The following is a 72,089-nucleotide window of genomic DNA, read 5'->3' on the forward strand; positions in this document are numbered from 1 at the left end:
GTTGAAGGATAAAATTTAACAAAGTGCTTAATTGGTATGGTTGGTACTGCATGGTAGACGAAGCAAGTGCTTAACAGCGCAAACGGCAGGAGGGAATAGAAGAGACGAGAATCAGCGCTTTTTTTCAGCGCTTTGTTCAGCGCTCTGTTCTCGTATCTTCTATCCCCTCCTGTCGTTTGCACTGTTAAGCACTTTCTTCGTCTGCCTTGAAAAATAAACCTTTGTTGTAAGTCAGTGCTATTTTTTGCGTCTTCCTTGTTCTAGTGCTCTATCTTTTCCGATGTTTTATTTCCGCTTGGCTGATGACGGAAAGAATGAGGACTCGCAGAGTCGATGAGGATTACCCCTGAATTCATTACCACAATACCTCACAAACTAAAATTTTGAAGAATACGTGCACTGAATGTAATTTTCTGTAAACGCGTAGAATTATTATTCATCTTAGTTTGCCTTTGCGGCCGTCATGGTGTTGCGAGAGACGCAAACGCTGAGCGTGAAAGCCTATTTTAAAACTCTTAGCTGCTGCTTGACAGAAATCCAGAATAGGCAAAACACTTTAAAAATTCTTGTTCTAAACACTATTCGAAGACTCCCTATCAGATTTTCATGTTCTTGCGTTACCAAGTAAAGTGGCACGTTATGTTATAACAGAAACAGCAAGGCCGTATTTTCGAAACATTTGTTTTCACAATGTTTCGCGTAATTTTCAGCAGTGAGGTGCTATATATGGCATTGTAGTGAAATATTATACTTGCATTTACTTTGCTTGCATCGTACAATAACATTTAGTGATACAGAAAATTGAACTTTTTATTTATTGCAGCTTCTGAAAATGTAAGTAACTGTGATAATTCATGCATGACTTTGATACAGTTATAAGACAGTTAGAAATATCATAATTGGACCTTAGTTCTTCGTAGAGGGGCATGAAATGTTACAAGCGGCTTTTACCAACACTGCGCCAGTTAAGAAATTGGCCCAAGCGTTTGCTTTTTTTTTCAGGCGACTAAAGAATGTTAAACCGTGTTAGAATGACCTGTAGCAGCAACCAAGCTAATGAAATTCCTCTCGTACAATAAAACACATCAGTTTTGTCATTGCATTGCGGATAAGTAACAAGTGACGCGACGACATATATTTGTAAATAAAAATTCACCGACGAATATGATACCACCTAATGAGAATCCTGATGCATTAGAGAATTACCCGCAACACGTCTGTAAGGTATAGCGTGCACTCAGTTGATACTGCATGTGACTGATGATGATTTATTGCTGAGTACTTTGTAGTGGGTGGTAATAACTAAACCTGTGCATTAAACCACTGACCCGTCACGCAGTAAGCATTGTGTATTGACTGGTTGTCCTAATGTCATAACCAATATGTCATAACCAGTATGAATATCATAACCAGTATGAATGCCATAACCAATATCGATTTGATAGCTGAGGTGGCGGAGTAGTTCTACTGAAAGCTGCACAGTAGTCGAAACAAACAGAATGATATCGTTAGAAGCAACAATAAGCCAGAGGAATTGGACATCCTACCAGTAACGACAGGGGAAGTAAGAGAAGCCCTAGAAGGTATGCAAAGAGAGAGAGAGAAAATACTTTATTCACAGGATCCTGTGTGGGTAGGTGCCGGCTTCGCAGGGCGCGGTCTACCCTTCTAATGTTCTAGTCTATGCAGTCCTAAAAACACCGGGCCAAAAACTCGAGGGTTGAACCTGGCCCGACAGAGGATACTTGGGTTCCCGCGCCCCGCGCTTGCGGGTCACGAGTTCCCGTTCTCCTCTGCCTGGCCAGGGCCCCCTCGAGCCGCTGGATCGCCCACTGCCAATCTCAGAAGGAATGCAAAGAAGTGAATCCACTGGGGATCATAAGGTTACAACGGACCTGCTCTCTCGGCAGAAAACAACACTTTGCGATAAGTGGAGAGACACTGGAAGATGTAAAAGAATACGTCTATTTAGGACAGGTAGTAACCGCGGAGTCGAACCACGAGAGTGAAATAACTAGAACAAAGAGGATGAGGTGGATGACATTCGGTAAGCATTTTCAGATCATGATTGGTAATATGCCACTAACCCTAAAGAGGAAGGTATATAACAGCTGCATCTTGCCGGTACTTAGCTACGTAGCTGAAACCTGGAGGCTTACAAAAAGGGTTCAGCTTAATTGAGGGCGAGCCAGCGAGTGATTGAAAGGAAAGTGATAGGTGTAACCTAAAAGACAAGAAGAGAGGTCAGGGAACAAACCGGGGTTAAGGATATCATAGTTTAAATCAAGAAGAAATTGACATGGGTCGTGCACGTAGCACGTAGGCAGGATAACCGCTGGTCATTAAGGTTTACTGCATTGATTCGCAGCGAAGGCAAATGCTGCACGAAGGGGAGACAAAAAGTCAAGTGGGCCGATGAGATTAAAAAGTTCGCTAGTATAACGCGGTAGCAGAAAGCACACGACCTGGTTGATTGGCGGATCATGGGAGAGTCCTTTTTTCTGCAGTGGGCGTAGGCAAGATGATGATGATGATGATGATGATGATGATGATGATGATGATGACGACGACGACGACCATTACGATGACGACTGGTTGGTATTTTATTTTTCTACCACGTTATATTGCATAGGTTAGCGCAATGTACAGCGCGGTGGAGCAGTTATTATGGTGATTGGTTGCTGACTCGAAAACAGCGGGTTTGATCCCGCTCATTCCGGTCCCTTTTAGATAGAGGGGAAATACCAGAGGCCCGTGTACTGTATGTATACAATGTCAGAGCACGTCAAAGAACACCAGATTAGCAAGATTTCTAGAGCCCTCTACTACGGAATCTCTGATAATCCTATTGTGGTTTTGGAACGTAAAACTCTGCATATTTGTATGAGGTTAACGCTATTTTCAGCGCAACACGACGCATATATAGTTTTTTTTTGCAAATAAGTTTCAAGTCCCAGTACTGTTCTGTGATAGAACAGTCGACTACTAAGCAGAGGGCCCAGGTTCAGATGCTATTTTTGCGTATTTTCTTTTTCTGACTTAACTTTATCACGTTTCTCGCTTACGCCACTGAGGGTGACAGCAAAGGTGCTGCTTAACACCGGCACGGGCATCTAAAAGCTGCGCTCTGAAAAAAAAAAGACGAAAAAAGATGAGAAAAAGGTTTGCGCCGAACACTCAGCACAGTCACAGCGAAGGCTGGAAGCGAGGCCTTTCTGGAGCCTGCAATAAGCTCTCTTGAGACACGTCCGCCACGCCTTAAATTATCAAGCTTTTCACGAAGTGTATACGAATGCAGCCACTTCGCCATCATTCGTCTCTCGGTGGAGAAGCGAGGTACCGCTACGCCCCTGCGAGGCATTATGCACTTTGCTGATGCTGTGTTTGGTGACAATGTAGAATTACGGCTAAGTTTTTTTTTTGTAATGGGTGCATCGATTTAAACTAGCCACTCATTACAAGATTCACATTGAATGACACCTGGTTGTTATTTTACTCTTACGATACGCTATACATTTGTTAACGCGATATCTTGCCCTACATAACGTGCGTATAGGGTCTTTTTGCGAAGGAGTTTCAAGCACCTACATAGCTGTGTGGTAGAATGTCCGATTTCCACGCAGAGGGCCTGAGTTTAAGTACTATTCTAGCCCGGATTTACACTTTTTTTACATCGCGTGAGGGCAGTTATGGATGGTGGCGGTGATGGCAGACAACCATGTCACCAAAACCAGCTGTCGTTTTAATTTCATAACAGTTTTTGCAGTAAAATAACACACACACTAAATGCGCCACCAGCGCAGTGTTTGTGCCCTTGCTGAGATCGTATTCATGCACCGCAACTAGAAGCCACGAGTCGATTTATTTATGTTATGTTGTCTCTACATGCTTCTTTTCCACAAATAGATAACAGAGAATTACCGGAAACACAAAAGAGAAGAAAATTTTCTTTTCTGAATAGGGGTGTAATCTTAAGTATACCTAGGATTGATATACACCTATATACTACACTCTCTTTTCATTTCCTCGTTTTAAAAAATAAAAAATACAGCACTTCAGTGCCTCATCAGGGAGTAAGAACCAACCCCCCTCTCTTACTTTTTCTTGCAAGTTTCGAAGCATAGCTGCTGGAGGCCTGTACCAAAAAAGAAAAGTAAAGAAAAGAAGAGAGAGAGGAAAAAAGAAAGAAGGGACGCAAGCCGTGTCTTCTCCGGTCATTGCCGTTCCAAAGCCATGTTAATCGCAGCGCTTTTTTTCCCCTTCTTGTTCTGACCCTGCGTGCTCGACGAGCGCTGGCTCGACGTACTCGACTTCAAAGAAATCATGAATGCTTTCGTCAACTTCTTTGTCCGAGTTTTTGTGTTCACATTTTTTGCGGCGTATAAACAGAAGCCGGCGCAGGCTGTCACACGTGGTCTGCGATACTTCAATGAAAAGTTCTATGAACTCTTTTTTTACGTTACAAAATAGGCTCATTATGCATCTTATTACAGCAGAGCTGTTACGCTAGAGTTTGGCGCGTGTGGCAGATAGGGAATGACCACCATTATGAACCGGCATGCGCCCAGTCTCCGCTCAAGCACTTGGTTCAGATGGTCAACAACAGAAGCAGAAACGTGTGACCCTTAATCGGTGTTCAACGCCCTCACATTTTCCTGACTTTTAGTAAACCAGTGTGGCGAAAAGGGGAATCGTAGATGGAAATAAAAAAAATAAAGAGATAGAAATAGATAGAAAGAAACGAAAAAAGAAAGGTTGAAAAACATAGAAGGCCAGACCGGGACCAAACAGAGGGAGAGAGAGATGTTGAAATGAAGAGAAAGAGAAAGCAAGAGAGAAAGAAAAGAAAGAAAGAGAAACATACAGACATAAATAGGAATAGAATTACAGGCAAAAAGAAAATATAGAAAAAACTACATCATTTCCCATTATAGGGACTTATGCTTAGATGTGAGGCAGTGGGCGCTAACGCTAACGTTGGCGGCAGTGTTGACGCTGGCGCTCATCGCGGCGTTGCGCAAAAGAGAAAATTGGAGAGGCGCAAAGCACGCAGGGATAGACAGTTGTTTCCTACTGGAACATTCCAATCGCTGCTAATGGGCAATGAAAGACAGAAGACTCCGATTGTACTCAAAGACCCGCATTCCTGTTTTAGTTAACGAGCACGCTGCAAATTTTTGTTGTTCAACAACGCGCAGTAGGAATCACCCACTGGCATTGCTCAGGGTGTGCTCAGAGGCAGCTTTGCAGCTGCGGTGCCTGTTGTCACGGGATCATAGAGGGCTTCGGCAAAGTTGGGGTTGGGTGGAGCCTACGCGCCGTACCCTCGCTACAAGCATCTCAATATGTCGACGGTACTTCGCCCCCCCCCCCCCCCCGCTTGTTTACAAACGTGAAATACGTCTGTAGGTGCCTCGTAAGAGTTCGTAGGTGTTTCCGATGTGTCATTGAGTTATTTTCTCATTCGAAAAAGCTAAGCCACTCTTTCTAAACCACACGATAAAGGGGTCGTAATTTGTTTAGTTGGCCTATGCGTTTTATTGTTTTGCAGAGTGGCTGCGGTGAACCGGTGTGTCCACAAACTGCGTCTTTTGTCGAAGAAAGTAGCAGGAATAGCTGTAGTAAAAAATTGATTATTATCAAAAGAGCAAAGGTGCTCGCCGTGAAAACCAAACCGTAAGAAAAAAAAATGTAGATGTGAAATATTCTCCTCCTTATGCCTACTAGCAGCGCCGGTGAAATTAACGGGCCAATGTTGAAAATACATTCCTGCAATGGTAACAACTTCAATGAGTAGTAGTAGTAGTAGTAGTAGTAGTAGTAGTAGTAGTAGTAGTAGTAGTAGTAGTAGTAGTAGTAGTATGGGTGGGTAGAACGTTGCATGTAGTCTCATAAAGTGAGAAAGCTAATGAAACAGGGATAAATAAAAAGAAACACTCAATACTGCATATAATGTAATTGCTACATACACTCAGAAGTTAATAAAAAACTCGCTTTCTGTGTGTCGGTCAAAGTTAAAAAGGCTGGCTCTGCCTCACTATTGTCGTTCGTAGGGTGAAGCAGGCTCTACAGGCAGAACTGCCTCTGTTATTGTAAGCTTCGTCAAGGGAGCAGGGACGTTAAAAAATACATGTGGAATACATTGTTCCTTTTGTTTCTCGGTGCTTCAAGAAGTAGCTGTCTTCCGAATCTGAAAGAGAAAGAGTGTCGCTTCGGACGGAGGATTTTATAGATAAGTGTTTCTATCTATCTATCTATCTATCTATCTATCTATCTATCTATCTATCTATCTATCTATCTATCTATCTATCTATCTATCTATCTATCTATCTATCTATCTATCTATCTATCTATCTATCTATCTATCTATCTATCTATCTATCTATCTATCTATCTATCTATCTATCTATCTATCTATCTATCTATCTATCTATCTATCTATCTATCTATCTATCTATCTATCTATCTATCTATCTATCTATCTATCTATCTATCTATCTATCTATCTATCTATCTATCTATCTATCTATCTATCTATCTATCTATCTATCTATCTATCTATCTATCTATCTATCTATCTATCTATCTATCTATCTATCTATCTATCTATCTATCTATCTATCTATCTATCTATCTATCTATCTATCTATCTATCTATCTATCTATCTATCTATCTATCTATCTATCTATCTATCTATCTATCTATCTATCTATCTATCTATCTATCTATCTATCTATCTATCTATCTATCTATCTATCTATCTATCTATCTATCTATCTATCTATCTATCTATCTATCTATCTATCTATCTATCTATCTATCTGTCTATCTATCTATCTATCTATCTATCTGTCTATCTGTCTGTCTGTCTGTCTGTCTGTCTGTCTGTCTGTCTGTCTGTCTGTCTGTCTGTCTGTCTGTCTGTGTCTCGGACATCGTCAGACATTTCCCGCAACAGTGGCGCATACGTGTGTACGGGTATGCGCCATTTGTATGCGAGTACGTGCCTTAGGTCATGAGACAATTATTATCTACCTAGGAACGGCGGGAACTCACACGGGTAATTTTAATGCGTGAGCGTTAAAAAAAACGCTGGCATTGGCTGCGTTGACCCGACGAATGTAAAGAAAAAATGTCAAGGTTCTAGCTGGAACTAAACCCCAGCATTCTGCATGGCAACCAAGTATTTGATACCACAGAGCAACGCCATGTATCGCAACTGCTTTTCAAATAGAGCACAAATGCTTGTGAAGCGTGAATTGGTGATTTATTTATGGGTATCCAATTTTACAAACATTACATATGTGCTCGTAGGATTCAGCTGTCATGTCGGGTTAAGATCAACTGCAGTTAAGCGCAATGCACTGAAGGTGATTGACAGTTTATATCAACCAAAGAACGGCGTGAACAGACTTGGCTAATTTTAATACGAGAGTAGTAAGAGAAATCAGTTCATCTCCACGAAGTGAAGGATGATGAGTGGGAAAAGCCATAGGTCCTGAGATATATAATGTCTACGTTGAAGTCACTGACTAGTATAAAAAATGAACACATAGACGGACACACGTACGCACGGAATCGTGGAAACGAAAATTTTGCAGATCCCACGTACCTTAAGAATTAATGTTATGTGAAGCATGCGCATAACATTAATGCGCATGCTTCGTGTGCACGGACGGTGGACGTATGCACGGACGGTAGGACCGATTCCTGCACGCACGGACGGAGGAGAGATACATGGCGTGGGGGATCATGCATTGTGTTGTCGCTTAGTTGATGACACATAAAGGGAGTTTACGCATGTTTTTTTTATTTTCTCGTGCAGGTGTTCGATTTCGGTTTAGATATTGCGAGGCGGTACGGACGCCATCTAGGTCGACCCTGAGGAGCTTCGCCTCTGACAGCTGGCATCTGAGTCATTGACCAAACGAATTTGTAAAATGAACATCATGGTTGCAGTATAGGAATCGAACCCCAGCATTCTGCGCGTTAATCATGCATCAATGTCACACCAGCTCTCGGAATTGGTTCTCAAGTAGACAGTGTTCGTGAAACGTCAGTTGTGGTTGCAGTGCTGGCTATTTCTAATCCTATAATCAGTACATACGTACTCCAATCATACAGCCGTCACATCGGGTTAACGACAATCGTAGTGAAGCGCCATCCACTGAATCTCGTTTATCAAGCAGTCCCCAGGGCCGCAATTTTCGCTGGCCAAGCGCTATGTATCAGTTTACCGCTACTGTGTCGCTAACACCCATAGTGCTGTTGGCATCATTCCAACCTATAAACATGCGATTTGCAACTTATCTCTGTGTGCACAACATTTGTACAAGTCTTAAGCGTAATTTTGACCCGCAGGTCAACCCGGCTGTGGTGGCTGCATTTCCGATGGAGGCGGAAATGTTGTAGGCCCGTGTGCTCAGATTTGGGTGCACGTTAAAGAACCCCAGGAGGTCGAAATTTCCGGAGCCCCCCACTACGGCGTCTCCCTTAACCATATGGTGGTTTTGGGACGTTAAACCCCACAAATCAATCAATCCATCAATCAGTCACTCAGTCAATCAATCAATTTAGCGTAATTTGGTAACGTTTCGCTCAACAAAACATTACAGCACAGTCCCCTTCTTTCCACATGCTTCGCATAACATTAATTACTAAGGTACGTGGGATCTGCAAAATTTTCGTTTCCACAATTCTGCACATGTTTCAGCGTTAAAACATGTCAGATGGTTTCCTCGCAATCCTTTGTAAAATGTGCGGTCGCCTTCTTTTGTTCAACTTGTACAGGATTCTGTAAAAAAATAGGAATCAAATACGTGCGAGATTGTTGAAGCGGAGGAAGCTGGAGAGATGGGTGACAAATGCATTGGCATGCCGTCTATCACGCTGGCAGAAAAAAAATGAAGAACGACTTTTTTTTGTGTCCATGGCATTAAGGTTTTGTTACTCTGCGCAGGAGAAATGTTTTGCTTATCTAAGTACTGCTGGGGTCACAAAATAGATGGTTGAAAGTTGCGCTATGTGCGTGTGTGTGTTTTTTTCTTTGTGCAATATGTCTCCAGTGCGCTTTTTTTTTACCATTGAAAAAAGCGTGATCGGGCCCCATCGACACCGCCTTCTGAAGCGGTAGCCATGCGTGGCTTCTCGGGAAAGCCTCAACCAAGGCGCATGTACAAATAAAGGTTTTTTAGGTAGGCTGGCTGGTTTATGTATGCATTATTGCGGCAAAGAAAAAAGACGTACAAAAACACGTGTGCTCGCGTTACATTAGCTATGTAAAACTGTACTATATGCCTACTGCAAGCACAGTTGCGAAGTGTCCGTCCACTACGCCACAATTCTTCCTGCTACGATTCTTACGAGGCAGCGAAGTACCGACTAAGCGTTCGTAAGGCAACACGCAAACTTACGCAGCGTCTTGTTTCTTTTGCCAATGGGGGCAATTAAATGTGTTTGAGCGATTTGTAATAAGTGGTGCTTTAAAACACCCCACTTGTTGCACAACAGTGCTGGACATGACCTTAGCAAGCAATGCGCATCTTTAGATGCGTGACGTGAATCTACGCATCAGTCAAGCAACATTACACGCTTCAAAGGCAATCTGAAGCAATTCTTTTTTAATTTTTGGTATTGGAGAGGGTAGTCATTGATTGATCCTTGCTGATTTCGAAAACAGATCTGAGAGTGATATCAAAAAGCAATGTAACGCAAGTTTCGCTGTTTATATTTCGCGAACACTGTCGAAACAGCGAAAGTTTTGCCCGTCCATCAGGTTATATTGTGCTTGTGTATTTTCACGTCTTTCGTTCGTTGGCGCTTTGGTTTGGCCTATCTTGGAGGAACATCGCAGTTAGCTCGGTGACATGGCTATTCTCGCGTCAACTCTCGCTGACGATCACGTCGCGAGCCTTATCGTCGAGAGACTGAAAAATGTTCGCCATCTTGAAAAGGCATTTTCTTGAACAACGACATTGATGCGCTACTTGTCACTCCACTAACTCCACTGCACCTCGCCGTCGCCCCTTTTTGGCGCGTGTCTCGAAGATGCACACCTCGACATCTTCCACCCTCACTCTCGCCCTCCGCTCTCACATTCACCTCTCGCAGCCTGTCCTCGCTTCTGACAGGGCATGCAGCCCTCCCCATTCTACGTAGGCTCACTCTTGTCACACTACGAGGCTACAGGATCAGCGATAACACGACTGAAATGAAAACCTCGGCTATAAGAACAGCTACACTGCTTTGAAAAATTATGAATGAAAAGGCGGTTGCATTCTTGAGATTGCTGAGTGAACTCGGTGACGTCAACGCCAACTACAACAGCACTGTCAAAGCATGGCCACAGCCTATATCCGAGGCAATGCGCACTGCCGGAGCTAATCACAGAGGCGATGAGTGAACATACTAGATACACTTATACACAATGCACTCGGCCCCTTGTTTTGCGGCATACATTGTAATTTGATTGCAGTGCTTTCAGCGTCTCTACATGTGTTTGAGGCTCGGGTACATAAAGAGCGTTCCCTCAGTTGGATCAATCAGCGACGGAAGCCTTTCATTGGAGTGCAGCGTGGCTCCACCAAGAAGACGTAGTTTGGCTAGTTCGTTTCATATCTTGATTTCATTTATCGTGGTTAATATTTTGGTTTGAGACGTTAAACTCTCATGACAACAATTATTATCATGGTTAGTTCGTTTCCGCGCCCTCACTTTTATTGCGTTTGCATAGGCCGAGGAAAAATGAATTTTCTTTTTTGCGCATTCCCAACGTCCCGTTCCGAAGATCGCAAAAAAAAAATGCTACGACGTGTTGGACAGTAATGTCACTCAAAGCTAACTATGAAGTCTTACCGAATCCTAAACGACTGCAGCTTGCTTTAAAGGCGACTCCTCATGTTGCGTGTCATTCACGTAGCTTTACTTTTTTTTGAAGTCAGTTTCGAGGAATGGTGTGGTTCTATGCATACATGTTCACCTAGCACGAGGCTTGGTTTTGATATCCCCTCTAGCTGAAGTTTATAATTATTTATCTATTTGAATCTATGTCGAATTTGTGCTCACTGATAACACTGATTATTTTGCTTACAGGCAACGACAACGACAGCGATACTCAAACTTCTGCGTAATAGGCTGTCAGCGCTATCGCGTTAAAAATTCTTATCATGATGACAAATCGCGACCACTTGCGGACACGCTGGTTTGTTGCGCAACTACAGTAAACCCACATATTAAGCAAAAGGAGCTTGATGTGGGCAAGTTGGTGTAGCATACTGGAAGGTAAACTACTGAGCAAAAACAAACAAACAAACAAACAAACAAAAAGCAAACAAACAAACAGACAGACAGACAGACAGACAGACAGACAGACAGACAGACAGACAGACAGACAGACAGACAGACAGACAGACAGACAGACGAGAACCAGAAAGAACACAACACGCGACCGCAATGTATGAAATTTTAAGGTGTTATGTCAAGGTTAGACATAAAAAAATGTTGTAGCAAATATAGAACAGGCTGTTGTAGCGGAAATAGCAGAGCGGGCAAAAATTTTTTTTTTACTGGGACAACGACGGTGAATCAAGACGTTTTCCAAGCACGAGCGCATCACAAAGGACAATTTTATTTCACTATGTACACCACTCTAGTCGAGAGGGAAAAAAAGTAAAAAAGGAGAAACATGCAGAAAATTACACGTATGCACATAGTCGAAAAGAGTTTCCTGTGCACCCCACACGTGAAAATGGTTTGAGCATGATGATGATATCTGGGGTTAAACGTCCCGAAACCACCGCATGATTATGAGGGACGTCGTAGTAGAGGGCTTTAGAAATTCCGACCACCTGGGGTTCTTCACCGTTAACGTTTTGAGCAACTGAGGAAGACAACGCTGTCGGCCCCTGCGGCTTTCAGTCTTTCTTCCACGGGTGGTCCTGTAGGTCGTGAAGACGCGCCGACCTCAAGGAAACTTTTCGTATGGTCCGCCAAGTGAACCACTCGTTGTCGCCCTTGTTGCGAGCCGGAAACGCGTCCTACCTTTCCTACTTTTTGGCCGCGCGTCGTTCAACTGGCGTTCCTCAGAAGCCATTTTCGTGATAAATACAACACAGGTTACGCTTATTTATTATATACCCCTATAACAATTGTCACTAATATTCTACGTGCCGCTGCGGCCACGTCTGTGTGGAACATGCGAGACATGCGAGCAGCCGGTTTTTGCTCTGCATTGAGGGGGGGGGGGGGGGAGGTGAATCTTAAATGAAAAGAAGATAAAAGTGAGCCCCATGACTGTCTCTCAGGGAGACAACACCTCAACAGTAGTTCACGAGGGATGGGGGTAAGGAGGGATTAAAAAGGCTATAAATTAAATGTATAGAGATAGAGGGAGGAGCAGGAAGAAAGAGAGGCGCAGGGACATCCACATACGGAAGTAAGGAGAAGATAGGAAAGATGGACGCGGTTGCAGAAGTCCGAGGACGGAGTACCACTCAGCGAGAGCTCTTGTCGGCGTCAGGGAATGGCGTAGGGCGAGCCAGTCCGCCAGAGCTGCGCTGTCATTGGAGATCGCTGGGGCACAGCCGGTCGGCACGAAATCCAGAGAGCAAGTCCGCTCTGCGTGGAAAATCCTTGGAGCGGTATCTGGCTCAGAGGTTTTCGGCCTGACAACTAGGCCACGCATACTTCCCATACACCCCTTCAGAGCCCGAAACTGCCTCAAGGTTTCACCCCGCAGAGCAAAAACCAGCTCTCCGCGCTCTCTACACAGACGTGGCCGCGGCTGTACGTAGGCATTGAACTTATAGTCACTCTAAATCACCACAGGCACGTGGGTCACTCTAGTAGATCGTCTTCAGTCGAGATTTCATGAAATGATTTCTCGAGGAACTTTGCCGTGGTCGATACGCCTAAATGTAAGGGAGCACGCCTAGACGCATTTAATGAAATGATCTAGACATGAGCGAGTTTACGAATTCGTATTCGCAAACACGTGTGCACCCGTTCATGCACGTTAAAGGTTCCCGTGCAGACCACGTAGTCGGTCGAATTCATCCCAGAATTTGCCTAAACCCCCGGAGGGGGGGGGGGGGGGGGCTTGTAAAGTAAATGCTTCTTGGGACGCTGTTGGTATGACTCGGCCCACAGCCGAGGGACATGCCTTGTGCTATGCGGCTGAAAGTGACAGGTCATCAATTGGGGTTGGAAATATAGATAGGCTTCCATATTAATGAAAGCTTATTTATTGGAAGGCATGTCTATATATTTATTTATTTATTTGTTTATTTATTTATTTATTTATTTATTTATTTATTATAAAACCACATAGCTCAAGGGCATTACATTTTGGAAGTTCCATGTTGGAAATATGTCTATCGACAGATATTTCATCCTCGAGATTTTGGTGTACCGAAGAACTTTCTGCGACGCTATAGAATAGAATGAGACACTGGAAGCCTTTATTACCTATATTCATAAATGACCGTAGTTGAAAAACAAAATAGTGTACACTTACAATAGCAAGATAAACTATAGCGCTTACAATTTACACTCCATATGTGGAAACTTTGAAATCAGTCAATGCGACGCCCCCTCTCTGTTTTACACAACGAAGCACCAAGTGCATGGATTGCGATCGGGCGGAATATAAGTTGTAGCTCTTCGTTCCACGTTTTATTTTCGTACTTCTTTTAGCAGTCGTTTGTCTGAGACGAGACAAAAAAAGAGTTACATAGAACGGAATCTTTAAAGTAAACAAGTCATTTAAAAATTTCCCTGGTTCTTGCTACAATGGCCGGCTCATGTTTTTTTTTTTAGCTGGCACTGCGAGACAGGTTTAGATATAACGCAATTCTTGCTCGCCTTATGCAAACATCTATTGGAGATCTAATCTATTTTTTTCTTTTCTTTTTAAAGAAAACATACTGACGTTTGTTCAGATCTAAGGTAGACTCGTGGTATTATGCCTTGTTTTCATGCATACTTTAACTAGCGGTACTAGACCCTTCAATCTCGGCAAGCATGGTCTAAAAGAATGAACTGTGATATCTATGATGTTCCTATTTCTAGTTAGGCTCCCTGATACTGCAACCTTCTACTATTCCAGCAGCAAACTTCAAAAACAAAGTTCGACCCATTAACGGCTAATTACACTCGTCCTAAAGAAGGAAGCATTGGGTAATTAAGCTTGTGAAACTGGTACGGATGAACGGACAGAGAGAGAAAGGGAGAACGAAGAGGATAGGAAGAGAGTTAAACCAATCACGAGCTCAATTGACTAAATAAGGAAAGAGCGTTGTTTAAGCATGAGCTCACATAGAGAGATGAACCATAGCATAGTTATTCCATCGTGTATATGTTAGAATAGGCAAAAATCGTGGAAGCAATTTGAACATGATGAAACAAACGAGCATGTACGCATGGGAACACAGAAGACACGTCCAACTTCAAGTGTTATCGTTCGTCGGCGTACAAGCTATGCTGTTGAGACTTCGCAGTCATTTAGCAAGGCCCCACAATCGGCATTGAGTGAAACGCGAACAGTGGAGGGGGTGGGGTGGCACAAGCATTAGAACGGCAGTGCACGCTGTCCAGTCTGACAGGCGCGCACATCCGTTCTGGCAGCACTGCGCGGTCCCTTCATAGTTTGATATTTTAGCTTCTGTTCCGGTCTTGATATGCGGCCGGCGTGGGCGTGCGAAAAACGTTTCGCGTTGAGTTTCTTTTATTTTTTATTTATTATATCTTTATTTCTTTGAAATATCCGAACTATAAAACCTTGTAGAAAATACCGCATTATAGTGGAATTAAGTGCTGCCAACCGGATGTGCGTGCGTAATATTGGTAATAAATAGAGGATGCACATAATATACCTTTACTAAAACACGTGGAACCCACCTTTCGTATGAAATTTTATTTGACGTCGGTGGGACCTCCACTGGTCGTTTCTTCGTCGTTATTTAGTGCAGTAAACTGTTGGGCACATGGCAGGCGCTGTACCACCAGGCAACGCGGGATGGGACCGCACAGTTCTGCGGTCACACTTTTGTTGTCTCTGTTAAAGGGGGAGAACTCTTAGCCATTCAGTGAACTGCGAAGAGGTGCCGTCACCTTGGGCTGTTAAACGAATGTTCTCTAATTTTTGTCTTGCGACTGCAAGACTACGCGGAAAAACGAGGATATTTTCTTGCCCCTCTCCTCGTCTTAGCCCCGACGCGGTGGTTTAGTGACTAGGGTACTCGGCTGCTCGGCTGCTCACCCGCAGGTTGCTGGATCAAATCCCGGCTGGGGCAGCTGCATTTTCGATGGAGGCGAAAATGCTCTAGGCCCGTGCGCTCAGATTTAGGTGCACGTTAAAGAAGTCCAGGTGGTCGAAATTTGCGGAGCCCTCCACTACGACGTCTCTCGTAATCAAATGGTGGTTTCGGGACGTTAAACCCCACATAACTGTCAATCAATCCTCTCGTCTTATGCGAAAAGCGTATTTCAGAAGTAAACTTCAGTAGTATTCTACAGTAGTAAACTATTCTAGTAGCAAACTTCATACATACATCCATGTTCGCACAAATAAACGTATTATTGTTTGTCAGAGCTTGGCCCTGTCAGTTATTTCTGTGTTGTCATTTTTCGCGCTGTTGTACATTCACAAAACCATGCCGACAAGCTCAGTTCATCTCACACTCTCTTATTTTTCTATCTCGTGACGTGAACTCATAAAACCAGGAAACGTCGTGTTAGCCTACCCAACCATTTGTGTGTGTATGCGTCTACGGTTGCACATCGCGATGGTTTGGCAGTGATACCGCACACGAAGGTAAAAAAAGAAGGTACACAAAACACAGTACTGCCTCATAAACGATTTTCTTTATTTCATAACAACTAACGTATGATTCCCGCATGCGCACATCGAAGAACCGCAAAAAATTGTTGTGTACCAACGAGAAACCAAATATGCACAAAAACGTCGTACAGCCGCCATTTTTATCAAAGGGAAACGTGCGCGCTTGTGGCAGATAGCCTCATGCCGGAAATGTGCGCTGCATTGGTGAAATTTGAAAAAAAAATCAATAAAAGAGGAACTGACATCGTTTTTTTTTTCCATTACACTCTCGCCACGAATGTGTCTTGATTTTACGCTTTCTCCTCGATATCCATCTTCTGTTGGGACATTGCAGTGAACAATGATTGATTTCGATGAGGATTGTTCCTATCACAGCTTAGTCAGCGATAACAACATAAATAGATAAAAAACGATAACTACGAGAAGGAGGGGAGACAATACATGAAATGGCACCGCTTTCTCCTTTTACTTGCCTATTTCACCACTGTGCTGCGATACATGTGCGTCACGAGGTTGTTGTCCACGTGCTCGCGTGTTACCTTTCATATAAATGACGGCTGTTCACCACAGTAACATCCAATGGTCTGAAAGTTTATACTGTCAATCACGAAACGTTACGTAAACAATGATTCATTGATGCATGAATCAGATTTTCTCGCAATATAGTAAGCCTCCCTTACCTCTCTAACAAACTAGTTGCCACGTCTCTTCAAAATAAAGACCTCATTGAGTTTTGCTTCACACCCACAATTGTTAGCATGCGAAGCTAAGTGACCACACCATCTGGTGTTCAGTGAGTTCTCGTGTTTTCAACCTAATGTTCGCCCATTTGCAATTTGGTCCGATGCAACACCCGCCACTAAACGAATCAATTGTACCCCTCTCATATGACATGGGGAGTTCAACGTTCCTCTATTTAGCACATACAGGGAGCATACAGTAGTTGTTTTTATATGTGTCGCTTCTGAACTTAATAAGGAAATTAGTTGTGAGTCGGCTCTGTGTTTGGTGACCTTCTTTCCTCTGTCAATTTGTAGTGCTGCTGGTCCATCATGAAGCACAAGCAACTACCAAGTTTCAGTGTTGTTACAGTAGCCCTTTTCATAATATCTGAGGCCCTACGTTCCACGATGAAGATACGATGACGAGAGACGGCGTAGTGGAGGGTTCCGAAAATTTCGACCATCTGGTGTTCTGTAACGTGCACTGAAATCGCATTGTACACGGGCCTCTACCACTTCGCCTCCTTCGAAATGCAGCCGTCACAGCAGCGAACGAACCCGCGATCTTTGGTCAGCAGCCGAACACCAATGCCACTGCTCCACCACGGCACACTATACAGGAGCACTGTTGGTTTAATTGTGAGATATACAAAACAGCCAGTTCAAAAGCCCAATATGGCGGCACTGAAGCCCACCCGTAAAAAAATATTCTACACGAAGCGCAATTCCACCAGAACGTTACATCCACAATGGCAGACCTTCGATTATGACAATTGAGGCTCCGTTATGCTGTTTTTCCTGCCTAGGAGGAAATTCGCTGGTCGGATCATCATGCGGGCGCTGGGGTACGAGTAGTGCTGTACGCCAGGCACGCCCACTCCACGAGCACTCCACTCGATGCCGTCGGCGTAGCTGTCGTGGTAGCCGTTTAAGTTCAGGCCGTTCAGATTGGCTGCATGGCAGGCGCTGTACCACCAGGCGCCGCGAAATGTGACCGCACAGTTCTGCGGCCACACGTCGTTGTCTCTGTCGAAGGTGGAGAAGTTCTGGCCATTCACGGTGAAGGCATTCCATCCTGAGTTGATCGAAAAACAAACGGCCGGTTAGAGTGACTTCGCTAGAAGAATCTCGGAAAGGTGTCGGCAAAACAAAATGATGAAAAAAAAGCTATATAGGCACCCGGCAATGCAGTTTGCGAGACCCGATGGTAGCACCAGAACGCACGGTTTAGCTAGTAGGCGCAGCAAAACCGGGACTTCCAATGCGTAGCCTAGCGAGTAGACGCAGCAAAACTCGACTTGTCCGTGTATTTTTTTTTCTTTTTTAGTTGTGAGTTGTGAGCAGTGGGGTAACGTGTGATTATGTAAGCGCCCAGGAAGCCTTCTTTGAAAACGTGCGAAAAAGGGCACTGACACTTGAGCGTGTCAGTGTGTTCAGCGAGAGTTTCATTTTTTTTTTGGTATCCTTGGCGGTCGGTACCAACAATGCTGAGGCGGCCCAAAGAGCTTCGTCGCGCCCTCTGGTCCACTGTCGGGTGCCTATACGAAGTACATATGTTCGTTGATATACGGAGTGGTATAGGGATATACGGAATCCACCTTAGAGAGATAGGGAAAGTGTTTTACGTGCATACGCATTTCTTATAGTTGCCCTTTCCCCTTCTCTTGTAAAGATGAAGGCGAGGGTACGAAGGATATACACTACTTCAATAAAGTGGAAACCCTAAGACACTGTGAACGTCCGCCTAGGTGGAACGGTGGCTACGCTGCTCGGCTGCTAATCCGATGGGCGCGGTTTTAATCCCGACCATGACGGTCGCATTTAAATGGAGTTTATGTGACAGTAGCCCGTCTACTGTGCGATGTCAGTGCACGTTAAAGAACACCAGATGGACAAAATCACCGGGGTCTTCCTCTACATTATTATTATTATTATTATTATTATTATTAATATTATTATTATTATTATTATTATTATTATTACTACACTGTGAACGATCACTATAGCCTGAATAAATGCCGCCTACCTCCTTAATGCACTTGCGCCTCCCTATATTTCTCAATAAGTGACTTTCCATCCCATACATCAAGCACGTCATAATAACGGTCCTGTTCGTTTCATGTTGGAAATCGAATAGCCTGCATTCGGGCACCGAAGCTGAAATATAGGTTTTTACAACTTTCAATTGGCGTGTGACTTGTTGGTTTATAGCTTGTAAGTAATGTATTATGCTCTTTGTTCACGACATCCTCTACTACGCATCATTATCGTAGGCGTGATGACGTTTGCTGCGATAAAATGCTCAGTAAGCGGCAAGAAAAAAAAAAGATCACAATGCCTGCGTGGGAAGCGCGGCACAGTCACAGCGAAAGCTGGAGCGGCATTTCAAGAATCCGCCGTTAACTCTCTTAGGGCTACTAATACAAGCAAACTTCCAAGGTACCATCATTATCATCATCAGCCTGACTACGTCCACTGCAGGACAAAGGCCTCTCCCATGTACCGCCAGTTAACCTGGTCCTGTGTTTGCTGCTGCCAATTTATACCCGCAAACTTCTTAATCTCATCTGCCCACCTAACCTTCTGTCTCCCCCTAAACCGCTTCCCTTCTCTGGGAATCCAGATAGTTACCCTTAATGACCAGCGGTTATCCTGTCTACGTGCTACATGCCCGGCCCATGTCCATTTCTTCTTCTTGATTTCAGCTGTCATATCCTTAACCCCCGTTTGTTCCGTAATCCACTCTGCTCTCTTCTTGTCTCTTAAGGTTACGCCTACCATTTTTCTTTCCATTGCTCGCTGCGTCGTCCTCAATTTAAGCTTAACACTCTCTCCAGGTTTCTGCTCCGTAGCTATGTACCGGCAAGATACAGCTGTTATATACCTTCCTCTTGAGGGATAGTGGCAATCTACCTGTCACAATTTGAGAGTGCTTGCCAAATGTGCTCCACCCCATTCTTATTCTTCTGGTGACTTCAATCTTGTGGTTCGGCTCCGCCGTTATTACCTGTCCTAAGTAGACATAGTCTTTTACAACTTGAAGTGCACTATTACCTATCTCGAAGCGCTGTTCTCTTGCGAGGGTGTTATAATCGTTACTTTCGTTTTCTGCAGATTAAGTTTAAGACCCACCTTTCTACTCTTCTTGTATAACTTCGTAATCATGAGTTGCAATTCGTCCACTGAGTTACTCAGCAATGCAATGTCATCAACGAAGGGCAGATAACTAAGCTACTCTCCATTAACTCTTATCCCTAACTGTTCCCATTCTAGGCTTCTGTAAACCTCCTGTAAACACGCGGTAAATAGCACTGAGGAGATTGTGTCCCCCTGCCTTACACCCTTCTTGATTGATATTCCGTTGTTTTCGTTATGAAGCACTAAGGAAGCAGTGGATAGCCTGTAGATTTCTTCGAGGATGCTTATATATACTTAATCGACGCCCTGATTCCGCAGTGTCTGCATGACGGCTGATATTTCTACTGAATCAAATGCCTTTTCGTAATCTATGAAGGCTATGTATAGTGGTTGGTTATATTTTGAGTATTTCTCTATTACCTGATTGATAGTATTAATGTGGTCGATTGTTGAGTAGCCTGTTCGAAATCCTGCTTGTTCCTTTGGTTGATTGAAGTCTAATGTTTTCTTTACTCGGTTAGCAATTACCTTTGTAAATAGCTTGTATACTACAAAGAGCAAGCTGATCAGTCTGTAATTCTTCAAGTCCTTGTAATATCCTTTCTTATGTATTAATATGATATTAGCATTCTTCCAACACTCTGGTACTCTTCCCGTCAGGAGACACCTCTTAAGCAGAGTGGCTAGTTTTTCTAACACAATCTGTCCTCCATCTTTCAGCAGATCTGATGTTACCTGATCCTCACCAGCATCTTTGCTTCTTTGCATGCTCTCCAAAGCTTTTCTGACTTCTTCTGTCATTACTGGTGGGGTGACATCTGAGTTACTGCTAGTTTTTATAGTATTAAGGTCGTGGTTGTCCCGGCTACTGTACAGATCTCTGTAAGACTCCTCCGCTATTTTAACTATCCTATTCATATTGGTAGTTATTTTGCCTTCTTTGTCCATTAGTGCATACATCCGATTTTTGCCTATCCCAAGTTTCCTCTTCACTGCTTTGACGCTTCCTCCGTTTTTCAAAGCGCGTTCAATTCTCTCCATGTTATACTTTTTACATCGCATACCTTACGCCTATTAATCAACTTCGAAAGCGCTGACAGTTCTATTTTGTCTGTTGTACTTGAGACTTTCATAATTTTACGCTTCTTAATGAGATTCTTAGTTTCCTGGGAACGCTTGCCAGTGTCCTGTTTAACTACCCTGCCTCCAACTTCCACTGCACACTCCGTAGTGATACTCGTCAGATTATCATTCATTCTATCTGCGCTAAGATTAGTTTCCTCACTAAGAGCCGAGTACCTGTTCTGAAGCGAGACTCTGAATTCCTGTACTTTCCCTCTCAGTGCTAGCTCATTGATTGGCTTCTTGCGTATCAGTTTCTGTCGTTCCTTATTCAAGTCTAGGTGAATTCGAGACCGTACCATTCTATGGTGACTGCATCGTACCTTGCCAACCACTTCCACATCCTGCACGATGCCTGGGTGTGCAGTCATTATGAAATCTATTTCGTTGTTATTTCCGCCATTAGGGCTGGTCCATGCCTACTTGCGGTTTCCTCGTTTTCGGTAGAAGGTATTGAATATCCGAAAATATTGCGTTCTGCGAATTCTACTAGTAGCTTTCCTCTGGAGTTTCTAGTACCGATGCCATAATATCCTACTGCCTGGTCTCCAGCCTGCTTCTTCCCTACCTTTGCATTGAAGTCTCCCATTAGTGTAGTATACTGTATTCTTGCCTTACTCATTGCTGACTCCACGTCTTCTTGGAAGCTTTCAACTGAAGCGTCATCATGGCTGGATGTAGGCGCGTAAGCCTGTACCACCTTCATCTTGTATCTCTTATTCAGTTCAATTACGATACCTACCACCCTTTCATTAATGCTATAGTATTCATCTATGTTGTCAGCTATGCCTCTGTGAATTAGGAACCCCACTCCCAGTTCTCTTCTGTTAGCCAACCACCGATAGCAAAGGACGTGCCCATTCTGTAGCACCGTATAGGCCTCATCTGTCCTCCTAACCTCACTGAGCCCTATTATATCGCATTTAACACCCTCTGGTTCTTCGAATAGTACGGCTAGACTTCCCTCACCAGATAAGGTTCTAGCGTTAAACGTTGCCAAGTTCAGGTTCCAAGGTACCTACTACATCATAAGCTATAGTTTCTATCAAGTTGGGAAGTACTCGCTACGCATTTGCAAGACATTATGCACACTCATGTGGACGGGGTGGCTGACGACAATGAAGTAGCATGGTTGAGCCATTTGTAATGGGTTGTAAGTATTCAATGACTAAATGGTTATGCATTTCGTGTTGTGTGACGCTGGTTTCAAAATTCACATTGTGTGACGCCTAGTTGTTATATTACTCTTCTACTGTGTCATATTACACATGCTAATGTGGTTCCTTCCTGACCTAACGACGGTTTAAGCTCTTTTTGAGATGGAGTGTGGAGAACCGGCATGACCCAGTGGTAGAACACTAGGCTGCCACACAGAGGACCCAGGTTCGAAACCCGTTCTGTCCTGGATATTTTTCCTATTTCGTGCAATAGCGTTCACGCACACTAGCGGCGGCAGCGAACAACTACGGCGCCAAAAATGGCCCTTGTTGAGATCTCATAACAGCTTAAGCTGTAAAACGCGCAAAAAAAATGTGGTGACGCCTTTTTGAAGTTCCCGCACCATTCATCATGCCGCCATAGATTTCGATGGCGTCTACGAGCACCATACGTAGTTCCTAATTGATAAATACGATGTGCATTGTCTTCTGACGGCGCCAGAGACTCATGAAAGGTTTCTGAAAATTTGGCTTGAGGCAATGTGCATAAAATATGAAAAATACATTTTGCAATCCATGACGCCACGATCATCTCCTGCCACGGCAACTTTAAATGTGGACTTCTGAAACTTATTTGGGCATCTGTTAGTAAACCCATTACGGAGAAATTAACAACACCCTGCAGGGCTTTCAGATGACAATTTATCAGTGTAAACTACTTCATTATTTCACATTAGTGTCCCCTTGAAGGTGCAGAACAGTTACTGCCCCTTACCGTATTACATTAATTTCGAGGGGCGGCAGTGAGCCACAATGTCACGTTGGTTGCGACATCAGCGAGGACAACATCTGGTATGGCCAAAATCAAACTATTTATTAGGCCGAACTTGTGGCCGGTAAACTGAAAGTTTAATTAAAGCAATACGCTATAGTACTGATAGCGGCGAATAGAGCGTCGGCTGTATATCGACTGACAAGCGGTGAAGCGCGTCGGCATTTATACATGTGCCATCGAATATTTCAGCGTTAAAGCTAGCGGCCACGTAAGTTGCAGAATAATCCGTGAAGTTCGCGCGTAGCGCGTAATCTCAACAAGATGATCTACTACAGCCCCGATGCTTCTCGAACAATGATAGGCGCTGTTTGCGCTGAACAATACTTGAGGAAGGAATGTGACAATATCTAGAGATGCCTTTCTCCATTAGGGTGTTTTTGCTGCGTCAAGCAATCGGTTTACGTTACGTTATTACCATCCCATGTTTGCGTACTACGATCCGAAAACACTTCAGCTGCACGAGTTGCTCGCTGGACGGTAACGCTATGATATCCTAAGTGTGGCTACCGCGAATATAGCCGACCTCGAAGATACGGTATTGCCATAACTACCATGCAGTAAACCAGCCCTGAAAACACATTCTAATATTGAGAAAACACTCCCGTGTTACGAGGCGTGATAGTGTTGTTCTTATCATACGGTATTTGCAGTGCTTACTTTAGTGCTGTTACTGGCACATTACTTGTTCTCTTAAGTGGTGTATCTATGATATTGTTTCTACAGAGGTTCTCTGGTGTGTCAACTTAGCAACGGTATAATCTATACTCAAGCTTTCCTGAAAGAATTACAGAGCTGTACGCCCACTGGCCAGCCTGATTTTTTGCAAGTTTATTCCTAGAGCCGATAACTTGAGAATCCTATTCAAGAAAAAAAAATGCTTACTCGAGAGACCTGCTGTCGTCTTGCTACGTTTAAAAAATTAGTGCGGAAGACCGGCGAAGGAACACTTACATTGACAAAAATTACAGGTTTGTTGGTAGAGCTTTAGGCTTGCAGATTACACGCCGTATACATATAGGCTAACGAGCTGGTTAACCTGTTAATGAGGGTCTTAGCTCATGACCGAAACTCGCGAGAATTTTACATTTTCCAGAAGCCCAGCAATCCGATCTATTTCGCTGATCTGCACAAATTCTGCACTGACCATCTAACAGCAAGCGAAACACCATAGACTCGTTTTACACGCAGTCTCCACTGTTGAAATAAAAGTTAAACGTGCTTACGTTGCTATAGTAAACTACAGATGAAACTGTGCGGAAAACAATGGCACCTTTTGAACTAAATCTTTCGAGAGCAGGCGATATTGGATAAACTTAATACTCTTGATTTGTACCGCGTGGCTGAAACCATGCGCATGCTGTGACGTTCCGTACCTTCCGGTCCCAGGTGCTTGCCGACTTTAATTTTGAAGAGGTCTTCCTCGGACGCAATACGGACGCTCTCGTAGTCCACCAACACGCTGTCTCCCGTATTGTTGCTCAACACCACGCGGAGGGCCATCTCCTCGTCACCAGAGGTCAGAGTGTGGAGAGCGTGGTTACCTGAAAATAAGACATTAGGTGCATCTTAATTGGTGAATGTGACCTCTGTATTCATTGCCGCATACAGACTTCTACTCAGGCGCATTTCAACAGCCAACTGTTGACTTGAGATACCGTATTAATTGATTAATATGCGGGGTTTAACGTCCCAAAACCATTATTTTAATATGAGAGACGCCGTAGTGGAGGGCTCCGGAAATTTCAACCACCTGGGGTTCTTCAACGTGCACCCAAATCTGAGTACACGGCACGGACCTGCAGCATTCTCACCTTCATCGAAAATGCAGTCGCCACAGCCGGAATAGAGATACCATATTGGTCTCTTCTTTTAAAAACAATCATGCTTTCTATACAATCCATAGATAAGTCAATTTATTCAAAAGCACAAATATTCAGTACTCGGGTAGACCACTACGTTGCGCAGTTTGCCTCTAGCTTACCCTTTGTACCTCTTAATTTTACATGTTGTAGTTAGCAAGTCAGTTAATTTCATCATTATTAGTGCCGTAGTTTGTGTATGAAAGAAATAAAACATCAATGCTGGCTTTTTACGTGCGAGAGCTACGATAATGCTCAAAACACAGAACAATGAAAAACAGCTCGATGGGATTTGTTTGGACTTTTCCAAAGCCCTCGACAGAGTCGTTCACTCTTTGTTGATAGGCAATTTATCACAAATCGGAATAACTCGTAACTTACTAGAATGTATCGAAGCATATCTGTTCGGTCGAAGACAATACGTGGAAAGAAATGGCATAAAATCGAACAGGTTATCAGTTAACTCAGGCGTACCACAGGGATCTGTTTTAAGCTCTATTTTATTTTTAGCGTACACTAATGACATCAGTTTTCTTATCAGCGAATATGTCACCGTATGGTTGTACGCAGATGACTGCCTGATATACCGTGAGATTAGTGACATGAGGGATCATCAATTACTGAGTGATGTTCTGGCTGTGATTGAAGCCTGACGTTAAAAGTTGAAAATGAAAACAAACGAGCAAAAAACAGTTGTCTTCAGAGTATCGAACAAAGTGAAAAATGAACAGGACCATAAATACTTTGTGAACTCCCAAATGCTTACTAAAGTTGATACGCTCAAACAATTAGGAGTAACTATCACATCAAACCTAAGCTAGAAGCTCACATCACTGATGTCACTGGCACTGCAGAAAAGAAACTTCGGTTCCTGCGCAGAAAGTTTAAACTTGCAACCCAATCTATCAAGCTAATCGCGTTTCTAACCTACGTTGAGCTAACACTGCAATATGCAAGCGTTATATGGGATCAGTTACAAGTTGGTCTCATAAATGAACTCAAAATGGTAAAGAAGAAAAAAGAAGGGCTGCACAATTTATTCTCTCCAAGTATCCATCGACTAACTCAGTAACAGCGATGCTGGAACAGCTCATGCTACCACCGTTATCACAGCGGCGCCTAGTAAGAAGACTTAAATTTCTGCTTTTACTTTCGAAACACCAGTTTCACAATGTCATTTCACAGTACCTAATGCCTCATTTAAAGCGAGCTCTCAGGCAAAAGCATGGCTTCATGTTCATTGTGCCACGACTACATATCGATGCATAATGTTAGGTTTGGCCTGGAAATTCGTCTGGGCAGACGCCATTGTGTGTAAGCCGGTCTACTGAGGAGGCTCTCAATCCCTTCGGCGCCTAATCTGCCAGACGCTGTCGAAGATTTGAGCAATTACCTAGACCATGTGACAAGCGAAGGCGAGTTCCTGACTTTCAGCTACGGACCCTTTCGTCGTCTCTTCGAGCAGAAGAGGCGACTGATGCCCTCGGCGACTCCTCTGGCGATGGGGAAGCTGTTGTCACCGGCGCCAAAGCTGACAGGGAAGTGGCGCTCTTTTAATCCTCAATCACGTAGCCGACCGGCCGGCTGCCTATGCCCGCCAGGCATTGTCCCTGCTAGCCGGAGGATGAGACGTCATGTCGCCACGACATCGTAAACAGTTCCAGAGAGGACAACAAAGACAGCATCTTCCTTGCAAGAGACCGTGGCGGCCGCCGCAAATCACCCCGCTAATTAAGCGAACAAATCGACGGACCCTTTGATGGATGTTGTCAGGATCGTGGGACCTCTCGACTAGCGGCACACACACGACGAGGAAGAGCCCTGCTGGCGCTACCTTGCAGTGCAGTGATCACGACTCAATATTGTACGTGCTCGTGGGCCATGCATGCTCGTCCCCCTCACCTGTTGTGTGTGTGTGATTGATGTTCCACTCGGAGAAGAGGAGCCCGACAGGGCTTAAAACGACGCCGCAGAGTGCTGGACGTCACTCTGAACCATGTAACGGTTCAACCACCACGCTCGTGGTTTGTGAAACCCCTAACCTTTCTTTGCTGTAAATATGTGTAAATACTGCCATAAACCTGTTTGTTTTTCGTATCCTCTTCCTGTCAGCGTTCATTTCCTCCACCCGGTTACACCACGCTACCACAAGAGACCGGGTAGTCCCCCATTCCTTACAATATGCAAACTCATTCCTGCCACGAACTATAAAAAAAGCTGGAATGCTTTACCATTACAGTTGTACAGTGCATCTCAGCAGAAAGCTTCGAAAATACCGTAATAGCGACATTACAAACTTGAGTGTGAATACTTATATTTGCCTTCTCTTTTTTCTTTTTTGTCACGTAGCATAAGCTACAGACGTCATTGAAAATATTGCTGTTCAATTGCTGATCTGTTGTTTCTTTGGGCTCACGAACTAACTTGGTTTTTCAAAACTCTGTTAACGTTTTGATAACTATACTGTTTAGATTATGAGCAAAAAGTGCATTGATCACTTTTGGTTTTAACTTTCACTTTTGTTGCGTGTGTGTGTTGCCTTACAACCCAATCTGTAACGGCCGTATGGCCTACAGTATTCTGAATAAAACAAAATAATATTATACGGCACTCTGGATAGCGGAAAACACCAAGTTAATTTTGGCCACCTGCGTTCTTTTGACTTGAATATAGTATGTCTTAAGGGGGAGTCTATGCCCGAAAAATGAAGTTCGCTGTCATTTGAGCTTCATGCAGGATTTCTCATGTTCTTCGACTAACTCTGTCGGTAAATTCATTTGTCTCCTCTGATTAACGAGAAGACAGCGCAAGAAAAGGTGTGCGGCAGACATTTTCTACCACGCATGCTGTTCTGCAAAAATAGCGCTATTGTTTCACATTGTGACTGAAGACACATAAATCAAGCTAAATATTTTTAGCGGCTTCATTATAAGGTGAATGAGATTAGGCAGTTTTAGAATAGGGCCCACAAAGCGTCGCGTTTGTCGCACGCTACCGTCACACGCCATCCTTTTGAGCACCAACGTTTGAGTGATGAAAATAGCGTCTCATACCCAACAAATGTTAACACTGCGTATTCTGTTCTAAAACATTCTGTTATTCTCTGTATATGCAGAATGCTGATTGTTCGAATGCGCGTGCAGATACCCGTCATTTTTTATATTGCCACGCATGCTCCTTCCTGTTTCATGCTTCCGGTGTATCGCACGTGTAGATACTGCGCCGGGTTAACTGACACGTTTTTAGATAGTTTTGTGATCATCTGTTCTGCTTAAGCGCGAAAAGTCGAAGAGCAGAGTTTATTTTAGAATAAACTTGGCCACCAGCGATAACGCTCGAATATTCGAAGCTGCATGTATAAATGCCGGCGTGCGTTACCATGAATCAGTCTCCCCCATGGCTTCCGCTCTTTTCGCCGCTATCAGTGCCAGTATGTACTGCTGTAGTCTCACTTTTAGTTTCCCGGTCACAAGTTTAGCCAAATAAATGTTTTCCCTTTGACCCCGCGACTGTTGGCTTGGTCGTCGTGACGACCACGTGACATCATTATATAATTTCCGTCAAACTAATACCACGTTCAGCTTAAATTGAGGACGACGCAGCGAGCAATGGAAAGAAAAATGGTAGGTGTAACCTTAAGAGACAAGAAGAGAGCAGAGTGGATTAGGGAACAAACGGGGGTTAAGGATATCATAGCTGAAATCAAGAAGAAGAAATGGACATGGGCAGGGCATGTAGCGCGTAGACAGGATAACCGCTGGTCATTAAGGGTAACTGACTGGATTCCCAGAGAAGGGAAGCGGGGTAGGGGGAGACAGAAGGTTAGGTGGACAGATGAGGTGAAGAAGTTTGCGGGTATAAATTGGCAGCAGCAAGCACAGGACCGGGTTAACTGGCGGAACATGGGAGAGGCCTTTGTCCTGCAGTGGACGTAGTCAGGCTGATGATGATGATGATGAATACCACGTTTAGTTTGTCTTTTCGTTATGAAAGCGATCGGGCAGGTTGGTTAAAATAAAGGGCCACAATCTCGATTTATTTCGTTTGTGTCCCCTATGCGCGGAAGGAGCCTAATCTATCAGAAATGCAGACATTTTCAAAAAAGTTGTTCACTTTCTGTGCTTAGCTGAGTTTCCTCACGACAGTCGTATACAGTCAACCCCTCGGCCGAATCACTCCGAACTTTTCTGGAAATTGCCGTCCTACCAATCCAGTATTCGTCAGATGGATTCCCGAAGCCGCTGGAGTACTCCGTCCAGTTTCGGTAGAAATGGAACACCCTGTTCCCGTATTGTCCCCTTCTCTGGACAACCTGCAGGCAAACAGTACACGTAAGAAATACAAAAGCCAGCTACACAACTTCTGTTCTCGAATCGTAAGGCGATTCGGATTCTTGAAAAGACGAATCAATGCTAATTCGCCCCTCTATAGCACGAGTTATACATTATGCTGACAAAATCGAGTGAATACAACGTACATCAGGCCAGGGAAAGCACAATAGACATTGTTTTTAACTGTAAACAGATATGGCGTAAACTGAGATGAATTAAAGTGGATAAAAAATCACCCAACAATGTTTGACAGACATTGTAGGTAACACTGTCTGTGAATTATCATCATCTTCATCGTCATCAGTCTGACTACGCCCAGTAAAGGGCAAATGCCTATCCCATGTTCCGACAATCAACCCGGTGCTGTTACCCCTTTATTCCTGCAAACTTCTTTATACCATCTGCCCATCTAAATTTTTGTCTCCCCATCACACATTTGCCTTCTCTTGTAATCCGCTCAGTTACCCCTAATGACCAGCGCTTATCCTGCCTATGCGCTACGTGCCGGGCCAATGCCCATTTCTACTTTTTGATTTCAACTATGATATCGTTTTTCCCCTGACCCACTCTGCGCTTTTCCTGTCTTTTAAGGTTACACCTATTGTTTTCCTTTCCATCACTCGCTGCGTCATATTCAATTTAAGTTGAACCCTCTTTGTAAGCCTCCACGTTTAATAACTGAGTGCAGAAAGCAGAAACGTAGGTATGAAAGTTAATGTGCATAAATATAATGTAACATGCCTGTGATCACACCTAAATAAATGCACAAAGACGTGGTCTGGGAGGCACCTGCAGTCATAGCTCAATCGGTAGAGCACCGGGGGCGTGATTCTTAGGTTATTAGACAGAATTAGTTGCACATCCCCAGCAGCCGTACGGATGCAGCCTCCCATTGCGAATGGCTAGCAGGCTGCGTCCGGACACCTGCTGCGGACGCACAACTAAATCTCTCTACTAATTTGAGTGGCATCGAAAGAATGTGTGACTATCCATCCAAGTTAATTATTTCAATTTAGGGCATGAATTGCACTGCTGTTAAAAACACTGCAGCCACAGAATTTCATACAATAATACCTAGACAGGAATCTGGCGCTGCGATCGTGTACCCCCATGGGAATTATGGGAAGTACAGGCTTCTGATTAGATAGTGTTAGCCAGCGAACGGCTTACAGATTTTTTTCTGCAGTTTAAGTTTCGTTCTTCGCGCAGCGTGGGTAGTGGGGTGCGCTGAAAAACGCTGAAGCAATGCCTTTGTTGTTAGAAGTGGCTAAAGACAACTAGGTTTCTTGATTTTCTGCGACGTTAGAGCTTTACGAGTCGCATTTGACAGTTTAAACGAAGCGTCATCCACTCACCACTTCGCCTAGATGTAGCGTCTCATGCCAGTGCAGGATATTCCATCGAGTTCATGTTTTTTCACGAGCGCGTCTTGCCTAACCTCATTCGAAAAGACTGCGAAACAATGGTAAAACAAAGTAGACGCACCGTCACGCTCCTTTGACTTAACTTCAAAAAACAAAAACAAAAAACGAGCGGTACGTTTGGGGCAGAGACCCGGCCGACCATTTGGACAGACGCACCTGGCATCGCAGCATACTAAACGTTAGGTGTTTGTCACTTAATACGGTACTGCCATTTCTGTAAATAGATAATGCGTACTTTCGAGGGCAAAACTAGCATGTTTGTTTTAAGTGTTGTAAAACATAATTCATTATATCTTGACGCTACATCTGGAGCGCAATGGCAGAGCAATGCATACCCTGGTGGCTAAATTTGTTCAGGTTTCACTTCTGCCTCGTGGTCACGGAAACATATAGCAACAAGATATACATACTCCCATAGTAGAATACCAAGTACTCTAAATCGTTCACAAGTTTTTCTAAACACAGAATATATTGATTGATTGATTAAAACTTTATTTTTGTCCTGAGAAGACGCAGGGGAGACCCCGCGCCACCCGGCTAATCCCACGTTGGGACCATCAAGCTGAGCTTGGCGGCCCGTTCACGGGCACTCTGGACGGCCAGGGTTTGATCCTTAAGTTCGGGGCTGCGTAAGAGCGCAGCCCACCTGTCCTCGCTGAGGGCGGGGCCGATGGCTTCACATTCCCACAACACATGATTGAATGTGGCTAACAGTCCACAAGCGGGCAATCCGCACTTGGATACCGTTCAGGGTAGATGGCATGAAGAACCGCAGGGTTAGGATACGCACTGGCTTGCAATAGTCTTAGGGTGACTGCCTGCGCCCTGCACAAGGCCGGGTGTGGGAGAGGGAATACCCTTCTTGACAGATAGAAGTGCTTTGTTATTTCGTTGAACGTAAGTAAGGGTTCCCAGCGAGGCAGAGGGACTGTGGAGGCGGCGCGGTCAGTGAGTCCTCGCGCGGCCTCGTGTGCGCTTTCGTTCGGGTTAGAGGTAGAGCCCTCAATCGACCCCAGGTGAGCGGGAAACCAAGTGAGAGAATGGGGCGTGATACTCTTGACGCTTTGGAGAATGCGGAGGGCCTGAGGGGCTACCATCCCGGTTTCGTAGGCTTTGATAGCCGCCTTGGAGTCGCTGTATATTGACTCTCTGCGACTATCTAGCATAGCCAGCGCGATTTCAACCTGTTCGGCTATCACGGGCTTCGATGTGCGTACTGTGGCGGAGCAAGTGAGCCTGGAATTTGAGTCGACGATGGAAACAGCGAATGCCTCTTGTTGGACATATGGCGCAGCATCCACAAAGCTTGCATCAGTGGGGTTGCTACGGACGTGCTCGAGAAGAGCTCTACCCCTGGTCCTACGCCGACCGACGTTGTGCGCAGGGTGCATATTGCGGGGAATGGGTGCGATGCGCAGTTGAAACCTGATGTTTCTGGGAATCTGCATGGAATCGGGGCACTGTTCAATAGAGTTGAGGCCCAAATCATCGAGTATCTTGCGGCCCGATTTGGTTCCGGAAAGCCTGAGCAGCTGTGAGCGCTCTTGCGCCTCGATTATCTCTTCGAGTGTATTGTGAACACCGAGCTTGAAAAGGTTTTCAGTGCGAGTGCTTACAGGCAAGCCGAGCGCGAGCTTGAAGACCTTTCTTATGAGGGAATGGAGCTTACTTCTCTCTGCAACATGCCAATTATACATGGCCCCCGAGTACGAAAGTTGGCAGAGCACAAACGCAAGTATGATGCGGATGAGATTGTCTTCCTTGATTCCGCGGTGTCTGTTGGTGATCCTCCGGATGAGGCCGAGAGCACTTTCCGTCTTGGTAGTGATCTGTCTCAGTGCAGTTCCGTTAGCGCCGTTGGACTCGATATACATTCCCAATATTCGGAGCGAATCCACTCTGGGCACTGGGGACCCGTCACTAGTGAAAAGCCGTATTTCACTTTGAGACGCAGGTTTCCAGTCACGGTGGCCGCCGCTTCGGGTTCTTTTCTTGTAGAGCAGAAGTTCAGATGACCGGTGGGCAGAAGAGCAGAAGACCGGTGGGACGGAGGAAACGTTCGGTCACGTCGATTGCGGGCTGCATGGCTTGCTCAACTTGACCATCGCTCCCGCCGGTGCACCAGATGGTTATATCATCTGCGTAGATGGTATGATTCATTCCTTGAATCTTCGCGAGTTCCTTGGAGAGCCCGATCATCACGATGTTAAATAGTGTTGGTGAAATAACTGAGCCCTGAGGCGTGCCGCGTGAACCGAGGTTGATCTCTCGTGAGAAGTACCCTTCGATCTTGAGCTTGGTAGTTCTTTGGTAAAGAAAGGATCTCACGAAGTCGTAGACCCTCTTCCCTAGCCCTAGGCTGGCAATAGACTGGAGAATGAATTCGTGAGAGACGTTGTCGAAAGCTTTCTCCAGGTCTAATCCAAGGATGGCTCTGGTATCTCTTGTGCTCCGGTCGATGATCTGATGCTTTATCAGCTTCATGGCATCCTGTGTCGAGAGACCAGCTCTGAAACTAGTCATTTTGTGGGTGTACATTTCATTGGTCTCGAGGTGCACCTTGAGTCGGTTCAGAAGGGCGTGCTCTGCGACCTTACCGACACAGGAAGTTAAGGAAATCGGTCTTAGATTATCTATTTCTGGTGCTTTACCAGGTTTCGGGATTAGAACTGTGTAGGCCGTCTTCCATTGTGCGGGAACCTCCCCACTGCGCCACACCTCATTAATCTTTTCCGTAAGGAATTCGATGGAGTCATCATCAAGGTTCTTGAGCATCTTATTGGTTATGCCATCAGGGCCAGGGGCGGATTTGGCATTTAGGGAAAAGAGAGCCTGCCGTATCTCGGCCACAGTATAGTCCTGGTCCAACTCCGGCGCGTCGCACCCCGCGTAGTCCGGAAACTGTGTGGGTGCAGAGCTATCCGCGACTCGCAGATACCTGTCTATAAGCTTGTTGACAACCAATTCGTCCGGGGTGGAATCAGTAGCAAGATGGATGGCTCGCGCGAGGGATCGCCTCTGACTGGACCTGGTGCTGCCCTGATCGAGAAGGTGTTTGAGAAGACCCCAGCTCTTCCCAGATCTGAGCTGACCCTCGATGCTCTCACAGAGCTCATGCCATTGTTGTTTACACAAGGTTTTGCAGTGCTCTTCGATCGCCCTGTTAACCTCGGAAACCTTCTTGCGGAGCCTCCTGTTATGTTTCTGTCCCTTCCACCTCGTGAGTAGGGCTTGCTTGGCTTCTAGTAGGTGTGCCAACCTGCTGTCCATGTTTTCAACATCGAGGTCAGTGACGACCTCCTTGGTCGCTGCCGTGGCGTCATCTCTGATTCCTTTGTACCATCCTTCAAAGTCTGTCCCAGCCGTCGGTGCTCTCTCAGCTCTGACTTCGCGAAAAACGTCCCAGTCGACCACCTTGAATTTTTTCGTCCTAAAGCGGGCAATCGCTAAGGATACCTCGATGATGTAGTGGTCACTTCTGAGGTCTAGAGCCGTGTTGACCCATTTGACCCCATCTATAATCTTCACAAACGTCAAGTCCGGGGTGGTATCCCGACATATGGAGTTACCTCTCCTAGTCAGTTATAAGCGTCAAGTCAGCTTCTGTCGCCGTCTGCCATAGCTCGCGTCCCTTGAGAGTATCATACATGTATCCCCACACACTGTGTGGGGCGTTGAAATCTCCTACAACTACAAGGGGGTAACTACTGGCCATGCTCACAGCCCTTTTGAGGAGAGAGTTTGCTCTCACCCTGCGATAACTGGGACTGCAGTATACGTTGAGAATAAAAAGTCTATTTCTTCGAAGAGCCATCTTGGGTGAGTTCATTATAATTTCAGTAATTACGTACTCAATGCCATCGGCAACTGCACCGAGGTCACGCGATAGGTAATTGTACCTTTTGCTCACAAGTGTGGCAACTCCCCTACCTCCTGAATGTGATGACGCTACTAGGTAACCCGGGAGTTTGATGGGGGTGCCAGACGCAACTTCCTGAACAGCGATGATTTGGGGCTTAACATCAAGAGTTCTTAAATATTGCTGTAGAATGGGCTTTTTGTGAGTAAACCCGCCACAGTTCCATTGCCAGATTCTGAAGTTTTCGTCCACACTATCCATGTTTAGGCTGAGGGGATGGTTGAGCAGCTATAGCAGCCCGGAGGATCGCCCCCTCAGTTGGTGGCGCTAGTACATTGCGTTGTGCTGAGACCTGCAAAGGAGTCGGACCGGGGTCTCTCCTCGCATCGACCTCTTCTAACTTGCTTATGCGTTCACTCAGTGCTCCTAATCTCATCTTGGGGTGCGCCACGGCTTCTTGAATTTTCGCAAAGGTAGCCTGCATGTTCACAAAGGAAACCTTGAGTTCCGACAGTAAGTTTACCGCCTCTTCTTCTTGTGTCTTCTCAACCACTCGGCGCTTGGTTCCGCTAGGCCTATGAAGTGCCTCAGACGTATCCATGGCAACCGGGGTTGGGACGGGCTGCGCCGAAGAGGGCGAGGACGCGAGCTTTCTAATCTCCGCCATCTCCGCTGCTAGCCTGCTCATTTCTTGCTTAACCTGCGCGTTTTCTTTCCTCAGCTGCTCGTTAGCTCGTCGCATCTCGTCGAGCTAACTCGCGTGGGGAGAACCGCGATTCGATTCGTCGCCTCTAGGAGACTCACGTCTTCCTCGGGCCTTGTCGGCCCAGGAGAGCGTCGGCTTCTTGCTGTTAGAGGTGGTGGGCGTGCGGGAGCGGGACCTGGTCGGCCCCGACGAAACGTGCCCCGGCTTTCAGTTGGAGTGAGGCTGAGAAGTGGAACTTCCCCGGGCACGTTCTGTCGACCTGGAGCGCGAGCTGGAACATCCCTTGGAGGCACCACGGCGCCTGGATCCGGAGCTGCCTCCCGAGCTTCCCCTGGAACGGGGGCGTCCTCTGCGCTGAACATCCGTGGTGGGTGACGAAGACTGGAACTCGTCCGCAGTGTCGAGGTGACGTTTCGGGGACGGTTACGCAGCACCAGCCATTCTGGCACGCTCACTGCGACGACGGCGCACAATGTACGGGATCTTGAACCTTTGAGCACAGTCTTTGTTAGCCGTGAGATGCTGGCCACCACAGAGTTTGCACTTGGGAGTACACACATGTTGTTTGTCAGGGCTTGCGGCACCACAACCTCGGCAAATCGTGTCACCGGGAGTGGGGCACACGTCAGCGCGATGACTAAGACGGCCGCACGCATAACACACGTCGATTTGCTTGCGGTAGAGTGAGCACTGCATCAGCACTGGTCCATACCTGACAAAGTTCGGTACACGATACCCGTCGAAAGCGATGATGACCGTGCCAGTTCGGGCTATTCTCTTGGCTGCTAAGGCGAGTGGATTATTTGTGTTGACAATCTTCGCATCGATGACGTCAGGGCCGTCTTGAAGTGGGACGTTGCGAATAACCCCTTTGCAAGTGTAGTGTGGGGCAGTCTCATAGGCACTTAGCTCGTGCACCTTGCCTGAAATGAGTATTTGCTTCATCCGAACGTATCGGTCTGCGTTTTCGCGCTTGGGAGTACTGGCAACCATAATATTTTGCTGCATATTCGGGCATAGAGTATCCTGGCACAAATCTTCCTGGCTTATGCCAGCGGCAACTAGTATTGCGTCTGCCGCCGTAGCTGCACCAATTTTCGAGATATCGAGTCCACCTCTCGGCCGGATCACAATCTTGATGTCATCTTGAGGAAGGGAGGGCATCTTTCCCATCAGTATTACTTTGGACTTCAGCGCAGCGCCTCTCGATTTGCCGCGGCGTGCGCCCGGCTGCGACGATGGCGCGTTAGAGTCAGCAGTGCGTGTTTTGGCGCCAGCTCTTCTGGCCCCAGCGGACTGCCAACCTTTATCTTGAGTAAACTCTTCTTCTGAAATATCTTCTCCGTGCACTTCATACTCCATCGTGAGCAAATAATTCCGCGCACCGGGCCTCCGAAGGGCCGGCCGCAGGCGAAAAGAAGCCCAGCAAAAGCGCGGTCTCCCGAGCCACTCGTTGGGGTTAAAGAGGGTACCACTCCACAGGAAAAGAAATTGTTCCTAACTTGACAAAAACTCACTCACTGTGGTCAAATATGGTATCGGTAGGATCCTGATGACTTCTCGGAACCGATGCGAGCAACAGTTCATGAACACTTGAAGAAAAAACTCTAGAAACACAGATTTAGTTGCGCGTCCACAGGAGCCGTACAAACGCAGCCTCCCATTCCGCGTCTCCCTCTCAAACACAATGAAGCAATTTTCAATTAAATATAACTTCACATCACTTTGTTTTACATTCCACAAACAAGCATCGCGAATCTCAAGAACGTAATCCATCCAAAGCAGATCTGAAGCCTGTACTTCCATCATTCCCATTGGGGTACACGCGCCGCTGAAGGAGCCCACGCAGAAACTAGCGCCAGATTATCCTCTAGGTATTATTGTATGAAACTCTATGACTGCAGATAAATTTACCTTGCAAATAAAAACAAAAATTATCATCCGCTATGCTTTTCTCGACCTAATTGTCTGGGGGTTTCATTTGGTTGTGTTTAACGTAAAAAAATGGCAGCATATCCACGGGGTGGATGATGGAGAGTGGGGCGAAGCATCCGTCCGTGTATTCGTTCTTGCTTCCGTCCGTCCATGCGTCCACCCATGCGTCCACCCATGCGTCCGTCCATGTGTCCATCCGTCCCTGCAGCCATGCATGCGTCCGTCGACGCATCTTTCTGTGTGTCCGTTCGTCCATCTAGGAAACACTCCAAGTACAACCATCTCGCATCTTTTCATCATATATTCCACATATTCCAGCAGCAATCTGATCGCACTTCAAAATGCACTAAAGAAGGACCTTATCAGCATTCACCAGTGCTGCTTGAATAATCAACTGCAAATGAATGCTACAAAAACAACATTTATGGCATTTTATTCCCAACAGAAAACGGTTACCTTGCCTCTTTAGATTGTATTAAATCATCACACAATACCTGCTTCTGATAGCACTCGGTTTCTAGGCGTCATCTTGGATAAACATCTGAAGTTCCATGCTCATGCACAGTCTCTTCTTAAAAAGGTTTCTTTCGGAATTCATGTCATTCTGAAAGCACGACCATACTTTCCACCACATGTTATCCTGTCATTATACTATTCTTACATTCACAGCGACCTTTCATATTGCCTATAATCTTGGGGAAACACGCACAACACATCTAGATAATCTACGACGCCTCCAAAACCAAGCGGGGCGGCTAATGACGTTCAGTACGTACCTTTGTCGCTCCATCCCTCTATGCATTGACGTAAACATACTTCCCCTTAAGGAATTATTTACTTTAAAATTAGCAGTCATCATGTTTCGTCTTCTTCATCACGATGTGCGCATAGAAAGTTTCTCACCTGAATTTTTGACTAATAATTATAGAACTCGGTTTTCTGTGCGTGAGAATTTTCACTTACCTAAAGCTCGCACGAACTATGGGAAAATGACTGCTAAATTTGCTGGTGATTCTGTGTGGAACCGAATTCCTTCTGAAGTTAAACAATCTTTTACGACAAGCTCAGTTTCCCGACGAACCAAAATACACTTATTCACTGAACTAACTAGAACATGTTAGATATAGGTGCAATTAGGAAATTGAAATTGGTTCATTTTTTTTCTGCTTGTTTTGCACTGCTTTGATGAATTGTACGTTATATCCATGCGTCCGTCCATCGCTCGTCCATGCATCCACCCTGCGTCCGCCTTTGCGTCCACCTGTTCGTGCAGCCATCCGTGCGTCCGTCCATGCATCTGTCTGTGTGTCCATTCGTCCATCTAGTCAACACTCCAAGTACAACAATCTCGCATCTTTTCATTATATATTCCGCATATAGAAGCACCGCCATCCAGCAGACATTCCAAGGACTAAACGAGAGGTGGCACACGCACACTTTCTTACGGCTGGCGCTTCGTGTCTACTTCCCACCTTTAACCACCTCGAGTTCATGGTATATACTAGTTCTCTGTATTCATGGCACTGCGGCCCAACGCTCGCTAAACCTTTCTGAAACAAAGGAGGTTACGTCCAGCAAGTATAACGTAGCAACCTTTTCTTGTCAGATACTGCCTAATGTACATACCAATGGCTGCTAATGGGGAATGAGAGACAGAAGAATTTGGCTTTTAGTTAACGCAAACGCTGCGGTTTTTTTATTGTTCAACAACGCACAGGAGAAATCTCCCACCGACACCCTCTTGGAGGTCAAAGCGTTAGACATGTTACGTACTGTGAGGGACGAACGGGTGCCGCTTTAAGGAGCTTCACCCCTAAAACGATTCCCTCGAAAACATGGCACTTGCTTCGTACGTCCTGCATTCTCCCTTGACTATTTAGCAACGTAATTCACGAAGGTTGATTCTCTAGAACAGCCCTTGCAGAGCGAGGCTTAGAAAGCATGAAAGTGCAGAGTCGCCTACCGTCCAGCCTCCACCATCCGTTTCCATGTCGCAGTAGACCCGCTGCCCAGAAGGACCGGCGGCCTTGTGGAATATGGTGTACACTCCGCTCGCACTCTGACCAGAGCGCAGAAGGTCTGCACAATGCCGTGGTTGAACGGCGTCTACGGAGTGAGAGAAAAAAGAAGGGAGCGACAAGCTTCACCGCTCTATGCAATGAAAATGTCATTTCGTGTTACATTAAACATTTCGTATGAAAACACCGACCGTGGGGGTCGGGTGGTAACAGTCTGCCACTGCATTCTGACTCGCAGTCGGCGGAATGAAATCCCGGACGCGGCAGCGGCATTTTCAATGGAGGCTAAAATACTTGGGGCATGCGTGCTTAGATTTGCAGTAACGGGGTGAACTTGTTGGCTAGTTTGTTGAACATTTTCAATCAAGAAAGAAAGCACTACACAAAGACGACGAAACGCTCCGTGTGGCATGTTGCTCGTTCCTTGCGTCATTTTCGTTTTTACTGATCTTTCCCGATTGAAAACGTAATGTAACACGTACTTCCTGTTTCCTGATTGAAAAGTAGAGTGGATTTGCGCGTTATAGAACTGCAGGTGGTCCCAATTTCCGGAGCCCGTCGTGGGTCGCCGTATACTCCAATAAAAAATCCTGGTGCCACCTCTGCTCAGGAACAAGAGTGAAAAAGCAAGGCTACTTACTTTTGACATCAGCAAGAATTTGTGCCAATTCTTGCACTCGCTCCTCCGCCCTCGCGATAGACGGCGCCCATGGAGGGCTCTGAGCCACTGCGCTGGTAAGGACAGTGACGACACAGAGAAGTATGGCTCCTCGCGTCATATTTATTCGTGACGGTTGGTCGAAGGTGTCCTGGTGATAAAACGAGAATGAACAGTGTAGGGACACCATTACATGCATGGCTAATGTAGGCACAGTTACAAGAAGAAAAAAACTCACAAGGTCCCACATGTATTCGCTTGAGACGACTCGAAACTGAGAGCCATTCAGTGTAGATATTTTACCATGCATTTTACATCACCCGAACGCTTCTTTTTTTATTTTTAAAGACGATAGCTTTCGTCGGGAGACGAACATGCAAAATTTGGACTGCCTGTCGCACGTTTCAGCCACTCGGCCAAAGTTTAAGCACTTTTATAATGCCCAACCATCTTGAACTGGTGGCTGCGTTCATACTTGTGAACATTGTCAATAAAAAATTTAATGATGCACTAGTGTGAGGCGCGACATCAACACGTAAGAAAGAAATGGTGTGTTACTTTACGAAAAATACATAGATACGCTTTTCTAAAGAATCTTGTGTTTCTTACAATTAGTTGAAAATGGGGCGCTATAAACCAAAAGCCCACCGCCGATGATATGGCTTATGCAAAAGCTCCAGCAGAAGACTGTCGTCTTTCGACGTCATTCGTAGTGAAACACGCAGATACGCGAATTTTTTTTATTCAAGGAAGCACCGCAATGAGGAACTGAACATGCAGAACGCGTTCCTTGGGAAACCCGATTCTCAGGTTTGCTGTCCCTTGTTTGTGGCGCCATCTCTTGGCCGCAGCTACGGTGTTCTGCCATAACTGAAGTTATAAAAAAACCGCATCTTTTGAAAAAGCCAGCTATTAAAAACGACTATGAGATCTATGCAGCAGAGGCCTACTGGGACGTTTTAGATGCGGAGCATCTAATACTCGAGGCTTGTAGTGCGGCGCCGTCCGCAAGCTTCCTCCTCCTTCTTCCACCATCTGTGCATCCCTTCCTCCTCTACACACCACGCGCGCTTCACTCCTCCACCATCTGTGCACCCTTCCTCCTCTACACACCGCGTGCGCTTCTCCTCTTCACGAACATTCGCTAGCTGTATAATGTAGCGCGCATGCGCCGTCACGCTTCGAGAACATCGGCAGCTGACGCGCGCGCATGCGCCGTCGCGCTTCGAGAACATCGGCAGCTGACGCGCGCGCATGCGCCGTTGCGCTTCTCCCCCTTCTCGAACATTCGACAGCTGACAGTGCATGCGCCGTCGCGCTGTATATATACTCAAGGTCGGTGCTCGCTCGCTCAGTTGCCGCTCGTCGGTTGGTTTGTACGGCGCGTCGACGTCCGAGGTCGCAATGATCGACGTCCCTTCGACCAGCGCCGGCCAAAGTGTTGGCGGAACCGCTCAAAGTTCGTCGCAATAAATAAACACAGCCCTTTCGCATACGTGTCGTACGTGTTCACTCATTTAACACCCCTCCTACAACCACGTTAACCAATTTAGCCAGCGACCCAAGTAAGTCGCAATTTAACACCCCATTTCACAACCACGTTAACCAATTTAGCCATCGACCCAAGTAAGTCGCACTTTAACACCCCTTTAACCAATTATATGCTCCGCATCCTCCTCAGTGTTCCCCCGAGGGAAGCTGCGGGCAATTTTTTGGGGAAACTGCAGTATCGCACTAAAAAGCGTGTGGCTTCCCAGGACAACCGAACACGGCCCATGGGGTCCCGTTGTTTCTGGGAAGCCAGGCGGTTCGCAGAGAGCACGGAGGCAGGAAAGGTAAGGAGAGGCCCTGACGTCACTCGTTGTGAAGCCGCGATTACAGTGAACTAGAATTCACTGTACCGCGTAGTTCACTGTACCGTAGTTCACTGTACCGCGATGAAGCCGGAAGTCGGCCATATTGACTAGGCAAATTCTCCTCTCTTGTTTACATATGAATGCGAAGCAGAAGGCGCGACTCCCTCTCCGGCTCGGAAAGCACGTGGGCTGCGCAGCGCGTGTGTCATGACGATCCGAAACTAATAGAACTGGGCTCATCACTCTGAGGCAGCGGGACACCTTCAGCGAAATCGCTTCATCCGAGTAATAACAGGGAGTAACAGCTCGCCGACAACGAAGCAACTACGAGAGAACGCGCGCTAGATGCACTGACAACGGCGAGTGCTTTCACGTCATTAATTCAGCAACTGTACAGACAACACGATCGGTCGTGCGCCTTCTATGGTTGCATCGCCACGCGGCCGACGCAGCGTCCTGCCGCTGTGTCCGTGTTCCGCGTGAAAATCACCGGCGTCAGCATTCTGCGACCTTGGTGACTGAGCACGGTGCTAGTGACAGTTGAACGCGGTTGCTGTTACGTTGAGATTACATGCAATGCTGGTGGAGAGTGTACCAAGCGGAACAGAAAAGGTGTTTTAATACGCACATGCAAGTTGTTACTGTACACACACAACACGAAACTACGTATGTGCACATGGTCCTCACTGCGTCTTGCTGGGCTCAACAGCGTCGTCCGTTGTCACAAGCAGGAGCACTGCTCAACCGTCACTGACCTGCAAGGCGTTCGTCGTCATTCAGCTTCGTCATGGTGCCCAACGCAATTTCGCTGAACACTAACTGCTTCATCCGCGTCATCCACCGCACGACACATGGATATGCACTTGTTCTATGCACTGTTGAAACCCCGTGATGGACAAAGGGATTTGTAAACGTTGCTAAGAGTAATGTAACAGCCAGGAGAACACTGCGTAACCAATAACGCGGCGCAGAGCACAGATATTGTTCGCCACGGCTCAGCACGAGACCTGGGGAGGCACACATTCCGCCGCCAGCCGCGGCCGCTCACTGCTAGACCAGCTCCACTGCGCAACACGTAACCATAGCAACGCCGCCATTGTGCCTAGTGAATATGGCCGCCATGATGTCATTTCCGCCACACTTTTTACGTTCTGCGCCGGCTGGGCATGCCCTCTCCTTACCTTTTTCCTTCCTCCGTGGCAGAGAGCAACTATGATTTAACGGAATACATCTGCTGTGTAGAACCGGGAATATTTTTTCATAACTAGCTTTTTTGTCATATATTATTTTTTCGCCACTTATGGTTCCATTCGGTTACGGCAGGCCCCCGTTGTTGCCGCCGAGAGATGGCGCTACGTTCACAAGCTCCCAAATCCTGGTTATGCGACGCTATTTTTTGTGTTATTTATGTATATGTCACATGACATAGATTTCTTATGTAGCTGTCGGAATGCGGAAACCCCTCGTGCTCTCTGGGAAGCAGAGGAAGAACTAAATTTAAAGTATGTGTTCTTCCACCGCTCCGTAGAGGACACCAAGGGTTTTATCTGTTTAATGCTTTAAAAACACCTTCGAAGCAATCGACTTGGGAATCAATCGGCTCTATGGGAGCGGTGGAATAGCTCGTGGGTTAAAGCGATAACAACCAGTCAGTGCGTGTTTCGCCACGTCAATAAATTCGAGGGGTTGCGTTGGCCAGGTCGCCTGTAGTAAATCTTCGGTGGCCGTGCATTGTGAGTACGCCCGGAACAGCAGCGCCCGAGAGCAGAGACTGGAGCGCGCCCGTCAGCTCCGAGAATCACGCACCTTCAGCTACTGGGATGGCCCGGTCACGGAATATTTCATTGCTATAACAATAGTATAGACGCCTTCGACGGATTTTTCGCCGTCACCATCGCTGTCATGGTCTGCATCTAGTCTAAATTGATAACATCAGCCCACGCACCATATGTGCTACCCGCGCGTACATGCTGGTGAGCGGGAACAAACACGGCTGAAGCGGAGATGAAATGAGCCGGACGCCATTGGGCGAGCATGAGCAAGGGCAACGCTGCGTCAGAGCAGCGCACGGGGTTAGCGGAGACGTATGCCCTCGTTTTCCGAACAGAACAATCATGCTGCTTCGAGAGCAGAGCAAATAGCGGACACGCGGCATTTCAGACGTCATGTGACCAAACTTTTTTCCGCGCTGCCGTGAGCACTGGGCGAGCATCACTGCTACCTTCGCATTTTTTCCTTTTTTTATTGCCTGTGCACATACATCATTGAGAAACAAAGATTAAATAACGGAAAGACATCAAAAAAAAAGAGGTAAAAAGCGTCAAAGTTCACAGGCTTATGAAAATTCCTTCACCTGTAGAAGGCTGTCTACTTGATGGAGCCAATCGGGCACATCTTCCTTTTGTGATTCCATGAATGAACAGATAGATTGAAAGAAGTATTGCCTAAACGGGCGTGCATTAACATCAGCATGACGCACTGCCATTCTAGACTGCCGTATACTGAGCATGCCCAGTAACATAGGTCGAAAGGTATTTCCTCTTCGTTTGTTACTGGGAGAAATCTGACGCCAGAACCATCTCCCCGGGAATAAAACCAGATGTGACGTGCAAAAGGTCATGTGACTTCCTTCATGCTCTCTTTGCTCTTGCGCTGGCGACGGAGCACCAAGAACTGCTCTCGGCTGCCTTCGGCGCCAAAAAAGTTCTTCTCCTTGACCAATGAAACACAACGCCCCCGTTCCTGTCCGACCACTGAAACACGCCGCAACTTGCAAGGGCACTTCCAGAGCAGTTAGAAGTGATTTTGATTGGCCAATGGAAAGCGCTGTCTGTCGCACTGATGGCGCATGCGGTACCATTATCCCGCGTACGAGGCGTGCTGTGGATTGCTCATCAAGCAAAGAGGAAACGCCCAGCCCGTGTTTCGTAAGGAGCAAGAAGGAAAGCAAGAGGAGATTGTGGGGGTGTGCTCTATATATCTTGACAGGCATCAAGAGATGGCATGTAAACTTGCTTTGGTTTCAACGCTTACTTCGCGTTTAGAGAACTTGACAGCATGGAAACTACTTCAGTTACTGAAACAGTCGTATGGCCTTGAACCAACGTTTTGTGCATAGTTACGCGAAAGAAGGAGAGAGAACTATTTTGGATTATTTCTGACAGGTGGCTGGGCTGAGCTCCCACCTAGGAGCTAATGGAGAAACCGCACCCCCACGCAGCTTCCTCGACTTGGTGAATTTCCCAGAGTCGGCTGGTGTAATGCGACGGAGCAGGCCGCCGACGTTCACGAAAGGTCTTCAATGTAGGCCGTGGCCCCAGCATTGCTGATGAATGCTGGACGTGTCCATACGATGTTATCAAGCGTGGATCTGGCGTTACAATCCTGGTATAGATTTGTTGTATATGATGCCAGATATATATGGTTTATGATGACTGGTTTCTTGCATGTCCGTGCTTGTAGCTGCCGTCATTGAACAGACTGGACCCGTTTCAGGTTAGGGTAAGGCGGAGTGGGCGTATGGCACTGCCGCCTTTTCATTCCATAATATTGAGTAATGCCACATAATTTAGTACGCAGATCGTCCCATTCCCATACTGCTGAGGTTGGCTGCTTCTAACGTGATAAGGAACGTGAGGCCTCGATCCACGTTGTGCATCGCTTCATTTGGCCTGGCCTCCGGTTGATGTTGGGGAGCGTGAACAAAGAACAGTAGGATTTTCACGCATTTGTATGCCTCATGCATTTTGCCTGTAATTAGGATCCCCGTTGCCCCAGGAGAGATTCTGCCGTCGGCGGAGTTTCGCATGGCCGTTTGCCAGTCACTTAAGATATAGGCACGCGTGTGGGCTATAACCATTTCGCGCCGTTTTTACGTGTCTTGTGGCACTTGATGAACCTGTTGTCATTGTTATGTGTGGTCTATGGCAGCAGCCACGAAGTAGTGACGTTCCCGATAACGTGCTGCATCGACAAAGACCGCTTATTGAATGCGACCAGAGAGTTGGGTCATGGCTATGGCTCCATTTGCCCTCGGTGTTTGGGTATGGATGCAACTATGAGTTAAGTACGTATAGTGCGCGATATCTCATGTTCGTCTCCGTAATGAGTACGCAAAAAGATTCCGAGATTTTTGAGATTCTGGCGGCCTGGATTAGTCTTGACCAATTGCTCGTTTTACTAGATTCGTTGTGCCTCGATGAGCTCCTCAATCGCAGTCGAAGGAGGAAGTCTGGGCTCGCGCATTGCGGTAAACCTAGTACTTGCTTGGAGGTTCTCCTAATGATGTTGTTGAGTTTTGTCTTTTATACAATGAACCATCTGTGGTATAGGCCTAAGCATAGGGAATGTGGCCTAGTACGAAAGATTGAATGAGGCGTATAATGCCAGCTTCTATATATCACCCCTTTGGGCACACAAGATCAGATATACAAGAGTTAGCTGCAAGCCTTACTTGATATAACATCACAATTGGTTGCTATCATACTCATTTCTTTGCCCTTAGAAGTGAGTTTTGTTTTGCTTTATTGCACTCATACTGGATTTTTGTTGAACGTCACCTGCTTATGATACGTATAATGGTTTCGTCTTGATAAAGAACCGAAATGTTACTTTCGTTGAGCTATATCAGAAGGTTTTGTTGTAAGAATTGCCAAGAGGTTGTGTCAGTAATTGAAACAACGGGCACAGCGGCACGTGTAGGGGAATTTTCCCATACTACAAAGAAAGCAGTAACGAAACGTGACACATGTCACGGTAGAAAGGCACGAGTGAAAGTATTTTTTGATGCTATATCTCACAGCAGCTACTTTGTCCACGTTGCGTGGTGAAAAGGTGTTGTACATTGAGTGCTGTCACATACCATGTAATCTTAGTTGTCTGCTATAATTGCCTTCTGGGAATTCACCCGATTGGACAAACTTGCTGCTTCGCGTATAATGCAACTTACTACATCAATCACGAATCACTGCGTATAACATATACGCCAACAGAAAACATAGGCATCTAATGCTTTTACCAGCGGTGCTAATAAAAGGCCGTCGTCATGTGTCTGCGGAATCAGAAAGCCCCTGCCCCTGGCGAGGACATCACTGCGCGTCGCCACGGAAACCGGGCGCACCGTGGCAGCACTCGCTCTCGTCCGTGACGTCACTGAGAACCACGTGACTTAGGCCTACTTCGCCGATATCTACTCTCGTCACCGCATCCCGTTACTGCAGAAAAAAAAAAAGGCACAGGTGCGATCCGTTACGGCCGGGTTGTGCGCCCACTACAAGTCAAATGATCGTGACGTCACCACTTGCATAAAGGCTGGTTCTTTGAGTCCATGCCGCTGATTTAACCTTGGATTTACCAGGGATAGACCCATGGAAGTATGCACTCCTGAGGAAGGAGCCGCGCAACGAGAAATGCGTTTCCCAGCCATGTCGGAAAACAGTAGTCGGTGGAAAGCGAATCCGAAATACCGCGATAACGAAAGAGCAAAACGACACTGACGAGCGGAGCATGATCCTGAGTATCTCGAAATAAGACAACAGGAGCGGGAATGCTGGCGGAACAAGTGGGAACTTAGTTGCTTACCACATTGTCTCTTAACCGTTTGTGTAGCACTACCTAACGTTTTTCTTCAAATTGGCAGAACAGCATTTGGGATGACCTAAGAAAAGTTCTTGAAACTGTGACGTCCCCGCAAACACGGACTGAACCCCGGTCCTTTCAAGATGTTTTCACTCGTTTCTTAAACCCACGCATACAAAAAAAGGAAAAGAAAACCTTCGGTGTAACGAATGGGCATTCCGGAGTGGAGTACCTGGAAGGATTATTTCTACTGTTCTCGCCCCCCCCCCCCCCCCGCGCAAACACGAGGACCGGGCGGCGCCTTGTCGTCTACATACAGTGTGACAGTGTAAGGCGCAGCGCCTGTGCCGGCTCCGGTCTGACTTTCCGTCAGCTTTCATGGCTCCAGGGTTCATTACTGCGTTCTGCGTGGATGGCCACCCGCGGCGTTGAATGACGAGGAAGTGGCGGCTACGGAGAATTTCGCGGGAGACACCGAGCTCCATGGAAACGTCGTGACTCGTTCTGGACATCGGCTCATCAAGTACCAGGAGCCGGGGCAATTGATTCGGCCGAAAACATTTTGGCACAACACTGCAAACTACGGACGTTGGCCATCACAGACGACGCACTTTGTCGGAAGCATCGGGACCATTGTTCGCCCGTAATTAAAGTGCCTTGGCACAGCTTGCCCATCTCTCTCTCTGAGGCTTGAGTTTGTACATTGTTACTTGCTCGGCTTTGTTTGGGAGAGGTTTTTCTACTGGTGTGGGCTGCGGGGGCGGCCATCGAAGATGATACACTCCGACTGACAGAGAAATGTGTCGTGTCAACAGTGGCAATTGGTTAGGTGCCACGGAGGGGCGGAGTTGGGTCCTACAAAAAGGGACTACGAGACGATACGAGGAGAGTCAGAGATACGATGCGATGAGCTCGAGATGGTAGAGAGATGGAATGGAAAAGGAAGAGAACGGTGCGAAGAGATAGCGATGAGAGGCGATGAGATGATGACTGGGGCAAGGACGGTACGATGAGGAATGAACGTTAGGGATAGGAGGCGAGTGAATAGAGCGTTACGAAAGAGGGCTAAGATGGAAATCACTGAGAGACACGACGAAGGCGACGATGACGAAGACGATGAAGACGCTGACGAATTGCACAGATCAGACCTCGACGCCAAGAACCAACCTTCGGCCCCGACTCGAGCAGCCAACTCCGAGGCCCCGACTACATGGACATTCTGTGAGACGAACTTCACCTCCCTTACTTAAACAATCTTTGCGGGAAGAGACGCGGTATATTGAGACATTGCGCGGTTTTATTAACTAATGACTTTATCATTTATGTCGTCGTGTGTTTACTCTGTATTGAGGCACCCTTGTATTGTCACCGTTACTTCGCTTATGTATCCTGTTTCGCGTGTCGCGAGTATTTGCTGATGTGTTACAATTTCGTGTAACAGAGATGTCGTTCACGGACAGTATGTGTGTACGCCATTTGCACTTGTTATTGAATTAAATGCGTCCATGATTAAGAAAAGATCGTGACGTCTCTTACTTCCCGGCCCCAGCACGAATCCCTGTATGTGAAAAGTGATTGAGACACGTAGCCAAGAGGGAACCGGATAAAAAGGGGGTTGAGGGGTCTTCCCTCTCTTTGGCGATTGGTGGCGTAGTGGAGACGTCTCAAAACTATTTGCAAGAAAGTCCACAGAATATATTCTGGGAATAAAGTGGTTCATATTGTCACGTTAAAAGGACAGGAGACGTTTTTAAGGCGTCCTCACAAAAGCCCGAAGAGCGGTCGGCTCAGCGCAGCCAAAAACAGAACAATGGCACGAGAGAGAACTGCCACTTCGTCTGCCTCTTTTGCGCTGGCAGATCAAGCGCGCGGCACTGCCCCTCCTCCCTGAAGAGCATCGCCTCGATGCTAAACGAAGCGTGTATCGTAAAAAAAAAAGACATTGTCACAGTGTGTGGTACGGTTTTAACCGCACCACGTGCACAATCTCGGGTCGTAGCTGTCGGCGTCGGGGTGGTTGGCTTCCGTCCGGAAGGACTTCGTAATTGACGTCGCTCACTTGTCGTAGCACTTTGTACGGGCCAAAATACCGACTGAGAAGCTTCTCAGAGAGACCTTTGCAGCGCACAGGGGTCCAAACTAACACCTGGTCACCTGGTTTATAATCGACTTGTCTGTGGCAGCGGTTGTAGCGCTGTGCATCGACGCCTTGTTGTTTCTTGATGTTTACGCGGGCTAGTTGACGTGCTTCCTCGGCTCGTTGCACGAAACACTCAGCATCTTCGTCGAGATCCTCGATGTTGTCAATGTCGCATGGGAGCATTGCGTCCAACATCGTCTGAACGTCCCGACCGTATAGAAGACGAAACGGAGTGAATCGTGTGGTCTCTTGCGTAGCGGTATTATACGCGAATGTTACGTAAGGCAGTATTTCATCCCACGTCTTGTGCTGTACGTCTATGTACATAGACAGCATATCAGTCATCGTTTTGTTAAGCCGCTCGGTCAGTCCATTTGTCTGAGGGTGATACGCTGTTGTCTTGCGATGCGTGGAGTAACTTAACTGAAAAACTTGTTCAAGGAGCCTTGCTGTAAACGCTGTTCCTCGGTCTGTGATGACACAGGATGGAGCACCGTGGCGTAATACAATTCTCTCGATGAAAAACTGAGCAACTTCACAAGCCGTGCTTTTAGGAAGCGCCTTAGTTTCAGCATAGCGGGTTAGATAATCTGTAGCGACGATTATCCACTTGTTGCCGGAAGATGACAAGGGAAACGGACCCAGGAGGTCCATGCCGACTTGATCGAAGGGTGTTCTGGGTGGCTCGATAGGGTGAAGTAATCCCGCAGGCTTAACAGATGGGGATTTTCGGCGCTGGCATTCGCGGCAGGCTTGAACGTACTGTTTAACGCAAGCGGCAAGTTTCGGCCAGTAGTAAGACTTTCGTACCCTAGCGATGGTTCGGGTGATGCCCAGATGGCCCGATGGAGGCTCGTTGTGGCAGGCAAATAGAATTTCCTCACGCAGCTCTGCGGGGACGACCAACAGGTAAGTTTTGTTGCTGGCGGCTGCGTTCTTCTTGTACAACACGCCCTGTCGTAAGCAGAAGGATGACAATCCGCGAGTTATATGCTGGGGCAGTGATACGTTGCGGCCCTCTAGATGTTCAATGATAGGTCGCAATTGAGCATCTGCTCGCTGCCGTAAAGCCAAGTCTGTTACGCTTACGGAGCCAAGGAAAGGGCAGTCCTCTTCGAAGCTCTGAGCGGCAGGCTCAACTGGCGCGCGTGACAACGTGTCTGCATCTTCGTGTGCACGACCGGACTTGTACACGATAGTGACGTCGTACTCCTGCAGACGTAGGCTCCACCTTGCCAGTCGTCCGGAGGGGTCTCTGAGGTTCGCAAGCCAGCACAGCGAGTGATGATCCGTCACTACTCTGAATGGACGGCCGTAAAGGTAAGGTCGGAACTTAGCAATTGCCCACACGACAGCAAGGCACTCCTTCTCCGTGGTACTGTAGTTTGACTCCGGGCGTGTTAGGGTTCGGCTTGCGTAGGCGATAACCTTTTCAATTCCCTCCTGCCGTTGGACGAGTACCGCGCCCAGACCGACGTTACTGGCGTCGGTATGAATTTCTGTTTCGGCTTCCTCGTCGAAATGTCCAAGAACAGGTGGTGATGCCAGGCGAAGCCGAAGCTCTGTGAATGCTGATTCTTGTTCAGCACTCCAAACGAACGGCGTATCGTCTCTAGTGAGTCTAGTTAATGGTTCGGCAATTTTCGAAAAATTGCCTATAAAGCGCCGGTAGTACGCGCATAGACCAAGAAACCGCCGCACACTTTTCTTATCGGCAGGAGTCGGGAAGGCTGCGACAGCGGCGGTTTTCTCAGGGTCAGGACGGACGCCTTCTGCGCTTACGACATGTCCAAGGAACTTTAGTTCTTCGTAACCGAAATGGCATTTTTGCGGCTTTAACGTAAGGTTAGCCGTCCGAATCGCCTCAAGTACCTGTCGTAGTCGCTTCAGATGTTCGGAGAAGCTGGTTGAAAACACGACCACATCATCCAAGTACACAAGGCAGCTTTGCCATTTTAAGTCAGTCAACACAGTGTCCATCATGCGTTGGAAGGTAGCTGGCGCAGAGCAGAGTCCGAACGGTAGCACCCGAAATTCGTAGAGGCCATCCGGCGTGACAAAGGCGGTTTTTTCACGGTCGCGCTCATCAACCTCAATTTGCCAGTAGCCACTCTTTAAATCCAGGGAAGAAAAATACTTCGCACGTCGTAGTCGGTCAAGCGAGTCATCAATACGCGGCAGCGGATAAACATCTTTTTTTGTGACGTTGTTGAGCTTTCTGTAATCTACACAGAAGCGAAGCGTACCGTCCTTCTTCTTAACCAGAACGACCGGTGAGGACCAGGGACTGTTCGAAGGCTGGATAACGCCGTCGTCGATCATTTCTTTCACTTGCTGCTTGATAGCTGCGCGTTCTGTCGGCGAGACGCGGTATGGCTGTTGGTGAATAGGTCTTGCGTCGTCGTAAGTGATTATCCTGTGCTGTGTAATTGGCGTCTGACTCACTTTAGACGACTGAGCAAAGCACGCCCTGAATTCAAACAATAGCTCTCGCAAGGCCCTCTGGTTCTCTTCCGGCAGTGCACTGTTCATGTCAACATCTATTACGGTTTGTCCATCGCGGCTACTGTCTTCACAGGCAAAACACTCAATGACGTCCTCCAAGGCTTCAGCGTAGGCGACCGCAGTGCCCCGGAAAAGGTGACGATGCTCATTGGTGAAATTTGTAATCATGACCTCGGCTGTACCGTTCCGAATGTCAATGATGCCTCGTGCCACAGAAATTCCAAGCGCCAGCAGCAGGGAGACGTTGCACTCTGCCACTGTTTCACCGTCACTGGTTCCTTCGGAAGTCACCTGAATTAGGATACTTGCACGAGGTGGTATTGTGACACTGTCGTCGGAAACACGGAGGGCGGTTGTACGGCGGTTGGAGTCCCTTGACGTAGCGTTGACTGTCGAAAAGGAAATGCAGCGTCGCCGTAGGTCGATTACGGCGCCATATTCCCGAAGAAAATCGAGGCCGAGAATTAATTCGCGGGAGCAGTCACGTAGCACGATGGAGCTGACCAAAAACGTGCAGCCTCGTATTTGTAGCCTGGACGTGCACAAACCAACCGGCGTTACAACATGTCCGCCAGCTGTACGTACATGCGATCCTGTCCAAGGCATTATCACTTTCTTCAAGGTACGTGCCAATCGTCCGCTAATAATCGAGTAGTCAGCACCAGTGTCTATTAAGGCAGTTAAATTGCGACCGTCGAGCATCACAGGTATGTCCATTGAAAAGTCGCTCAGCTGGGATACAGGCGCCGGCGTAGTCGAATTTCCGTTGGTCCGATGTCGCGTCGATTGGAGGGCGAGGTCTTCATCACGTCGAGAATCAGCGGCCTCGCCTCGAAAGGTCGCTGGCGTTAGTTTTCCAGGCGGGGGCTCGGAGACCGTCCTTGCGGCCTTCGATTTCCGTTGCCTGAATAAGACGACGACCGCGGTGACGGTGAGCGCGACTGACGCCTGAGTGGGACGTTCTGCCGAGCGATAAAATCTTCAATTTCTGGTGGTCTCTGTCCAAACCGGGGGCGGGGTGAATTGGCAGGAAAACCCTGCAGCCCAAGTCGGCGGTACTGGCAGTCTCGGTAGAGGTGACCCGCTTCACCGCAGTGGTAGCAAAGCGGTCGTCGGTCGGGCATGCGCCATATGTCGGATTTACGCATGACGGGTCGAGTGTCTGCAAAATAAGGGACCACCTGTGCGGACTGCAGTGTGGCGTACGGGGTTGCGGCTGGTAGTGGGACTGGTGCAGGTGCGTTGTGTTCGAACGTGTCGGTATAAGTGGTGCGCTGGAAACCACTCACTGGGGATGGTGTCGTGGACGACGGAACGGTGCGTCTCAATACGTCTGCGTAGGTCACCCCTAGAGGTTCACTTGAAGTTGCGAACGCCTGAAGTGGTGCAGCAACCTGCGTTGGTGTCTCGCGACGAGGTGTGCCGAGCGCATGCTGAACTTCGTCACGTATGATGGTGGCGATGCAATTCGTGGAAGGCTGCTGCTGCGCCTGGTTCAGCTGTTGCAGCTGTTGCAGCTCGTCGCGAACAACCGAACGTATCAGCTCGCGAAGCGCTCCCACGTCGGTCGGGAACGAGCCTAGCCCGGTGGTATAGGTAGCATTCACTTGCCGATCGTACTGGTTCCGCTGCTGCAGCGCCTTTTCCATGGCGACGGCTTCAGTGAGGAACTCCGCAACCGTTCTAGGCGGACTACGAATGAGTCCAGCGAAGAGCTGCTCTTTCACACCTCGCATCAAGTGTCGCAGCTTCTTGTCTTCCGGCATGGTTGGATCGGCGCGAGTGAACAGATGAACCATATCCTCCACGTATGTAGCCACACCTTCATTAGGCATCTGCATGCGGGACTGGAGGGCCCTTTCAGCGCGCTCTCGACGATCGAGACTCGAGTACGTTTCGCGGAGCCTGTGACAGAACTCATGCCACGACGTTAGGAGGCCCTTGCGGTTCTGGAACCATGTGCGAGCACCATCCAGAAGACTAAAGTACACATTCTTGAGCTTCGCTACTTCGTCCCACCCGTTGAAATCCGCTACGTACTCGTACTCAGCCAGCCAATCTTCCACATCTTCATAGAGGCCACCACGGAAGGGACTCGGAACACGTGGTTTTTGCAGCGTGTAATGAGTGGGTGCAGCTGCGGGTGCAGCGGTTGGAGCAGCGGCGGCTCCAGCGGCAGGGGAAGCGGTGACAGCAACAGTATTCTCCATACCAGTCGACGTACTTGTACTGTGAGGCACAAACTCGGGGGACAGTCCTCGAATCCTCCGACTGAAACGGTGTACCGGCGTAAGCTCTGGGTTTTGGGTCACGTTCCGGCTGCTAGAAGGAGTCTGTTGCATAGGTGAGGTTACCCAGCACCTCCACCATTAAAATGTCACGTTAAAAGGACAGGAGACGTTTTTAAGGCGTCCTCACAAAAGCCCGAAGAGCGGTCGGCTCAGCGCAGCCAAAAACAGAACAATGGCACGAGAGAGAACTGCCACTTCGTCTGCCTCTTTTGCGCTGGCAGATCAAGCGCGCGGCAATATGTGTACCACTGTCTTCACAGCGTGCCATATACAGTAGTACATGTACCACTGTCCTCAGGTGGCACCAAACATAAAAAAAAATTCTGCACAGGAAAGTTACTTATAAATTCAATGGTGCTGCTTACTTTTCGAGTAATATGGAAAACTGGTAAAGTTAGTAACGATTCATAACTGGTCGAGGTTAACAGCGCAATAAACGAAGACAGAGTAAAGGAATTGATTGATATGTGGGGTTTAACGTCCCAAAACCACTATATGATTATGAGAGACGCCGTAGTGGAGGGCTCCGGAAATTTAGACCACCTGGGGTTCTTTAACGTGCACCCAAATCTGAGCACATGGGCCTACAACATTTCCGCCTCCATCGGAAATGCAGCCATCGCAGCCGGGATTTGAACCCACGCCCTGCGGGTCAGCAGCCGAGTACCTTAGCCACTAGACCACCGCGGCGGGGCACAGAGTAAAGGGAGGACACAAGAAGACGAGCACTGTTTTCGAAAAGCTTTGAGCATTCAATGCACGGGACTTGCTATTTGCTGCGAAAATAACTAATCTCCCTTCGTGTCGAACACACACGAAGGCGACCTGCAACAGGTATACATCAGCCAACGCGATTTCGCGGCATTGATAATCAGGTGTACCCAAAACGTTTGACACCACTTGTTCAAATAAAAGCTTCACTGCAATAAACAGTAGAGTGCTGCCTAAGTGCAGCTGTAGCAGTGAGATAGCTGCCCTGTTAGGGCTAACATAATAGGCCAAAATACAATCTATATACGATTTGTTGAAAAAAAGTGAGTAATAAGGGCAGCAAAAATCTCTGTGTGCGTTGCAAGTGAATGTTTAGTAAACGGGTCAAATTAGACATGACCCGCCGCGGTGGTGTATAGTGCCTACTCGGCTGCTGAGCCGCAGGTCACGGGATCGAATCTCGGCTGCCTGCGGTGGCTGCATTTTTGACGAAGGCGAAAATTCTGTAGGCCCGTGTGCTGAGATTGGGTGCACGTTAAGAACCCCGGTCGACCGAAATTCGCGGGGGCCTCCAGTACGGCGTCTCTCATAATATTACGGTGGTTTTGGGGCGTTAAATCCCACATATCAGTCAATCAATGAAATGGGAGACGTCACATACATATTTCAGCTATGTTTTCGAAGCGCCAAATTAGGTCACTACAATGGATAGCGAACAGTAATCAAAGAACGTGCGAAATCCCATTTAATGTCTTCTTCACATGTCGTAAAAAAGTAAAAACTTAAAATCGATTTCTTCAAGATGTATCTCGGTATAGATTGTACCATATGTTAGAGCGACACAATTAAATATTGATAATTTCTTTAAAATGGGCACGGTACACGTGTACCACTAAATATACCTCCACTGTGCCTTTACACATGCAGCAGCAATGCCACGCAAAGCTAAAGCCGTGTGCTTTATTGTTTGAGCATTCTCTTTTTCCGCAAGCCATTGTCGAATGGAATATGTTACCAGCCGATTTAGTTGGCCGCAAGACTGTGGATTTATTCTGTGAAGCACTGTGCCATCCGCAATAATGCCTAAGATGGCGCTGTGAATTATGTTACAAATAAAAAAAATAAGTAAAGGGAAGGGCACGTGCAACTTAGCCTGCTAGATACTTGCAAAAAAAAAGGCCGTTTACTACAATGAGTGATTTCGTACTTACCAAGCTTGTTCGATGAGAAAGGAGCGAACTTATGTTTCCCGCTGAACAGCCATCCTAGAGGTCACGAAGCCTGATGTTTTTGCAGTGATCTGACGCACGTGTTTCAAATGGTGTGCAGTCGCACACGTACTACGTGTAAACGCTGTCTTTCGCAGATGCGTGTAATCTCGGGAAAGGCCCAGGCCTTTGGCGGCCTGTGCGGCCGTGGCCAGTGCAGCGGCTCAGTGACGGAAGCGCGCAGATAAACGAAACACACGTGGTGGCTCAATATCACAAGGCTGAGAGGCATTGGACCGTTCTTAGCAAGAATGAACGACCCCGCGTGGCCGTCGTCTAGACGCTTTTTTTTTTCTGTCGCTGCTTTGCAGCCGGGCAAAATTCATCATCCGTATCTGCAAGAGCGCCCCGTTTTTAGCCGCTCGCTGTCCGCGGTGAAAGCGCGGTCGCTCTCGGTCAAAGCGTGCATATCCCCTCCACTCCCGCTGACGTAATACGCTTTTCAAAGCTTCTCTCCGCTTCCCAGCGCCTTCCTGTGAAAGTAGCCTCAAGATAAAGTGACATCAAGGGACAAATAGATTGATTGATATGTAGGGTTTAAAGTCCCAAAACGACCATACGAATATGAGAGACGCCGTACTGGAGGGCTTCGGAAATTCAGGCCACCTGGGGTTCTTCAACCTGCGCCCAAATCTGAGCACACGGGCCTACAACATTTCCGCCTCCATCGAAAATGCAGACGTTGCCGCCGGGATTCGTTCCCGCGACCTGCTGGTCAGCGGCCGAGTATACCTTAGCAACTAGACCACCACAACGGGGCAAGTAACAAAGTGAACCACACTGCAGTATTAAGGGCGCAATGGCTGTTCGAGCTGTTCTTGCCAAAGCAAAGCACGGGAACGGCGCACGTACGAACGCTCGCTAAGGCAAACACTGCGGCCGGTCGACCTCGTGAGTGAGCGGCAGCGTTATGTCGTGACTCCCCTCCCCCCCCCCCTTTTTTTTGCCTACCACCTGTCTAACGCTGGTCTCCTATAGGATTTGAAGTACACTTCCGTCATGACCAATATGACCATTGAGAAATTTCGAATATATGTGGTAGAATCGTGCAATTTTTCGGTTTCTGTAGTTTTATTCTGACCGCTTGCGCGAGTAACGACGAGTGTGAAGATTGCAAATTGGCAAACATCCTGACGTGTGTTATTAGACCTCTGATGGCCAGGTTTACAGCATACACGAAACTTTTATTTCTGCTACCCTCGGTGGATCTCTTTCATCGGGAACATTACAGAGACTTCTTGAGCGATTCAGAAAAAAAGAGATATCTGAGGATTGACGTCTCAAAACCATGATATGATCATGATAGACGCCATTGTAGAGGAATACGGAAGTTTCGAGCATCTGGTTTTCTTTAACGTCCACTGACATTGCACAGTAAACAGGCTTCTGCCATTTTGCCTCCATCAAAATGTGACCCGACCGTCGCAGGGATCGTACCCATGGCCTTCTGGTCAGCCGTTGAGCACTCTAACCGCTACACAACCGCGGTGGACAGTTTATAGAAAGAAAGCAAGACGATTAATTTCCGCATTCTGGAACATTTTTGTTCTCCATACTTTTCCTCAACACGAGATAGTCTGTAGTGCATCCCCTATACGAGAAGAATAGTAACTGTGCTTCTTAGACGCCCCACTGAAATTCTTCATATATGTAGCGTCTCTTTCAGTACGAGGGTCTTTGCTCAACCTGGAAGACAAGCAACAATTTCGAGCTAAGAGTTTTTGAGGATTGCGCGGCTATATGTATCATGTATCCTTAACATTGAATACAATAAAGCACAGTACAGAATCACAGTAAGTGAGCCCCTTATGACACCATATCTGTCATAGACCTTCAAAGATAAACGTTAGTTACGCACTTTAACTCTCCATTCAGAATATAGTACCATCGCTGCCAAATGGAATGGGAACAGCAAAGCCAGTGGAGCGTGTGGATCAAGCCATCACCAATGACAGTCGGGCTCATTGGGCTTGGCAGCACTGCGCTATGTACCTATATTTTTTGCTCTTGTTCTGATATGGTGAAAATGGTGACTGGCGTGGGCGGTCTGGCGTCGCTGCTGCGCTTTTGCTTGCTTTTCTTTCTTTACCTTTCAGTTCCTTTCGAATATTGAAACGAGAACATTCGCGAAAATATCTGTCTGTATAAGGAAATCGTGCCCTGCTGCCAAACTGAGGAGGAGGAGGAGGAGGAATAAATGAGGAAGGACAGGGAGGTTAGCAGTTCTCAGACCGGCTGGCTACCTTGTACTGGGGAGGGGGGTAAGGGGGATAAAGGATGAGAGGAAAGAGACCGAATGTACGCGCCTGTCAATGGGATCACTTTTGCGCTCACTGTACCTTTGCTAATGCTTGATCCACACGTTCCGCTGTTCTCATTTTATTTGACCTCGACAGTAGGTTAGTTACGACCCTTAACATTTACCTGTTCATATATCCCATGGTATTTTATTGTAATAACAAAAGCATCCCTCCCGAATATCTAATAAGGCTGTATCCTTACTAAAATAATTCACAAGATAAACATCACATAAGTGTCCGAGTACACGCACATTTTCACTATGCCAAGCAGCATCGCAGAAAGCTTCGCGTAAGAATTTTTCCCGTGTAGTGCTTACCCATTTTGCAGTTTGTGCGCATAAAATAACACGCAATAACATTCCCAAAGATTTCAGCATGGTTGATATCATTAACGGTGTCAATGCAACGAAGCGACAGAGGGCTGTCTTTCATTAAAGAGCCGCTGAAATGGGATCCCCGCGAGAGTTACGTGGCTGCTAGCGTGGGCCGTCTCTTCCAGAGGCAACTTTTAACGAGTAGATGTCGCGGTGAAAAGGAGGTCGAATCGGAGCTGAGAAGAGACTTAATTAACTTCGCCATCGGTTGAGCCAAGGGCACAGTGCTGCTCCTAACCCGTTCATAGACCGCAGACCTTCGTTTGCCTTTTAGGCGTACCGCCATTGCGAAGGTTCATATGTCTGAAGGTAACTCTTGTTACCCGTGCAGGAAACTCATTGAATAATTACGTAAGTATGAAGGCGTCTGTAGAAGCCATCGTGGTTGTGTGCCTTCAGGCTGTGAACACACGAGCTTCCAGCTCTGAGCTTCTTTCGTATACAATCTTTCCGTCCTCCTCCACCTTTCCTCAGGGCAGTGTAGCATACCGGGCTCAGTCTAGGTTAACCTCCTTGCCTTCCTTTTATTTTTATCCTTTCTCTCTCTAGACTTTTCATTTTCGATTATGATCATGTTTGACGTCTTGTCCTTTTTCTGTTTTTTAATGACATTACTCCCTCCGTCCTTGTCGTTGAACTGTCGGTATTATGGAATCCTCGTAGCGAGCCTGTTTCGTCACCTTCTGTTTTATTCAGGGCATATGGAAACTCATGAGAAAATCTTCGTTCATAACCGTTTTAATGATTGAACCATGCAGTTCTGAGCCGAACTCGTTAACCATTATAATATCCTGAAGCAATTTGTTTCTTTCTTTCATAAAAATAGTGCCACTTGAGTAGAAGCCTTACAGATTACACTGACATTAAAAAAAAGAACAATGCATTGACGTGTAATGAAAAAATATTTCGCTGGTAAAACATGCGCCATGGAAGCTTTGTAATTTATGCAGAGTTTTGTACGACATGTGGACTCTGAAGGAAGTGACAACTGGGCGTATCTCGGCGGCACGACAATGATCGAGCGAACAAAGGCGACGCTGTGTGTATTAAAAAAAATTAAAAAAAAATTCTTCTGGAGAGGACTGCAGCGCCCGCTGTGAGGCACTCGGCGGACCGTCGTTGTAAATGATCTCACAGCAGTAAAAGTCTACGTAGCTTGCTGCTATTTTATATCGTGTCTCTCTTCACTCCCCGCCCCCCTTCTTTCTTGTTTATTTTTTGTGGAGCCTAATGGAGCCATTCTTTCATCACGCCTGGCTTTTTATTTTCTTTTTTTTTATACAGCGCGCTGTCAAGGAGGAGAAAATTTCGCAACAGTACGATGATGGTGTCTCTTCGCGAAGCGCGCTTGACAATTCGTTCATTAGGAAATAATCTGCGCATGTATGAGCAGTGCACACATACATTGTCTATACGCAGCCTCGCGTGTTCGTTTGCGGGGCGACTCCACTGAATCATTATAACTGTCAATGTTTTACGCCCCGAAGCCACGATATGATTATAAAGGAAGTCGTATTTGAGGTCGCCGAAAATTGCGACCTCCTGGGGTTTTCCAACGGGCTCCTCAATACATGGGCTTCAAGCACTTTCGCATCTATAGAAAATGCGATCACCTCTGCCGGGATTTCATACCACGACCTTTTGCGTCAGCACTAGAGCACCACAGCCACTATAGACGAACCTGGCGGGTTACTGGAATAAGTGTTGTTTTTCAACTTCATTTTCTGTATTAAAGGGACCTGCGGGTTGAGGTCAGTGCTTTAGAAAATGTGGATGCTCGCGTAATAACTTCCTCCTGAGGCAAACACGCCCGCCAGAAAACCTTACGTGCAAGCGAAAAAAAAAAAAGAATGAAAACATTTCACGACCACAAAATAGATTTTTCGGGTTCCGGAAAGAACGTACCCAGAAGAAACGTCCCCGGAAGATACATCTTCTGAATAAATGTTTCCAGAAAAAAAATGTCCCCAATTGCGCTGCAAAAAAAAAAAAAAAAAAACGCACCCACAACAAGAAAACCGTCGAAAGTTGCGCCTTCCAGTCGCTAATTCTTTATTTCTCGTAGAGAAAAAAAACATGTGCACAGAGACTGCTGCCTACTGAAACATTATTGACGAATCACCATGAAGACATACAAAATGTCCCAACTTATCTCTATAAGTTCAATCTCAGATGCCATATCACACACAATGCGCGTTTCAGATAAATGCAATCTAGCTACGCACGCGCTTAAAAAAACAAAAAAAAAACGGGGGTGGCAGTTCAGCGCCCATGCATTTTATTCGGAGGCAGCAGCTTGGTCGCACCAGCACTCTGCAGTTAAGTGTACACTTTCGGGAGCTCAATCGATAGTTGCTCTGTGGTTGACCTAACGGTACTTATTTGCAGAATGGAAATATTGAAACCCAACAAAGGAGGGCAAAATCTGTGCTTAGGCGGTTATATGTAAGGACAAAAAGGTACTAACTGCTGGCGTCGTGCTAAACGTAATGAATGCAAAGGTGTTTTAATTATGGAGAAATCTTCAAGCGACGGACTACCACTTAAGCGTTCACCGTGACCACCCTGATGATAATAGTGCGATTAATATCGCAAGAACAAGGCAGCAAATGAAAGAGACTAAAGTTGTCTCGAGAGAAACCTGCCGCCATTGTCAGCCGTCACAAACCATAATAAAAAAAGCGCATAGGCAGTGAGCAGAGCGTGAAACGATACACTCGTCACCAGCGAAGCAAGGTGTACCCACCGAATCCTGTCAGCCTTAGGGACCTTGTTATTCCGGCACCTAGAACTATCGCTGCAGGCGACCTTTCGGAGTGCTTTCTTTGCTACAGTACTGGCCCAGAAACTCAAAAATGACTACTTGCTTAAAGCGCAACGTGCTTGAAGTTATTACCAGAGCAGCACCTGGTTTATGGACGGAAACTTCAATCTCGTTGATGGCTGTTGGACCCACGATTCTGTTTTAACTTTCTTCGTTTTCCAGCACACTTTGAAAATTCACGAAGTGTCGAATAAAGATTGCAGTTTATTCATTTCTGAGTTAATTTTTCCCTGTGGACGTTTTTTTCCCTAGAAAGCCATGCCAGAGGGGCCGTTTCTTTCAGGGACGTATTTTCAGGGGACGTATATTCCGGGGATATTTTTTCCTACACCCAGGTTTTCAATTGAGAGAAAATGAGTAATATCCGCTGCATTCGTAGTATCAACTTGACATTTTGCATCTGTCTGGTCTCCATTGTACTTACTTAATTTTTACAACCGAGGATGGCGCAGAGATTTCAGCAAAACGATAAAATTAAAAAGATTCTGGGCATAAAATGGATTGGCTAAATTGGCCAAACGGAAGACAGGATAAATATGACATCATTGGAAAATGCCTTCGTTTTGCAGCAGACATGTAATAAATTGATGAAGATGAGGATGACGACGGTGGCCTGCTTAATGTGATTTGCATATTCTGATGCACCTTAAAGGGTCCATAAACCACCCAGATGTAGAAATTTAGTCATGGTGGGGAAACTGTGCATGAGTGTACGACGAACACGGAGCCGTGAGAATTTTTCGAATTGGTGTAGTAATAGCGGAGTAAGACGCGTTTCATTATCGAAACCGTGACGACCACTCTTCTCGCTCTCCCCTACGCTTCCCTCCGCTGGTACTCTCTCCTACTACACTTTTCTTTCTCGCCGAGCGCCCCTCCCTTGCTCCTCCCGATCTCGCGTGGCATACGTCATCGCTGACGCGCTGCTTGAAACACCGTCTACTTCCGGTTGCCGCGACTCCGGCCGTCAACTCCGCAGTTGCGTGTTAGCTGCGTGCTTGTTGGTGAATCGTGGGTGCCGTAATCGTTCAGTTATGGACCCAGCGTTGCGCGCACGCCTTCAAAGGATCGCCAACGCGATGGACCCGTACGGGAACACGTGATGCCCCGTAAGTGCTGCACGCACGCGGGCAACGTGATATACAACAACAAGCAGCGCGGACATCTGCTTGCAGAGTGACCAGAAGTCGTAGGCTTTCGCTCGACCAATCACAGCATATTTGGCTCCGCGCGCCAGAGATGTGGCACGGCGCGTCACGCGGAGGCCCGAAACGCCCGGAAAGAAGGAGGAATTGTTTCTTGGAATTTGTGGCACGCCGGCGGCTCGTAGGACTGCCATGTGTAGAATCGTTGATCGCGACAGCATTCTGCACATGGTGCGCGTGTTTACTTGAAATGTCTGAAAAAATATTGGTGGTGATTTAGGGCCCTATAAAGTCAGCAAAGTGTTTTTTTGGCACTTTATGACAGTGTTGGATTACAAAAAAAAAACATATAGCGCGTTTTTCCTCCTAAAAGTGCCAAATACAGGAACCGGAACTGGGCTAAATTTCACAACAACGTAAAACGTGCCTAAGCATCTCTCATTTTTAAACAATTCGCGGCAGGATAGAGAAGCGGGAAAGTTGGAAACGATGCATGTTTTTAAAAACCAACGGAAAGAGGACGAAGCGCAAGACCAGAAGGACGCAATACAGTCAGCACTCGTACTCTGTCCTCGTCGTTTTCACGCCGATTCTAACAAAATTTAAGACAGTTCTAATCAAAATTAGGTGATTCCTCATAGTAAAGCGAACTGAAAAATGCAGTTGCAAATAAAAAAATGAGCTAAGCTCAGCATCTGTTTAAATAAAACGGAACCAGATACATTATACACAAGCGATGCTTCAACAATCGTGACCAAGACAAACAATATGACTGCATACAATCTGATTCACTTGTGTCGCAGTTGTTTTCCTATCGTGCTTTCGTTCCCCAATGAGCTTCTCTTAAGTAATGTGATTACTTGGGTGAGTTGGTAAATTTTTATTTTGAGTTGGCACACGCAAACCTACACAAAAGAATAAAGAAGGAACCGACAACAGTGATGGCAGAAATTAGTTTTTTTATTTTATAAAAGTAGTGGCAGTTAGTTGAGTAGAAGTAACAAAGTTCCAAACACACACACACACACACACACACACACACACACACACACACACACACACACACACACACACACACACACACACACACACACACACACACACACACACACACACAACAGCGTGCAAAAGGCTCGAGAAAAAACACGTTTTTCTGGTGAAACACACAGTGTGGAAGCATTGTAATTTATCAGAGCTTTGTATAACACGCAGATATTGAAAACGGGGACATAAGCGTACGTATTTCGAAAGGCACGACAATAATCTAGCGGACAAAAGCGACGCTTTCAGCGTCAAAAAAAGAGAAAGACGAATGATTTCAGGAGACGACTGGAGCCATCGCTGTGAGGCCCTAATCTGGCCGTCACTGTAAATTTGCTCTCAGCCGGAAAAGTATACGAAGCCTGCTGCTACTTTTATTTCGTGTCTTATCCCCCCTTTTTATTTTTATTTTTCCGGAGCTTCATGTAGTCATTCTTTCATCACGCGTTGGTACGTACTGAAGGACACGACGTTGCAGGGCAAGACTCCAATACAAAGAGTAAGAGGCCGACCTCCTTGCTTCGCTTTGCCTTTTAGTGTTGCTTTTCAAATTTTTATGCTGAAATATCATGTTCTTTTACTCCTAGATGGTAATTTTGATACAGAAAATAACTGAAATGAAGATGTTGGGCATCCCATTTGTTCCTCGAAAAACAAGAAGGGATCCGAAACGGTGAGGCACAAAACGAGCTAAGCAAAAAAAAAAAAAAAAACAACACTTGAGACCCTTTTTTTTTCTTTTTGAAGGCCTTCAGTGGATATGCTGAGAACAAGAAAACGCTGCCGAGAGTCCAGAATTCGGCGTCTTCTGCCAGGAAATATCACTCACTTTACATGAATAGTCATCACCATTACGCTCATGCAAGAAAAGATACTGACGGAAGCGTATGGGCCATGTTAATTTTATCGCAAAATATTGCTACATCGATCATTCCCTGCGATTTCGACTCTTTTCACGGGCTAACTCAAGCCAAAATGACATGTTCTAATCTAAAATAGCTCAATACAGATTTCACTCCCGAATACCGATTATAGTGGACTATATAGACATTTTGACGGAGAGAAGGATGCCTTCCTTTTCGGGCACGGGAGTACATAGGCTGACATCACAGCGTCGGCCCTGCATTTCTGTGGTTTCCCGGATGTTAGCAACAACCCAGAGGGGCTTATGGCAGTGCACAGGAAGCCTTCAGTAAAAAGGTGCATAGGTTTTAGATGAAATATAGATTTGAGGTATTTTGGTGACATGATCATATAGAAAAAAATTAATGTAGCAGGCCGGACAATACAGTAAGTGGCAAAAAAACTTTTTTTCTGAGTTTCATTTAAAGTAAACATGACTTCTTCAGTTAAAAAAGACAAAAAAAGGCAAAACACACACACACACACACTCTCTCTCTCTCTCTCTGTATATGTTGCATCACGTAATGATCTGTGATATAATGCTGTGTTGAATAAAATTTTCAGTTATTATTCGCTGCTCGTGGCGTCGTCGACTCTTTTTTTGCTCTTTTTCGTCTTCGTGCACACGTGCGCTATTTTATGAGGAATACTTAATGTATTAGTGGTACATACATGGTGACCATTTCATAGTTAGTCCACTTTTTGCAGCCAAGACACACGTATACATATCACGTAAATCATTAGGTGTGATTTCACCACCGAAGAAACATTATTCTTGCGTCCAGACGTGCGCTACGCAATTCAGAAGACCTTGTGACCCACCAGCACTGGCTGTGCAAACATGTCGAGAGTCAGACGGCGAGAAAAGAGTGTTAGTACAAATGGCATCACGCACACACAAAGAAGTCGGCAAATCATACGTGTTGTGGTAATCGGTTTCATGCGGAGCAGTCGGCAAGTGATTGCCTATGCTGCTGCCTCCCCCCCCCCCCCCCTTGCGCCCTTTCTTTTTGTGGCTTTGAGTAAAGTGTTACAAGGTTGATCGACCTGCTGTTATAAGCGCAGTAGTTGTGTGCACATGGTGGGCTTACCGGTCACGTCGACTGCTCTGGCGTTTAAAGGCTCACTGAAGTTCTGACGGAACTTCAAATGATCGCGCCTTCAGTATTATCGAACCGAAGGACACTGTACGTTGCGATGATGGGAATATCCCACGTAAGTTTTGTTAGCGTATTCCTACGGGGCCTGGCAACATCTCAATATACCTTACTGAATCAAGAAATACTAACATAATGTTTATTAGACTGCACTACAAGCGAAAACAGCCCCGGAACCACAATCGGCGTCACCCCCGATATGATGCCTTTATCGTAGGAATGTTTATTGCTTTGTCAGAAAACTTTTCAGCCAGCACTGCAACCACTATTGACGTTGCATTTAACGTTACGCCTGAATTAGACGATTTTCCAAAGTAGTTCAAGACTGGACGTGGCTCTCTGGTAGAATACGTGACTGCCATGCCGTTTAGTTATATTGCTGCTGTTTTTTAACGCGACGGCTTTAAATTTTTAACGCGACGGCTTTAAAGAGCTCGTGTCGCAGAAATTCTTGTGTCGGTGTCGTTGGTTCTGAGCAACAACAAAAAAATCATCTTGTGCGTGACTGGAAAAACCGAGAAAGATACACATAAAATTAGTATAGTAAAAAATTTTAGGTTATAGAAAAGAACAATCCCAAACCGTCGGTGTGGCAAGCAGGTGTACTACCACTGATCCATTCTATAGCTTCAAACTGCTAAGTAAAAAAAAAAACACGTCACGAATAACATTTATATTGGAAGGTGTCTTATTAACGAATAGAATATTGCGTGGCAGAAGCGTAGAACCACGCCATGTGTCAAAACATGTGGAATGTGGAACTAGTGCGTGACTTAAAGGTCCACTAATTGAAAACCGTCAAGACATACTTAACCATCGCCAGCTGAAATGAGCAACTGCGGAGGTTCCCGTGTTGCCTTACGATCGCGCAGTGCGCCGTTCACTGATTCGCGAACTGAAGAGTTAGGGCGTAGTAGGCACTTAACAACTTGCAGTAAGCATTCTAGAATAGTTTGAAGCAGCCACCGTTGCGCTCACCATCGTTCGTTTTCTTACAACGCGTGTGAGTCATGCACCACGAACAGATGCCGTGGAGGCCGGCAAGTGAGAAAGCGATACACAAGGGACTTGATTACGTTGTCACGTTGTACTCTTGACGACGACGCTGAAGTGCACTTCAAGTTCTTGTCCTTTGCATTCATGGGGTCAAAGCTGCTGTTGTCGCTTTCATTTTCTTCACGCTCTCGTACTTTGATTATCAATGTTTGTTCTCGCCATTACTGCATAAGCTGTCACTCAGTTGTGGTGCATACACGCATACCGCATCTCGTGGTATAACGGATTCGTGTCGGGCGTGTTTAGAGGAAAGGGTTTGACGACGTATGCGACAGGATTTTACTTCTATTCATATCGTAACTACAAAACTGTGCAAAAGAGCGACAAGAAACAGAGAAGGCACACACACAAGCGCACACTAGCAACTAAAAGTTTATTGAAGCATGCACATGTATAAACAGAAAAGATTAGAGGTTGACAGTTAGATAATCTATATCTAGTTGGTACAATGCATGTGACCAAAGGCCTCGTGACACACGTGTCGCCATACTTGTGGATACAAAAAGCCTCAGCAACTGGACTCGCTCGCTGGATGCCGTGCCGGACGGTTGTGCCCCCGCAATCTCCGACGACAGCGCTGCTCTGGCCGACCGGCTCGCCCTCCACCATATCACGACGCCATGAAGCTCTCGATGAGTGGTATCCAGTCCTCGGACTCCTTCGACCATGTCCCCATCTTTCTCTATCTTCTCTTTACTTCTCACTCTATCCCTTTTTATCCCTCCTTATCCCCCATCCCTCGAGAGCCATTATTTAAGTGTCGCACTTAGATGCAGACAGTTACTGGGCTCACTTTTACCTTCTTTTCTCTCATTTAAGAATCACTTCCCCAAGCCTCAGCAACTTCTATCCCTGTCCTATTTCTGCGCCGGGACAACACCTTTGTTTCACGAAGTAATGGGTGACACATGCAATCCCTACGATGTAGGCACAGATTCGACGAAGGGTGGGCTTTCGGCGATGCCCTGTGATCCATTATTCGGTTATTAGAATCCCTTCCGGTTTCGTTATACGCAGTGGCAACCACTCCAAGTTTTCAAGCACAGTCCGAAAGAGGTCACAAACTACTGGAGGGAGGAGGATAAGAACAACAATAGAGAAAGCAGGGAGGTTGACCAGACACTTGCCTGGTTTGCTGCCCTACGCTGGGGGAATGGGAAGGGGGCATAAAGATGAGAGATAGAGGAAAGAGAAGAGAAAGAGAGAAAAACTTTTGTGTAGTGCCACCGCTGCATACGCGCAGCCCATTTACTGATATTCCTTTCTTTTGCTCACAAACTATGGGGGTATTTGTCAGACGCCTATAGACTGCTTTCTCAATTGCTATTAATGTAGAATGAAGGCCTCGTAAGGGTTGATGTAAACAGTCCTCTTGAAAACACCTCATAGGAGTGAGTGCACTTTCATGTGGTTTTGGCGTGGCTGCCCCATGGGTACTTGTGATAGATGCTATGCACTCTTTGCACACTGTCACATATTCAATTTTTCCTCGAACGTTTCCACAGATGTAGTACACTCAAGGTACATTACTTTCTGGTGCACTACGGTGCACCGGAAAGAAGTGACACCGGCATGTGCAACACCGTTGTTATACGTGCTCTTTAAGGTTTCACTGTATAATGAACTGTATATCATTTGAACGCGAACGCGTTAAAGAGCTTGGTTCGTAGAAATTATGATGTCGGCGTCTCCGGTTGTCAGTGGAAAAACAGCATCTTGTCTGTGACGAAAAAAATCAAGAAAGCTCTCAATAAAAAAAAAAAAAAACATCAGTATGAGTGAGAATCGAATCCAAGCTGTCTGCATGGAAATCAAATGTCCTATCACAGAGACACCCCAATGGTTGAAATTGATTCGAAAACAAACAAAAAACAAAAACAAACAAACATTATGAATGTCATGTAGTAGAAGTTCTCATCAATATTGCGCCTATATAACAAAAAAAAACGAGGTGTTATGTTTACTCTTCCTTTCCTTCATGCTGTAGAGGCAATCTTCTTAACGCAAGTAATATTACGTGGTAGAACCGTATAATCGCGCCAGACGTCAAAACATGTGAAATGCGCTACGAGTGGGTGTTTTGAAAGCCCCCCCTAGACAGAGCGCTCAAACATATGTTCGCGCGTTGCCTTACACACGCGCAGTGGGCCCTTCGCTGATCCGCAAAAGGCGTAGTTGGAAAATAACAATGGCACTTGCAGTTCACTTGCAGTAGACATTCTACGATGGTTTGAAACAGCCAGTGTTGCATGGTTCTCTCACGGAACAGTTGAGGCATGCACTGAGACCGACACTAAGGTAATAATTGAGAATGTGATTCACACAGAGCACGACTGCGCTATCACGTTCTGCTCTTGAAGGCGAAGCTAAAGTGTTCTCCGATTCCTGTAATTGTTCTGTTTGTAGCTGTCGTGTAATCGTTGTCACACAATAAAACATAATACTCAGTGGCCGCCCCTCCACCATATCTGAGAAATGCTACCGCAAGCGATATAATTATTAATGAAATGTAATGATAATTATTATTTGCACGACGATAGAACCTCTCGGGTAACGTTCAAGGCTAGGCAGGGAATAATTCCCTTACGGTCGTCCGTCTAGCCCGTCACCGCAGTGCGAAAGAGGCCGGCGGCTATAAATATGAGCTGCTCGAGCTGTTTATAGCAGCTTTTACCTTGGCTCATGCAATTGAGTAACCACGTTTACAAAGAAAATAAATAAATAATTAACAAGCAAACGAGTAACGTAAAGCGGCATCGTCATTGCGGTCACCGCTGTTGGAGCCCAGCGCAAAATAAGTTGGCGTACCTCACTGTAGATAAGTCTGCTCCTCCTCGCTACGCTTCATACATGACAAACGCGTTTTTGTACACGAAACTGCGCAGTGACAAAAACAGCTTGAGACGTGACGTGTGAATACAGCGCACCATTCGCGGTAACCGGTGGCACGGCGCCGCCACTGGCGATGACAACATGCGTCGGCCGCGGGAGCAAAGCGCAACTAGTTTTCGCGACCGCCACACGACCCGCCCCTCCGGCGGAGCTTTTGAAGCTGAGTTTACTCCAGTAACGTTGACCTCACACGTGGGGAACGAAATGAGGGGTGAAATAGAGGGGGACAAAGAGAGAACCCGAGTGAAAGACAGAGAAAACACGATCACTTAATTGCGTTGCCTTCAAGAACTGCAGGGGGTCTCATATGGCCTTCTGTGCTGATGAGTTTGAGTCCAGGCTCCCAAGATCTTTTCTTAGGTGAAAGCTTAGTCATTAGGTATTTTCAAGGCGTACTGGAGAAAGCTGATCTATAGTCTGCGCACGCTTTCGATTGTCGCACACGAGGGAGCCCGTCATATGCCAATGCGATGCTGAGGGATTTCTTGAGTGCTGCACGGACCCGCCACAGTGCACACCCTTGTACATGCATACAGAGAGAGAGGGAGAGAGGGAGAGAAAAAATGTTAAGTGAAATGCAGGGAAGTTAGCTTGAAGAAAACTTTTTCTTTGCTACTCTGCACTTGGGAAGGGATAAGAAGGAATAGAAAGGTAAGGGCGGAAAGAAAGTGAGAAATTTATCAAGAAAAAAAACTATTGAGAGAGATTGATTGAATGATGTTGTAGATTGTTTAGAAACGCTATGTCATCAAAGCTACTTCTGCTAGCTCCGGCGTATTTCAGTTGTAATTTAAGTCTGTTGATCAGTTTTCGCTGCTCCCTTGGAGGGGATGGATGTAGACCACCCCGGGCGCCTGCCGGCACCAGCGGCGTCAGCGGCGGCCGCCTCCAGGAAGCGGATGGGACAAGCGAGTGACAGCGACAGTGAAGATACTCATGCTTACTATCTCAGCAGTGAGGACTTTTCAGATGACGGTTTCCAGCCTGTGCTGAGCCACAAAGCGAAGAGGAGGAACATGAGGACATCCTCATCCTCAACTATTCAAACTGTAAGTGAAGCGCCAAAATCGAACACTTATACCATCCTGTTTCTGCCTGCACTTCCTACCGTCAGCGTGAAACGCCTTAACAGACAGTCTGTGTCGAGGTCTCTGGAAACGCTCGTGCCAAATGAGATCACGGATATAAGAGTGAACGCCAGAAAGAATATACTGGCTGTGGACGTTTTGCACGCAAGTGCGTTGGGCGTTCTGCGCAGTGTAACTGACTTGGATGGCAACCAGGTGCGCTCTCATGTTCCCTTGGGATGTGATGTAGTGACCGGCGTGATCTACGACATAGATGTGGCTATTTCCGATAATGACTTACAATTTCTTGTCAAGTCAACAACTGATACTCCAATTGTTGATGTCACCAGGCTAGGCAAGTCTCGCTGTGTGAAGATTGCGTTTAAGAGCACATCACTCCCCTCTTTTGTGAAGGTGGGGTACTTCAGACATGCTGTGCGGCCTTTCATTCCAAAGCCTCTCCAGTGCCATAAATGCATGAAACTTGGACATGTGAGCAGCGTCTGCGAGAATTCGGTGGTATGCCACCGCTGCGCCGAGCCCCATGAAGCGAATAAGTGCGTCGCAACTGTCAAGAAATGCTCTAATTGCAATGGATCCCATGAAGCCACATCGAAGGACTGCCCACGTATTCAGAAGAAAATTGCCATCTTGAATAAGATGGTGCGCGATCACTCATCTCATTGAGAAGCCGCAGCTAAAGTCAGAAGGCGTCGTTCACGTCGACGTCGGTCTTCAAGGACGACCGCTACCTCCTCGACACGTTTGCCAGATCCCTCATCAGTACCACCTCCTTTGCCTCCCAGACCACATGCCGTGGGAAAGGCTGTAAAGGACAAAGCCAGTCAGCATACCCTAACTGCGACAGAGGGGCCTGCACTTCAAAGGGAAGCAGCATCAAGCGAACCGAAGAAGGTTCATGACGGCCAGTCCGCGATCCCGGTTCGAGATCTTTTCAACCAAGACAGGAAAGTGACTGCAATCGTGCAATCATTAATTGCCACGATTCGCACGCTACTAAGCAGCATACAATCTCCGTCTGCTAAGAATGCACTGAAAATACTGGATGCACTGAATCCAGTTCTTGCTAACGTTGTATAAGCACAATGGCTCAACAAAATCTCATCTTCCACACTAAAGTTAAAAGTGCGTCGATTTTTCAGTGGAATGCCAGAGGCATGAAGTCCCGTATCTCGGAGTTTCGCCATTTTTTTCGGGCCAATCAATTTCCTATACTTGTCATATGTGAACCAAACGTATCAACGCCTTATAGATTGTCCGGTTATGAAGCTTTTTGTTCAGCCGCTTGCGAAGAACGAAGCAAAGTAATTGCTTACATTCGCACAGACTTGACTTATCTTTCGCACCCAATAACTTCA

The 72,089-nt window shown here is 46.5% G+C and overlaps 1 protein-coding gene across 1 annotated transcript; it reads right to left on the minus strand.

Annotated features, from left to right (window-relative positions):
* Window positions 1-15,843: 15,843 nt before the first annotated feature.
* Window positions 15,844-56,130, minus strand: LOC119186540 (techylectin-5A). The gene is made up of 6 exons (XM_037435087.2): window positions 55,895-56,130; window positions 39,586-39,754; window positions 38,891-39,033; window positions 28,879-28,984; window positions 24,187-24,354; window positions 15,844-17,636 (listed from the first exon to the last, which is right to left on the minus strand). Exons 2-6 carry the CDS (start codon window positions 39,722-39,724, stop codon window positions 17,326-17,328), a joined length of 867 nt encoding a protein of 288 aa, XP_037290984.1. The 5' UTR covers window positions 39,725-39,754; window positions 55,895-56,130; the 3' UTR covers window positions 15,844-17,325.
* Between the last annotated feature and the right edge of the window lie 15,959 nt (window positions 56,131-72,089).

The sequence above is a fragment of the Rhipicephalus microplus genome, chromosome 1 (assembly GCF_043290135.1).
Source record: "Rhipicephalus microplus isolate Deutch F79 chromosome 1, USDA_Rmic, whole genome shotgun sequence".
Classification (NCBI taxonomy): domain Eukaryota; kingdom Metazoa; phylum Arthropoda; class Arachnida; order Ixodida; family Ixodidae; genus Rhipicephalus; species Rhipicephalus microplus.

Coding starts and splice junctions, on each gene's coding strand:
- LOC119186540 (XM_037435087.2), bottom strand. CDS start 39,724: ATGACGCGAGGAGCCATACTTCTCTGTGTCGTCACTGTCCTTACCAGC. Junction 28,985..38,890: donor CGGATGGTGGAGGCTGGACG/GTAGGCGACTCT, acceptor GTTTGCCTGCAG/GTTGTCCAGAGAAGGGGACA. Junction 24,355..28,878: donor ATCTGACGAATACTGGATTG/GTAGGACGGCAA, acceptor TCTTATTTTCAG/GTAACCACGCTCTCCACACT.